Source organism: Lactuca serriola, chromosome 6, assembly GCF_051521515.1.
Source record: "Lactuca serriola cultivar US96UC23 chromosome 6, Lser_US96UC23_V15, whole genome shotgun sequence".
Classification (NCBI taxonomy): Eukaryota; Viridiplantae; Streptophyta; class Magnoliopsida; order Asterales; family Asteraceae; genus Lactuca; species Lactuca serriola.
In genome coordinates, this window is record NC_136413.1 from 14,436,926 (window position 1) to 14,509,014 (window position 72,089).

Consider the following 72,089-nt stretch of genomic DNA (forward strand, 5'->3'; position numbering starts at 1 on the left):
AATAGTGGCTGGCCAATAAGATTGCTTCGAAGGAACAGATGACGGCTAGGGTTGAACCGGAAGAAAATGCATGTCCTTCCATAATTTCACTCTAGTCATTGGTCATATAGGGGATGGGTCTGAGATATGAGGCAAGGCGGGCTGTAATTCACATTTGCCGGTATCTCAGCATCATCAATACGACTCGATCAAAATGCTACATTTAAGGATTATTTGGATAAAAAAGGTTTGAAATTTTGAATGAATCCCGAATTGAAGGAAGGAGAGATAAGATTTGCTGAGAAATATAAGAATTCAAAACGTGTTTAAAATTTAATATTATTTTATTGGTGATTATTTGTATTTTTAGCTTAACGGTTTGGACGTCTTAAAAAATAATATTATTATATTCAATCTATTTTTAGAAATAATGAGATTTCTTTTATAAGATATATATATATATATATATATATATATATATATATATATATATATATATATATATATATATATATATATATATATATATATATATATATCATACAAGACTTGAACTCCCAAGGTTTGGTTGAATGACACCTTTTTGTCACGTGTCAACTTTAGATACCGTTTGTGAACGACAGACCTTTTGGTTTGAGTTATTTGGCTTTATCTTTTATCCTTTACACATTTGAAAATGTTATAGCTGATTTTATTAAACACTTCCACACTAATAAAAGCTACAACTTTTAGTTATCATATCGTTTCACCAAGAATACCTCTTATTGAGGAATAGAAATTCAAGTGGATCGCAGGCGGACTATCGTTTTGTATGAAGGTCCGAAAGCGAGTGGTGCGTTTATTATAGTATTATAGTTACATAGGTCATGTACTAATCTCATACTTCATAATATTTTGGGGGGTTTGCTTCATTGTGTTTATTTTATATTTAGGTTTCATACTATAACTTTCAACTAGAAACCTAAACATCTTCAAGAAACAGATGATAACATGCTAAAAGAAGACCAGTTTATAACATAAAGTTTTTAAATATATATAACATTTTACCAATCACAATACGATTCATCTTTTACTACGGCCCAATGGTTTATGGCCCAAAGTATTCTTTCCATATTTCTTACCCCGTTAAAGTTACAAAATACAAAATATGTAATTTATGAATTAACGTATAGTACAACAAACATAGTCGGGAATCCGACTAGGGATAAGAGGTGTGCACACATCAGATAAATATGAAACCGGATTTTAAAATTATCCGATTCGGATGAGATTGGATCGACATATAGGTTTCTGATATCCAATAAACTAGATTATAATCTGCGTTAAATGTGGACGAACGCATAAAAAACATACAAATGTTTACAGATATTACATAATAATTATTAAAAAAAAGTTATGGTTATTGTTATTTGAAATGCGTAGAAGATACATTGAAATCGATAAATATCTATAATCGTTAAAGGACCTCTTTGTACATAACATTTTTTGTTTTATTAGTTGAACGACATTCTTCGTCACATACGAGTACCTTCAAAATCATAGATAATTACATTAGTGTAATTTGAAGAAATATTGATGGATAAAACATTAGAGACAAAACTTTTAGTTTTTTGTTCTTGAATAATATGAAATAAAGTAGGTTGGTATGTTATAAAAATAAAACAATTTAATCGCTTTGTTGTAGTGTTAATGTTGCTTATAAAATTGAATATGTGTGTATGTATGTATGTGTGTGTGTGTGTGTGTATATATATATATATATATATTGGTAGGTTTTATTATTTTATATGAAGAAAAGTAATAATTATAATGGGCAACCTTATCTAAAAATAAATACATTAAATAATTTTGGAGGAAAAAAATCGAGATCATTAAAAAATTTATATATGAAAAATACAAATTTAAATTAGGTGAAATTATAGATGAAATAATGACGATTAAATTGGTAGGTTACGATCGAATCCGATTTTGGAAAGTTTAAATTTGATAAAGGAAACATGTAAGTTATCAAAACAAAACTTTTTATGGATATAAAGAAAATTTTAATTTAAATTTGATAAACGAACGCGTAAGAAATAAATGGTTGAAATATTTTTGAAGAGAAAAAATCGAGATCATTAAACAAATTTATATAAGGGAAATACAAATTTAAATTTGGTGAAATTATATATGAAATTAATGACGATTAAATTGGTAGGTTACGATCAGAATTCGATTTTGGACAGTTTGAATTTGATAAAGGAAATGCGTAAGTCATCAAAATATAAAATTTTAAATGTGGAGAAACATATAAAAAAATACAAATAAAATTATAAAAAGTCGACACAATAAAAAAATATATCCTAATAAATAAGAATTATTTTGCCGCATGTCATTTTCTCGTTCATTTTTTCACCTGACAATTTTTGGTATTTTGAATTAATTATTTTTCACTTATCATTTTTCTATGTTTTTCAATTATTTAAAAATGTTACTTAATTATATTGTTATATAAACATAAAAACATTTTAATTAGACAATTTATTCCATAATAAAATTACTTAATTTAAACATATACTGACAACCAATATAACAGTTTTTCACTGCATTAAATATTGACAACTATTTCATTTATTCAAATAAAGTCATAGAGTATAATTTGTGGAATGTTAAATGTTATATGAATTTAATTTTAGTGTATCATCAATGAAAATTCTTTTCTAAATCATGATTGGTTTATTTTAAATTGATTATGAATATAAATGCTAGTTTTTATGTTTGTTCTTATTTATTTGGTGTTCTCAAAAACTTTGCATTAGACTTGAGGCAACTTTAAATAATTTTGGTATATTATCAATATAATTTGTTATATATCTTTCAATTATATGAAATATCAAATAATGACATTTCATTATTATTGTAATAATTTAGTTTATATATTACATTTTTACCAATGTTAGCGGTCTTATTTTTTCTAATAACCGTAACGTTTTTACTAATTGTACATTTTACAAATCTCCTAATATCTTATAATATTTTTTATCTTACTTTATAATTTTTTATAACTATGTTATTTTCAAGATTTACTGTCTTAAATACGAAACTTCGTTTACTGATTTGGACCAAAAAGGTTTCCCATGACCGAGATATGACCTTTTAAGGATAGGGACAGATTAGGGAAAAATGTTGAAATAAAAGTTTTGGCTTTTTAAATAAAAAACACATACGCACATTGTTATTAACTAAATATGTTAAAAACAAAATTGAAAGTACAATGCACTTTGTATTCACTCACCACAGTATAGAAATTACAAGTCAAAACATTATAGATTAAAGTCAAAGTACATTGCTATTGACTAAATCCGTTAAAAACTAAAAATTATAGGCAAATATATCAAATTAATAGTAGTATAATATTGATAATTAAAAATATTGGCGGTAAATGGTAGTTTCAATCATCAACTACCATGCAATCCAAACAATCTCAAAAAAAATTAATTACGTAAGACACACATACATACATACAGCTAATCAAAAGTCATTATGTTTTTCTCGTGGGCATTTTATCAAACATGTAGACTGCCACATCAAATGCAAGGTTAAAAAGGCAAAAGTAAAAGATTGAAAAACTAATACTAACATTTATGATCAAGATTATTAATTCATGCATTCAAAGATCGCAGTCAAATACAATACTAATGAGGATAAAAAATCAAATACAATTAATAAAAATTAATAACATCATATTAAAGAAGGAACATGGATGACAAACGTGATGCCACAAAGGGTGATGTTGTTCGAGCGTGATGCTGCAACGGGTCTGAAGAAAACAAAATGTACGAACAACAGCACATGATTTATACGTAATTTTCATCAATGATTATGGAAAGGATATCAAATTTCGAATTTTTTGATTCTTTGAAATTGAGCAACGTTATCCCGTAATCTTGTAGATACATTTCATATATGAAATGTGTCAGTTAAGAACGCGATTTTAATTAGGAACGAACGAAATTTACTTTAAAAAATTATGATGAGGTTTAAATGAGTTGAATATATTTTTTTTATAAATGATGTTAACATTAAATCAATTAGTTAATATTTCAAATTTAGTTAACACGAAATTGACACGATTTAGCATTTATATGTCGTGTGTAACACTCTAAAAATTTCAACCAATTTAAACTTTTCAAAAACAACCCAGTTTCATAAAGTTATTACAAAAAGGTTTTCATTACAATTATTATCAGAGTCTTTCCATAACCACATCATAAAACATAATCACGAGGAGCGGTACGATCACACATTTGCCTTGCCACGGTCTCCTGAAGAACCTGAAAAACATTAAACTACAACTGTAAGCCTGAAATCTTAGTGAGATACCCCCAAAATATCAACCACATATACCATACACGCACAACATGCCATATCATAACAGAACACAGAACAACCATGCACTTCGGGTCTACTGTGTGACTGGTCCGCCGTACCAGGCCTTCAGTCCACCTGGTCCACCCTCCGAGTCTAGCCATATGCATCGAGTCTACAGTGTGATTGGTCCGCCCGCACCGGGCCTTCAATCCACCCGGTCCACTCTCTGAGTCTACAGTATGACTGGTCCGCCCGCACTGGGCCTTCAGTCGGTATGGTCCACTCTTCGAGCCTCGGCACGTCTGGTCCGCCCTCTTGGGGCCTACAGCCTATCCGGACCACTCGCTGGGCCTTCGAGATATCTGGTCCGCCCTGGGTATGTTGGCCAACAGCATAAAGCAGGACACGCCTCAACCCAACCCCAGTCCAACAACCATGTGCACATAAACATTCAATCATATAACAATTCACATCCAATCAAACCGATCTAGCAAATCACATAACATAACATCATCCTAACCAGGATACCGACCTAACCGGTCACTAGCATAGCATAATCCAATATACCAGGATACCGACCTTAACCAGGTCTCTAACATATATCATCCTAACTACCAGGATGCAAACATAACAAGCAATAACATAAAAACCATACCCGGATTACAATCCGATAAAGGGCCGACCTTGGTGCCATAGACCATGTCGATATAGTGAGGATAACTCACCTGCAACTGTTGACTGAAAAGATAAGACCAAGCTGCTCCGGCCACTGACACGATCTCCACCACTAGCCAACACCAAAACACTAAACTCAAAACAAATGCCAACAATTACCAAAATATCCCTGGAAGTCAATTGGTCAACCCTTGGTCAAATTCAAAGTCAAAGTCAACCTCCTGACTGACTCTACTCGCCGAGTCAACCCGATGACTCGTCGAGTCCCCATGCTCAGAACTCCTAATCCGCGACTCAACTCGCTGAGTCACCCCAAGACTCGCTGAGTTCAACAAACTATGAGTCCTTTCTCACTCAACTCACCGAGTCATCCCTTGACTCACCGATTCACAGCTTAACCAGAAAAAAGTTAGGACCTCTGTAACGACCCAAAAATCATGACTAAAAAAATTTCTTTTAAACATTACTAAAAATGGATTTATAACAACGTATCATAAGTCAAACATAACTTTTGAGTATTAAATTCAAAACATAATATCATTATCAGAGTCAAACATTCCCAGGCTAACTGACTATGGTGTGTGCTCTGCAATCTTCCCGAGCTCCTCTTTTGAAAACCGAGTACCTGAAACCAAAACTGAAAACCGTAAGCACGAAGCTTAGTGAGCTCCCCCAATCTACCACATACCACACAAAAACATATAAAGCACATATTGGGCCTGGCCCACTGCATCAGACCGAAGTCCGGACTAACTGGGGCCTTGCCCCCTGCATCGGACCGAAGTCCGGAAACTGACTGGGACCTTGTCCCCTGCATCGGACCGAAGTCCGGACTAACTGGGACCTTGTCCCCTGCATCGGACCGAAGTCCGGGCTAACTGGGGCCTTGCCCCCTGCATCGGACCGAAGTCCGGAAACTGACTGGGACCTTGTCCCCTGCATCGGACCGAAGTCCGGACTAACTGGGGCCTTGCCTCCTGCATCGGACCGAAGTCCGGAAACTGACTGGGACCTTGTCCCCTGCATCGGACCGAAGTCCGGACTAACTGGGACCTTGTCCCCTGCATCGGACCGAAGTCCGGGCTAACTGAACAGAACATAACATAAACATATCAACTAGCATGAACACACGTATACTGCATACTACTTCGGGCCGTAGCCCGGAACACATAACACATAAATCCTGTCTGAGCCACAAAGGCATCAAACATACTAACTACTATATCAGATCAACATCCGAAAACTAGTGCTAGCTAAACGGGCCGGCATTGTGGCCTTAGACCCATTCCTACTGGAAGGAGACTCACCTGAACTGCTGAGCCCTGCTGATAAACCTCTGGCTGTTACTCGACAATCCCCTGAACCGCTGCTCCTCTAGCTCTCCGAGCTATCAATATACATATAACACTTAATCTGACAGACAACTAAGTCAACTCTGGTTAAAGTCAACCTTCCAGGTCAACCTTACTCGCCGAGTCTTCCTAAAGACTCGCCGAGTTCATAAGCTCAGGGTCTTTCTTATTCGCGACCCGACTCGCCGAGTCAGTCCATGACTCGCCGAGTCCAACTAGTTCCAAGTCCTGACCTGTCCAACTCGCTGAGTCACCACCCGACTCACTGATTCGAGTCTCAACTCAAAGGGTTTAGGGTTTCGCGATCTGACTCGCCGAGTCCAAGAACAGACTCGCCGAGTCCTAGACAATCTTCAACCAACTCGTCGAGTTGTTCATCCAACTCGCCGAGTCCATGCCTAAATTCATCCGACTCGACGAGCTGTTCATCCTACTCGTCGAGTTCCTCCTCATCTTCAAGCTACTCGCCGAGTCCACTCGAAGGACTCGCCGAGTCTATCCAGTCCTCAATCCATGCAATGGCTTTTCGAGCCAAACAGAGCTTCCAACTCATAGATCTATACTTCTAGGGCCTATTCCCCACGTAAAGTGGCAAACTTTATGTGTAGATTGAGAGATCTATGCTCAAAACACACTAAACTAGGGTTTATGGCAAACATGCCTCATCAACATACCAAGGGCTGATACTTTAGGGGATTCAAGACCAAAACCAACATGGATCTGAGGTAGCAACCTCAGATCTGAGCCTCCAACTCGAATTGGTTACATATCATACCAATAATGACCAAAACTCACACATAAGAATAGATCTAGATGCAAAGGGAGTCCAAGCAATAGCTTATTACCTCCAATTGGTCTGAAATGACTCCTCAATCCCAGATCTACAGTTCCTTCTTGCACCTCCAAGGTCTTTCTTCCTCCTCCAAGCTTTAGTGCACTCTTCAAGGCAAGATCTAGCTCAAAAACGGATATGGCGGCTAGGGTTTGGTGTTCTGAGGTAGAAAGGCAGTAAAGGAACCCTAGGAAAGAGAATGAGACGCTTAAATAGGCTCCAAGTCCCGGATTTAGGGTTTTCCTCGATCAGACCCAACTCGTCGAGTCTCCTTGGCCGACTCGCCGAGTCGGTCGCTTTCACCACAACCCGGATCCCGCTCGGACTCGTCGAGTCCCTCCATGGACTCGCCGAGTCTCCCCTAAACTTGAGGTTTTCTTTCTTTTCTTGGCTTTCCAAACTTTGGGGTGTTACAACCTCACGACCAGACTCGCCGAGTCCAAGAACAGACTCGCCGAGTCCAAGGCTATCTTCAACCAACTCGCCGAGTTGTTCTTCCAACTCGTCAAGTTCCTGCCCATCTTCATGCAACTCGCCGAGTACACCCTTGTGACTCGCCGAGTACCCTTAGATCTTAATCCATACAAAGGCTTTCCAGGCCATGTAGATGATCCAAACCATAGATCTACCCTTCTACAACCCATCCATCACATAAAGTGGCAAACTTTACGTGAATCCAAAGAGATCTAAGCATATAACACTCTAGGGTTAGGGTTTGGGACAAGATGGCTTCACCAATCACTCAAGAACAGGGACTTTAATGCACTCTAGACCTTCTCCATTCCAGATCTGAGGTAGCAACCTCAGATCTAACCTCCAAACTCAAAATATCACAAGATATGCTTTCCAAAAACTCCAAAATGATGAATTTAGATGAATAACAGCCCAAGCAACGAAATAATACCTCAAAAGAAAGCTCCAACAGAAGAGAAATCCAAATCCTCGCAAAGCCCCTTGCTCCAAGCCTCTTAACTCTCCAAGATCTCTTCCAAAATCACTTCTCCAAGGTTCAATGCTCTCAAAATCACTCACAAACGCGCATTAGGGTTTTATGGACTTCAAGGGAGAGTAAGGAGGCTAGGGAGAGGGTATAATGTCCTTTATATAGAGATCAATCCCCAAAATTAGGGTTTTCTCCACACAGAACCAACTCGCCGAGTTGGCCACTTAACACGCGACCAAAATCGCGACCCTACTCGTCGAGTCCACCCATGGACTCGCCGAGTTGCCCATTCACATTTTCACTTTGAACCCTGAACTTTCACTTCTGAACTCGGGATGTTACAATTCTCCCCCACTTAAATTAGGCTTCGTCCTTGAAGCCTGCGGCACACAACTCCAGAACTACTCTCGCAATGCACCACCTGGCATTAACTAGACCAGGTTCCTCAAAACACAACGACCGAAACCCAAAACCCAACTTTCCCCCTGCGGTGTTCTGATACCACACCTATCAACCGAGTACCACTCCATGATACTGCACTTGCTCCAGATCACAACAATCACTTGCCTCATACGAGCTAGAAATAACCTTGAACCACCGAGATCCCGACCCGGTACCACAATGCTATCATTTCTCTTTGACAGACATATCTTTCACTGAACTCACTGCTGAGGCTTAACCTGCTCCCTTCCTGAGTTCAACTCTACCCCTTCCATGCTGACGGGATGACACATCCTTCAGCTTCAGAGCAACTCCCAAGAGTTCTCCTCCGCAATTACATACACATGCTGAACTGGCTCTAGCATCCTCAGGTTGGGAAAACCCGACACACTGACGACACCTCTAAACATCCCCCAGGATGAATTACCGCTACATTCATAATTTCTTGATCAAAATCAACTGGGAATCCAAGACTCCATCCCTACATTCCTTCCGAGCCTCTTGGCTCTACACCCTCGGAATTCCTTCCGCGACCTCAGCAAACATCCAACCCGGATGTGATTCCATACCACTGCCGCAAACACGTTGCTTAGTGACCATAATTGGAACACCCCAATCATAACTCCGCACTATCGCTTTCACTTTCGTGAACTTACACTCCCTCTCGGAGCTACATTCCTTTCCCTTTCCTTACCAAGAAAATCCACTTGGCTGCCTTGACACTACCACAAGTGCCACGGTGCTCACCCAATACTAAACCATTCCCTTATAGCATAACTGCTATCTCATGCACCATACATGCTCTAAATCTGCTCGCAAGGACTCTCGAGTCCATGCGCTATCTTCCACTAATCACGACCAATACCTGGGGCCAGACCTTCTGATGCTATCACATCGCGACATATGCATTCCCTTTCCTCATACAGATCTATCAACACATGCAGAGTCTTCAGCATGACTGGACCGCCTTACCAGGCCTTCAGCTAATCTAGACCACTCTCAGAACCTTCAGCAGGTCTGGACCGCCCTCCAGGGCCTTCAGCCTGTCTGGACCGTCCTCCGAGCCTTCGGCCTGACTGGTACGCCCACCGGCCTTCAGTCTATCCAGACCGCTCTTCAAGCATTCATTATTCCGAATTATCCCTCCTGGAAAACTCTCCCATGCATACTGTTCTAGCCCTCTAGGGGCTCCGAATTCTATCTCCATCCTTCATTCTCAATCCCGGACCGATCCCGGGCCTTCGACAATCAAAACCCTTGGTCTGTATCACGCCCCGTATGTCTGTCACTTACTCATACCAGCCTACGCTCTTGGCTGACAGCACCACTGCTGAATCCCAACAGCCAATCAACCTCTCATGCTTATCGATCTTCCGGAGAATTTTCCAATTCTCCCCACTTAGAGCACTGACTATCAACCACCGGTTGCCAAAACCGACCTCCCTTAACAGCCCTACACACAACATCTCCTTACATGCGAGCTGATTCCCACTAGAACAATCGACCTTCACAAAATCACATATCAACACTTGATCATCTCGGACTCGAAAGAAACTCGTCCTTAAGCTAAACACTCCTCAGACTGCAGATGCTCCCCGACATTCAGACCAAAAGACGGATTTCGCACTAATAATCCTCATGAATGATAACCAACGAAATTCCCAACACCAAACCCTTAGCCATACCATAACCCTCAAAGAACAACGAATACAATACCAAAAATCACACAACGAGACTAGAAGAAATACAATACTCCAAAATAATCACAAGATAACAAGACATCAAGAAAGAAACATACCCGCAGCTGCATCCGGCACTGCCCTGACCTCCTCCGCTGAAAGCTGAAAAGCACGACCCTGAGCCCTTGGGGGCTCCGCTCCACCCTAACCTCCACCCAAAATCCTCAAAGTGGCCGGTGCTGGAGCCTGCACCGGTCCTATAGCAAGCTGTGGACAGTTGACCCTCAAGTGTCCAAACTGATGGCAGTGATAACAAATCCTTAAATCCTGAACCGGGGCTGTCTGCCGACAATCCCTCGTATAATGCCCATCCTTTCCGCACTTGCGGCATGCACCACCGGACCTACAAACTCCGGTGTGACCCCTCCCACACTTCCCACAAGTGCGGCTGCTCTGATCTCCCAATCTAGAATCAACGGTCTTGGACCATTTCGGCGCCGGCTGCGACTGTGTCAGGGCCTGCCTCTGCTCTCTCAACTGCAACTCAATTTCCAACTCACGTCGCCTGGCGGCCTCCTGCAACTCTAACAAGGTCTCGCACCTCTGCGTAGACACAAACTGACTGATATCCCTCTTGAGCATGCTCATATATCGGGACATCTGAGCCTGCTCCGAAGCAAACTCAGGGCAAAACATCGCCCTCTCAGTGAACATCCTGGTGATCTCCGTCACCGACTCCGAATCCTGCTTCAGCTCCAGGAACTACTGAGCCAACCTTTCTCTCTCAACCCGCAGAACATAACGAGTGCTAAACATCTCCTGGAACTGATCCCAAGAAACCGCAGCCCTCTGTGCATCCGAATATGACCCCGTGGTCAATCTCCACCAATCCTTCACCCCCGAGCCTTAACAGGTTCAGAGCACACCTCACCCTCTGATCAGCAGGGCATGAACACGTTAAGAAACACCCCTCCACGTCCGACAACCATCTTATAGCAACAATCAGGTCCTGAACCCCATCGAAGGTAGGGGGCTTCGTATTATCGAAGTCCCGATACCGAAAACCTCTACCGGCTCCTCCCCCTGCCGCTGCTACAGCCGCTATAACCGCCGCGACATCCGTTTCTGTGAGAGCTGCATAGCGCTCATCAAAATACTCAACCCTGGCGGTCTTGATCGACCCAAACAGTTCCGGCAACTCGACCTGGAACAACGCAACAACCTCATCATGCAGGATCTCACGAATCCTAGCATCCAACTCGCCTGTGCTCATCTGACCAATAACCTCGGGCGGTACTGACCCGCCCTGACCGCCCTCTCCTGCTCCCGATCCTGACCCGGATCCACTCCCAGCATGCCTCGTAACCACCATATTGAAAAACACCGCAAGATCTCAGATACTTACCACAAACCCGGGAACCAACCCCCAACCCAACCCTAGAGGTTGTGGCTTCTTTGATACGCGTATGGGTCCTGTGCTTTCAGTAGTACGGGCCCATACTACCTTCCACACCTACCCATATTTATATCAATTATCACCACAACACCCTAGTGAAGAACATACATAATAAGCACTCAACCCTCACTCCTAGAGGAACACTGGAAATCTCCCACGGAAGAAACCCTAGGCTAGCAGGCATCATAAATCGGGCAACATTATCATGAAATCCTGAAGATCCCTAGCCTAGTACTAGCATGTTGTTCTATCATAGCTCAAAAACAAATAACATGTATGGTATTTTGGGGTTACTTACTGGCTCAGGCTGATCGTACCCCCCGCGTCCTCTTTTACTCATTTTGAAAACCATTTTAAATTCTCTTTTGAAAACTCTCCTTGATTTGAGACTGGATTCACACGAATGTTCCTCCAATTCACTCAAACCAAGGCTCTGATACCAACTTGTATGTAACGTCCGCGTTTCCAGGCTAGGCATTTTCGTTGATGTAATAGTCTAGGTTAACCCTTGTAACTCTTTTTGAAGTATTAATGGTGAAATATTTGAGTATTATGTGAATTATGTGTATTTGTGTGCTTATTACTTAATTATAAAGATATAATTAATAAAGAATAAAAATAAGCGTCAAAATTAAAGTGTGAGATAAGCCCGATATCTTTACATAAAGTTTTAGTGGTCGAAACAAGGATTCCGGAGATATAAGGAATGCCGAAATCCGAGTTATAATGAAGAAGTTATGACATGTCGAAGTTTCGCGACAGAACCGGCACGACGCCGAATGACGTAAAATATGAATTTAAGATAGAGTGATATCTAGCCTTAGTGATCTAAACGAAAGTCGTAGGGTTAGTTAAACCGAGAGCATGCATGAAAAGAACGCCCAAATCTGACTTTGTATGAGGAAGTTATGATTTTTTGAAGTTTCGACTTAGCGGTATGCAGCCCGAATACTCGAAATAGAGATCGAGTGATATTTAGCCAAAAAAAATTCTAAATGAGAATTGAAGATATCATTGATGGTATTCCAACGATAAAAAGACAGACGAAAACGGAGTTCAGATGAAGGAGTTATGAATTTCGAACAGAGTTTTCCTGTCCCGGCCTACTAAAAATACTATATAAGTAATATACATATAATATATTAAAAATCAATTCAAAATTAGCCAATGAAGTCTAAACGAGAGTTGTAGAGCATAATCTCACCTTCACGTCGATATAAAGAACGTCGAAAACAGAGTTCGTATGCGAAAGTTATGAATTTCTGAAGTTCGGAGCGCGAACCCCAAAGCTGTGTCAGAGACCATGACGTGGCAAGCAGTGCCACGATGTGGCAAGTCTTCTGACACCTCCGGGAGTCCCCCAGACGCAACTTGGGATGATGTATGCAGTGACGACCAATCCCACGACGTGGCAAGGGCCAAATTTGCCCTATAAATAGATTTGAAGGGCCAGTCGTTTAGGGTTGCTATTTTCTCTCCTCTCTCTCCCGTTTTACCTCGATTTACGTGCAAGAAATATCCCGAAGCAAGTCCCGAAGCCCCGAAGATCCCGAGAAGTGCAATTCCCGAGCCGAAGCTCTGCCCGCGAGGAGTTCGGTTTTTGTGAAGATCTTCCAGATCTACCGAATAATACTACTTCTACAAGTCGTAGTGTTGTCTGATCATCTTCTGATCAAGTGAGTGTGTAGTTACTTTCTTCTAGCACATAATTATGAAGTATTTTATACGAAATACGTGTTATGTGTATATTTTGTTGTTATATGTGTGAATGTATATTCACATTCTTCTATCTCATGGATATGATTTATTCTCTATGAAATACGTGTTATGTGTATGTGTCTCATCTTTTATCTGGAATGTGTTTTGAATGAACATACTATACAGGTTTTAAAACTATGTATAAAAATGTATATTTTATCTACTAAAATGTTGGGTAGAACATGGGTAGATAGTTGTCTTGTGATAAAAAGATGAGAGGCCTCGATGTTTTTGATTTAGTCATCTAGCGGAGTTTAGATGACGACCACAGACTTTTCTAGACAGTCTTGTGGAACACTAGCAGGCTCGCCACCTGTAGGTGTTAATGAACTTGGGTGTTCATTCGCTGTACTCCATCCCCCTCATGGTTGCCTTATTTGACTTATATTGCTGAGGAACCCCTGAAGCATGTGTTGTCGCCCCGAAGAAATATTCTTAGACTAGGTCCCTTATGTTAGTTGTGTTAGGGACGTAAAGTGAGAATAACGGGAATGGGTAATTGGGTTATTGTTGGTTGGTGGAATTAAATATAATTATTTATTATGGGTTGAAAACCCTATATGCTCACCAGACTCCTAAGCCTGACCCACTCAGTTTCTTTGTATTACAGGTAGTGGCGCCAGAGCATAAGTTGGATGACTTGTCAAGTTATTTTTGGATTATAGACCTGTTGTTGTAAATAACTGTTGTAAGTTCTGTATTGAAATGTTTATGTTTTTAGTCTGTTTATCGGAACATGACATCCTGAGTATTTTAATATAATGAAAAATACATTTTTTAAGAAATGCTTTGGTAAATCTTATTTTATCATATTTTGTTTTGGGAACAAATTCCGCAACTCTTTCAAATCAAAAGGATTTATTCTGAAATTATTTTAAAAGCATAAATGAAAATCGGTCTTTTCTGGCCGAGATTTTGGGGATGTCACATTGTAACACTCTAAAAATTTCAACCAATTTAAACTTTTCAAAAACAACCCAGTTTCATAAAGTTATTACAAAAAGGTTTTCATTACAATTATTATCAGAGTCTTCCCAGAACCACATCGTAAAACATAATCATGAGGAGCGGTACGATCACGCCTTTGCCTTGCCACGGTCTCCTGAAGAACCTGAAAAACATTAAACCACAACTGTAAGCCCGAAAGCTTAGTGAGATACCCCCAAAATACCAACCACATATACCATACACGCACAACATGTCATATCATAACAGAACACAGAACAACCATGCACTTCGGGTCTACTGTGTGACTGGTCCGTCGTACCGGGCCTTCAGTCCACCTGGTCCACCCTCCGAGTCTAGCCATATACATCGAGTCTACATTGTGATTGGTCCGCCCGCACCGGGCCTTCAATCCACCTGGTCCACTCTCTGAGTCTACAGTATGATTGGTCCGCCCGCACTGGACCTTCAGTCGGCCTGGTCCACTCTCCGAGCCTCGGCACGTCTAGTCCGCCCTCTTGGGGCCTACAGCCTATCTGGACCGATCGCTGGGCCTTCGGGATATCCAGTCTACCCTGGGTATGTTGGCCTACATCACAAAGCAGGACCCGCCTCAACCCAACCCCAGTCCAACAACCATGTGCACATAAACATTCAATCATATAACAATTCACATCCAATCAAACCGATCTAGCAGATCACATAACATAGCATCATCCTAACCAGGATACCGACCTAACCGGTCACTAGCATAGCATCATCCCATATACCAGGATACCGACCTTAACCAGGTCTCTAACATATATCATCCTAACTACCAGGATGCAAACATAGCAAGCAATAACATAACAACGATACCCGGATTACAATCCGATAAAGGGCCGGCCTTGGTGCCGTAGACCCTGTCGATATAGTGAGGATAACTCACCTGCAACTGATGACTGAAAAGATAAGACCAAGTTGCTCCGACCACTGACACGATCTCCACCACTAGCCAACACCAAAACACTAAACTCAAAACAAATGCCAACAATTACCAAAATGTCCCTGGAAGTCAACTAGTCAACCCTTGGTCAAATTCAAAGTCAAAGTCAACCTCCTGACTAACTCTACTCGCTGAGTCAACCCGATGACTCGTCGAGTCCCCATGCTCAGAACTCCCAATCCGCAACTCAACTCACCGGGTCGCCCCAAGACTCGCTGAGTCCAACAAACTATGAGTCCTTTCTCACTCAACTCACCGGGTCATCCCTTGACTCACCGATTCACAGCTTAACCAGAAAAAAGTTAGGACCTCACGACCAGACTCGCTGAGTCCAAGAACACACTCGCCGAGTCCAAGGCTATCTTCAACTAAATCGCTGAGTTGTTCTTCCAACTCGTCGAGTTCCTGCCCATCTTCATGCAACTCGCTGAGTACACCTTTATGACTCGCCGAGTACCCTTATACAGAGGCTTTCCAGGCCATGCAGATGATCCAAACCATAGATCTACCCTTCTACAACCCATCCATCACGTAAAGTGCCAAACTTTACGTGAATCCAAAGAGATCTAAGCATATAACACTCTAGGGTTAGGGTTTGGGACAAGATGGTTTCACCAATCACTCAAGAACAGGGACTTTAATGCACTCTAGACCTTCTCCATTCCAGATCTGAGGTAGCAACCTCAGATCTAACCTCCAAACTCAAAATATCACAAGATATGCTTTCCAAAAACTCCAAAATGATGAATTTAGATGAATAACAACCCAAGCAACGAAATAATACCTCAAAAGAAAGCTCCAACAGAAGAGAAATCCAAATCCTCGCAAAGCCCCTTGCTCCAAGCCTCTTAACTCTCCAAGATCTCTTCCAAAATCACTTCTCCAAGGTTCAATGCTCTCAAAATCACTCACAAACGCGCATTAGGGTTTTATGGACTTCAAGGGAGAGTAAGGAGGCTAGGAAGAGGGTATAATGTCCTTTATATAAGGCTCAATCCCTGAAATTAGGGTTTTCTCCACACAGCACCAACTCGCTGAGTCCGCCGACTCGCCGAGTTGGCCACTTAACACGCGACCAGAATCGCGACCCTACTCGCCGAGTTGCCCATTCACATTTTCACTTTGAACCCTGAACTTTCACTCCTGAACTCGGGATGTTACATCGTGTTTTCCATGTCTGTCGTGTTATATATGATTACTATTAATCAAATAAACTAATTGTTATTTTATATTATCTTTTTCGTGTCGTGTCATGTTTGTCGTTTTTAAAACGTTTCGTTTTCATGTTAGTTAAAAAAACACGACATCATGTTGTGTCATGTTCGTGTTACATAAAACATTGTCATGTCATGTCGTGTCAAACAAAAACACGATACGATGCCCCGATTTGCCAGATCGGTGACTGCGAATCAATGAACCAAAAGATCGGCGTCGTTCCACTCCGATCGAGATCTCTCTTCTTCCTCGTGCCTTCATCACCATATATTTTCTCCCACGCATCACTTCTATTTGGTAAACACCTGCATCTATATATTGATCCATTTAATGACAACCTGCATCTCCTCGGCTAGATCATTGCACGGCGTCGCTCAATGTCATTTACAATATTTTTTTCATATTTTTTCAATTATCTAAGATTTTTTTATGTGTGATGATAGTAGGAGGAGTCAATGATGATTTCAAACCACATGAATGGAAAAATTGTGTTCAAAAGAACTTGGAATCAAGACTTCAAGGATTACAAAGCCTACAAAATTTGTATTGAATGTGCTTAGAAAAAAGGTATATTATGTTTTCTTATTTTTATTTGCTTCATTTGTTTTCTAATTTTTCCGCTAGCTATCAAAGTGTATGTTCCTTGTATGTAATTTATAGTTATTAGATGACAATCTGAGTTGGTATCAGTTCACACATTATATGCAATGAATTGGTGTCCCTTAATTGCCTTAAACTTAGTCAAATCCAACCACAATATACTAATTAATTCGTCTTTAATTTCTAGTTCCCTTTCTGGCATATAGAGTTTCCTGTTATCTATGGTGTATCTTGATCAGTTAGGTGAATTTTGAAATGTGTACCTTTGAGCACAACTTTTTTTGGTGATGAATGTGCAACAATATGATGTTATTCACCACCAAGCTAGTGAGATTCATGTGTATGCACCGTATGACCGTGTATTGACTATATACTACTCAGGTATAGACTATTTCTAATTGGTAAATTATTGTTATACCCTGATGCTAGAGATGATTTGAGACTAGTTTCTAGCTTTATTCAGGTCCAAGTGATGCCCTTCTTGCTCCATAAAAGTTTCTAAAACTACCAGGGTACCTATGCCCTCACACAAATATATTTTACATTAAAAATAGGGCCTTATTTTAATGATATTGTTATCTATTCCAAAATTTGTTTATAGTGAGTTTTTGAGTAGGCATTGCAGGAACATTGTTTCATGTTTTGAATGCAGTAGATTGCAATCGCCATTGTGTCATAATGTCCCTTGTTCAAGGATATCCACTATAAGCAATCTCCTATTAAATCTTAACTTTTTTGACATATTGAAAAATAAAGTAACGTTACATATATTTATTTACCAGATTCTTCTCATTTTTTGTCAACAAACTACTTTTTTATGTTTAAACTGTTTAGAGAGTTAAACAATGAACTTTTTCATCATTATTATTAAGTTGTTTGGTAGAAAAAAAATCAGTTTTCGTTAGACACCATTTCTTCATCTCGCCTCTTAGACCATTTAAAATGATTATAAGTCATAGGGGCTATCTATGTTGAGTAAAAAAATACTTCATCATTATTAAGTTGTTTGCTATTTGCTAATGATTCAGACTTGGAAACTAATGATAGGCTTTTGAGACAGATGGATGAACCTTTAAAGGTTCAATCAAATTAATGGAGTAATTTGTAATGTGAAGAAAGATTTACAGTTTAAACATTGGCTATAATGACCAAAGATATATACATACCACATGTGCCAAATGACTTATTTGTCCTACTATTCTAGTTAAATCACAAGTGAATCATATATGGATTACATGTGATTCACATGTAAATCACATGTAATTTACATATGAATCACATGTAATTCACATGTAAATCATATTAATAATTTCTTTTTCTAAGTATATAGTTTATTTTAATTTGTTTACTATTTTGCAATAAATCACAAGTGAAATATATATAAATTACATGTGACTCATATGTAATTCACATATGAATCACATGTAAATCACAAGTGAAACACATATGAATTACATGTGATTCATATGTAAATCACAAATAAATCACATATGAATTAAGTTTATATGCACATATGGATTTTGTGTGAGTGTTCTTCGTTAATTACTCCCTCCGTCCCAAAATTATTGTTCACGGACAAAAAACACACAGATTAAGGAAACATTAATTACTAGTAACTTTATACAATAAAATGACCGTTTTATCCTTACTTTGCATTTAATGTTCCATTACATGTCTAGTTAGTTAAGTAATAATGAGGGGATATTTTGGTAAAAATATTATTTATTTTTAGAAGTGGACTATTATTTTGGGACAAACCAAAAAAGAAAGATGGACTATAATTTTGGGACGGATAGGGTATTTTTTAAAAAAATTCTTGATAATTTTATATTTGAATCTTAAAAGAAACAATCACATATAAATATCATATTATATGATCACATGTGAATGTTACATGATATAATCAAATGTGAATCTTATATGATATATACATATGAGTTTTTGTGAGTGTTCTTGTATTAATCAATTTTTTGATATTCTTGTAGATTTGAAAGAATTTGTGGAAAATATTGAAGAGGTGAAAAATAATAAATTGAAGAAATCATGAAACATTGAATCTTTGTAGCATTTTTTGTTTTTTATATTTTATTTTGTGTCGATTAAAATACTTGTATTATTGTGTTTATAGATTAATAAATTAAAATGAGTTTTTTATTATTCACTTATAAACATTGTAGTATAAAAAATATGCATATATTCACTTGAAAAGATATGCTTATGTGCATCTAAAATGTTGATTTTTTTGTCAAAAAATATACTTTTGTTTTTAAATATTATATTTTTTTAAATTTATTGATGTTAAAAAATTTGTTGATTTTAAAAAAAAATTACAGTTTTTTACAAAAAAAAATATCTTTTTCATTTTTTTTGGAATTTGTGTTCTTTAAAAAAATTATAAATCTGCAATTTAAAAAAAATCAAAAATTATTTTTTTGTAAAAAAATCTGAAGTTTGATTCATTATGTTAATTTTTAGACATTTTTGTTAATATTTTTTCTAATAATACAAGAAGTTAAACATTAAATGAGATTGGTAAGATGACGATCATACGCTTAATGACTTAATTTGGTCTAACGCTCCATCTTTAGTTGTCAGGTTCACGGAAAACAATGAGTTCCCAACGGATCTCTCCAGCAGTAACAACATATGTCTAATCATAAATGATTATATTGCAGAGAGGTATAATCATATAGAATTATATATATTTATACATATATGTCTAATCATAAATGATTATACATATAAGTCTGTTCACAGATTGATTAATCATAAATGATTATGATAGTTAGTGGCAAAAAGGTGGTGGTGACAGAGGTGGGGTCGACTGGTGTCAGAGGTGGTGGTAGTGGTGGTGGCGGTGGCGGTTATAGTAGTGGGGATGGTGGCGGAGGAGAAAGGAACGGGCGACACTGCATAATCATTTATGATTATACTAGGTTTGCCGTGCCGGTACGCAGGAGGGTTAGAACGGCAAATGTGAAATACGTGGCTGAGGTTGAATCTCAAGATCTCTAGTTTATTTTTAATCTCAGCGGAACTTCTCTCTCTCTCTCTCTCTCTCTATATATATATATATATATATATATATATATATATATATATATATATATATATATATATATAACTCCATCAAATATAGTACTTTATACTTGTATGGTCTTAAAATACAAAAAATTACAAATTAAAAATTAATTAAGAAAAAAGACATCAGCATAAGACTTGAAAATATTAGTAATTGAGTTTTGAAATCCTTCACTTTCGTGAAATCAGATTGTATCATAATCTGAAAACTCTAAAATGTTGTCCTCATTAATGTTACTCTCGCCTATTTTGAGGATGGGAACTCCATCCAATATAATACTTGTGTGGTCATCTTAAAATACAAAAAATTAAAATTAAAAAAATTAAGAAAAAATAAGGTTATTAAAATACATCAACATAATGTTGGAATAGTGTTTAATGCTACAACTATATTTGGCAAGTTTTTGACCCGGTTATGCATGGTCCTTTTGGGTTGCCTTCACCATAGCAACTTGACAGGATGATTTATAATGAGAGAACAAATATTGTTAATATATTGTTATTTGATTAATATAAGTCATAAATTAATTAGGAATAATTTGGCGACTTAAAGAGATTAATTGAATAAAGAGGCATAAACTGTCAATTGTATGATAGTTGTATTTTGGGCTATGATTCCTTATGAATAAGGGAGTGGACAATTTTAGGGTTAGGAAAGGCCTAGAAATCGTCCAAGGCTTATCCATAAGGATATTGGATTGCTTAGGGCCTAAGTTATCCAATTAAGGTTTAAGGGTGAAACCCTAGGAGACTCACTAGTATAAATAGACCCATGGGGTCAAGGAAATCGGCACTCTTGTTTTGAAGAAACCCTGGGCGACTTCCTCCCCTCTCATCTCTCTCTCAAATCATCCTCTTGCAAGTTGGTGTTTGTAAGCCATTAGAGGAGTGACAATTATGACTCTAAGCTCCAAGGACAAGAAGATTCAAGCTAGCAACTCAAGGTAATCTTCTAGATATGTTTTCTTATGTTATTATACTAGATCTATTGATCAAAGTCTTGGATACAATGCATGTTCAATTAGAGAAGCCTAGATCCAAGCATTAGGGTTTGCATGTGCACATAGGAATGTTCTTATGGCTCAAACCCATCACATAAGACTTGAAAATATTAGTAATTTAGTTTTGAAATTCGTTACTTTCATGAAATCAGATTGTATCATAATCCGAAAACTCTAAAATGTTGTCCTCCTTAATGTCACTCTTGTCTTTTTCTTTGGATGGAAGTGACATCCCTTGTACAAACTCTTCTTCATGGATGTATTTCTTTAAAATAAATATCATCTTATCTTTTCTTTCTATTTATCTCTCTACTCATATCAAATGAAATGTCAAATTTTAATAAAATTAATAATATTTTAAAACATTTGTCCTTATTTCACATAGCAGGAGGATATTTAATTTCTAATTTCCAGTTTATCCGGTCCTAACTTGGATTTTTATATGGATGAAGAAATCTGATTCCAATTTTTCACATATTCGGATCATGTTTGTCAAATCGATTATGTTCGGATCAAATATTATATGACCGGATATATTTCTGGTTTCAAAAGAATCTGAATCCTTCTTAATAAATAAAGGTTTTTTTTGTCACATGTCAATCTTTCATGAGTTTTGACACTTGTTATTTTATGGTATTTTTGAAATAAATATTATCCACTTGTCAATTTTTGGTTTATTTGAAAATTAAAGTCATATACCTATATATGTAAAGTATTAAATATCATATGTATGATATTAAATTGCAATAAATACGTTTCTTTTTTTTCTTATTTTAAAGTTGTACATTAAAAACTATTTTTTGTTTACACTTTAATGTTTTAATCTTTTTTAAAATCAACCCGTGTAATACACGGGTTTCACACCTAGTTTATAATGTGCACCTCTACCTAGGCATGTACAAACCAGTTTTTTTTTTTTTCTGAACCGGACCGGTTTAGAAAATCGGTTCGGTTCTGGTCAACTTAGTCAAAACCGGTTCATCCCGAAACCGGTTCGGTTCCAAACCGGTCCAGCTTCAAAATAATCTGAACATATGTAAACCGGTTCGGTTCTATAAAACCGGTCCAAAAACGGTTTCAAAAACCGGTTCAAAACCGATTCGACGGAAAAAAGGTTTTTTTCAATTTTTTTTTTTTTGTTTTTGGGCTAATAACTGAAAAATAGGAATGAGTTTTTTTAGATTCTATTGCTTTTATTGTGTTTAACAAAAAAAAATGGGATTCACAATAGGTTTTTTTGGAATTGGGGGTGGAATGAATTGGGAAGGCATAAGTCTTTTGGTAATACACACATATACACGTCCATATATATGCCAAAAGTTTTTTTTTTCTTCTTTTGTTTCTTGTTTAATAATATAAATATCCTTTGATGTATTAACTTTTTTTTTTGTTTTAAATTTGATGTTTGTGTATATATACAAAAACATAATGTATGTACAAAATTGTTCAAGTTGAATCAACACATTTTTTGGAGCAATTTTCAATCTTTTTTTCATTTTTTTTTTGTTTTTTTATATTGGAAATACATAATACAACTTCAAACATAAAAACACAAAACATCCAAATTGTCAAACTAATACATCTTCAAATATAAAACATTGTTGTCGTCGTAGTCTTCATTCCAAGTGCGTAGTTATTGTATTTATTCGTCATCCGCCATGTCGTTGCGTAATCCTATCTCATACTCGATCTCTTCTAGGGTTAGTGGCACCGACATTCTCATCACTACTTCTTCCTCATGTACTCTGCCTTCTAGTACTTCAACGTCTTGTATCCGTTCCACGCCATCAAGGTAACATTTCAAGCAAATGCACACTTCCACCGACAAAGGGGTTAATTTTGTTCTTCTTGGTGATATTACCCTGCCACTAACAGAAAAAGGCGATTCCGAAGCTACCTTAGAAGCTTGGGAGCTTAGTAGATCACGTGCCATAGCGGCTAGAATTGGAAATTGGGTTTCCTTTCCTTTCCACCAAGCCAAAATATCAAAATTTTCAAACTCTTGAATACTCATTTGAGATAAGAAATCGGAACCAATGTACCTTCCGAGCTCACTACTAAAGGTGTTAGACCGAGCTCGTTTGGAATTTTCATTCCTCAAAGTATTATAAAGTCTAATTGTTTCGTTATTTTGGTGAGAAGTGGATTCGGATGCCCCGTATTTTGCATCATGTCATGAATGTTTGTTGAACCATATTTTGTTAAATAAACTTCAAACAAATTTTGAAAAACTTTGTTAAATTTTGAAACTTCCGTTGATGCATAATCCATGTTATCATCCAATAAACACAAATCGTAACAAATATTTTCAATTAAAGTTTCAACCCCCCAATATTTAGAACCGGATTCAAAGCGACGGAACAAGTAATAATGAGAGACATTTCTTGAAAATATTTTTTAACTTTGCTTTCATCGGTTTCATCATGTTAGCAAACATTGTGCTCCTCATTTCAAACTCATTTATTTTCTCACACATTAAAAAAATTTGGTTTAAAACTAAACAACTTGTAGGATAATAAACCCCCGATAAAAAAGTAGTTGTTTTTTTAAAAACATCAAGCATGTCCGTGACAAGTTTGATAGTATCCCAACTTGATTCCGAATAAGCCGTAACCTTATTACGGTCCGCAAGGTTGTCATGGAACATTTTTAAAGTATTTTTTTTTGACGTAAGGCACATTCAAACATTTTGCAAGTGAAGTTCCATCGGGTATTATTTTCCCAATTCGGACCTAAAAAGAGGGCATTCACATCGACACAAAATTGCATATAATTATGATATCGAGCGTTGCTAGAACTAAAAATATCTTTTAGCATGTCTTTGAAACCATCTTTTATAGTTTCAATGCTAGTTAGTTCATCATGCACAACCAAATTAATGATACGTGCAACACATCGACTATGAAAAAAAACACCATCGCAAATTGGTTTATATTTTAGTTTTAGTTGTCCAACCGCGACGGTGTTGTTTGAAGCATTATCAAATAATATACAAAAAAATATTTCCTTCAAGTTTATAAGTTTTGATCACACAATCTAAAATTTTAAATAAATTCCTACTGGTTTGCGAGTAATCAAACAATTCAAACATAATTGTACGTTTCATAATTAACCAATTAGTTGGATTAATCAAATGAGCGGTAACACAAAGGTACGCATCTGGTGAAGCGTGAGGAGCCGTCCAAACATCACAAGTTAAATTCACACCGGTTTCTGAAGATTGAAATCATAAAATCAATTCATTTTTGCAAGTTTCCACATTTCAATACCATCACGTCTAATAGAAGTACGACTCACATGACAATATCGTGGTTGGAGAGTATCTTGGATGAGTGAAGTCAATCGTTTGTTGTTGAAGTGGTCAAAAGGCAAGCATTCTTGAATCACAAACTTCACCATCTTATCCCAAACTTTAGCCAAATCGTAACTCCACAATGTTGCATCATTCGCCATTGTTGTTTGATTATGTCCCGGCCCAAATTTCACCGCGGGGCATCTTTTGGTCATATGAGTTTTCAATATCGAATTCTCATCTTCATTAAAAAAAAGCACCACATTTCTTGCACCGCGGTCGTTTTGTACCGTTCGACATTACACACAAATCATAGTTGCACCAAATAGTCGGATTTCTATTTGTTTCTTTGATGTTAAGAACGGTAAGATTGTTTGATGAATCTCCAACACCAACGGAAACCGAATCCATTGTTTGAATTAAGAGCGTTTTTTGAACTAAGAGAGGTTTTTTGAGGTTTGGTTAAGGTAAAGTTGAGACCTAAACATCTAATACATATATATATATATATATATATATATATATATATATATATATATATATATATATATAAGGAATGGTTAATATGGTAAAAAAAAGAGCCAAAATCAGGTCTTCAACAACCTCAAACGGCTATATAGCCGTTAGGAAAAGACAAAAAAACGGTAATACTCGAAAGCCGGTTCAAAATCGGTTCCCAACGGCTCTTTTCGCAAACCGGTTCAACAAAAACCGGTTCCAAACCGGTCTCAAGGATTGAAAGTGCGAATTGGTCCAATCCGGTGGTTCGGTTCATCATCAACTCGGTTTTTACGTGAACCGGTTTAGGGCCAAACCGGTTTTCGGTTCAGCAACCGGTTCGGTTCCTGAACCGGTTTTTTTGCACACGCCTACCTCTACCATAGTTGGAACTTAGACATACCAAGAAAATCTAAGAGGATGGGCCGGCCCAATGTAGGGAGTACGATCTTCAAAGGCCTAAAAAGTTGAGGCGTTGATAATTATTTCCGTAATCGTAAATTCGTAATATATAAATTTATCAAGTGTAATTTGTGAGGGATGATGAAAAAAAGGCCAACTATTTATACTTTTAGAAAAGTTACCGGAAGATTTCAATTTTTGGTTGGCCAAGAAAGAAAAACAATCCTCAATTTTAAAGAATATATAATCCAAAAAAGAACTAGATTATGATTAACGAGATGTCAAATTTGCAACAATTGTGATTAGGTTGCTATCATTTGAGCAAACGATCATCACTTTTGGAATTACGGAAGCAACCATGGATCATCTCTGTGTTAAATCTTAATCATATAAATCTAGTCAGTTTCATCGAGTATGGTTGTCAATCACGTATTCATTTGTCAATTTTTACTTTATGTTATATTATTTCATGTCATTTGGTATTTCAATTACTTGAATCAATTGATATGTGTGATGCAAAATCAAAAAGCGCTGAAAAAACTTGGTTAGTGCTAGTAACAACTTTGGATTTTTATTTTATATGATATATTTTGTATGTTATTCTACTTGTTATTTCGGTGAAGTTATTATGTGTTTAAGTTGTTTTGGCATATATATTGTTGTTGCTAGTTTATATTCCTATATTCTCCTTTTTTAGTTTTTTATATATAGCATCGTTTATCCTTTTATGTAGGTTAATTATATGACAGGCTTTTGAAACAAGATATTTTTGAACAAGATAGGGGACAAATGTCAAAAAATCGGACAAATGTCAAAAAATCAAGCATTAAAGAGAAGGAAACACAAACCCAATGGTTATTCCATGAGTTTGTTGAGGTATGAAGACTTGATCAGAATAGCCATAGAAAGAATTGTCGGAAAGAGAATGTTCTCACTAATCAAGAGAATGCTTCTTTGGTGGGAGAATAATCCATTGGCCAAATAATTCTAAGTCCTTAATTGGACCGAACATTTGGCAACAAGACATACATTTAGAGAATGTGTTGGAGCGTTTGACAAATACACTTCGGGCATCAGCCAAATGGGCTTCAACTATGCTAAATGCGCTCATGGCCTTGTAGAGGGGGTAATGTTGGATGCACTCTATGGATGCGTTGGTGCTTCTAAATGCTCTCCAAGTCCTAGAGAATACGCTCCAAGCTTATTGAATGCACTCTACCATGAAGGTTGTGACCATGTTGCTCATAAATGTGTTGTGTTTATCATGGAGGCTCAAGGATGCATTACCTGATTTTGAATGCGCTCCATGCATAGTGAATACACCATATTCATGGAGAATGTGTCATCTAGGTGCATGGCAGGTAGTCATGCACATCCCTCAAGGTTGAAGATTCTAGAAGCAACTACACTACATAACGTTTGTGATTAGTTGTTTCCTTTTAGGGCCTAATTATGGCATCGGAATTAGGGTATCTACATGTTTGCCTATAAATATGGACTCTAGTCTCTATCAACATTTGTGAATGCAAGATACGTGTTGTATGAGGGCACATATTTCAAGAAAGCAAGCATTATGAGGTTAAGGGTATATCCTTTCGAAGAGTTTGTCAGCAAGAGAGATTCTTTTTGTTTGAGAGCTCAAGTAAGTTGCAACCTTTTGTGAGTGATTGTAATTTTAATTCTTCTTGGAAGATTAATATAAATCATATATATATATATATATATATATATATATATATATATTATGTTCAATGTTACACTTTTTTATTATTGTTTTTTTAGAAATTTATTTTGTATGCTTTTACCGAAATTGTTTATAGTCTGTCTGAAGTTGCTTGTCTTGTTTTTTTTAATCCCAATAAGTTTTTATAAGAGCTATGACCGAAGATATGAAAGTTAAAATCGATAAATTCATAGGTCTTGGTTTTGGATTCTAGAGATTAAAATTGAAGACTATCTCTGCCAAAAAAAATTGAACTACTGACTAGAAAGAAATTGTTGCAAGTATGTCTATCATCACAAGTTGAAGAGAATTCATAAATAGCAGAGTCCTTTTGGGTTACACAAAGACATAATTTTAGCATAAAATGGCAAAAAGAAAATTAGAGGGACTAGTTTGTTAGCTTGTCACCTTATGGTGAGTTAATTAGAAACTAATAAACTAGAGGGTATAAGTGTAATTATCTTGGATTTGAATTGGTAAGTATTTATCCCTTAGATTAAGGGTAAATACATACTTTAATCAAGATAATTGTGTGGAAAAAACACCCTAAGAAATCTAGGTTTTCGTTTTGCTACAAGAGAAGGTCAAGGGCTTATTAGGTGTATGTTGCTTGTTCGTGGTCTTAGTTACGATGACATTAGAGGATCTAGAGATCTAAGAATTTTAGTTCAAAGCTGTTTTTTGCGACAGTTTCATTGTTGTTTCTTAAATGCTGAAAATGCATATTTTGGTGGATAAAAGTGTTTGTTTTAATTGCATGGATCCAATAACATTATACTTCAACAAAGAGGTGATGTTTTTAGTGTGCTTTTGGGTTTTTAATGATGTAATTATGTGACCTGTGTGTCGTTTCATTTTTTGTAATATAACTTCCTATTAATTTTAATAAAGATTAGTTCAGAAATTGTATAGCTTATTTAATGTCATAAATGAAGAACATGACCACCAAGTGAAGAACATAGAGATTGGAGTCACCTGGATGTCATTCAAGCATCGAGATTTCATGGCGAAGCAAGTAGGAGTCGATGCATCCATGTATGTTGTTTTGTTCTTAGAAATGATCATGTTTTCTGCATATTATTATGGACAACTTTCTTTGCCTTGCTTACATCACTCTAGATGGTGAACCACTAAAGTAGCTTTGGGAAGTCATGATACTCTGGGAGAAGAAATAAGAGAAAGTGAATATAGATCTGCGTAAGGATTCAATTATCTTAAGTGTTTGCCAACTATAATTATATGTGGAAGCTACATCAGCTTTTTGGCTAATCGGAAAGTGAAAAACATGAAACACTTGAAGCAAACCGGTCGATTGATTAAATTTGCAACAAAATTGTAAACTTAATGATTTACTTGAGGAAAAAAAAACAAATGGCTTATAGCCTAGCAGTATCGGGATTTAACGGAAAGATGTCCATCAACCAAAGGGTAATAGTTCAAGTCTCACAAGAGACAAAAGATGTAGATTTAGGAGTGAGATAGTGGGTACGTATGTTAGATGTTCTAAAAATTTGAGAAAAAAAAAAAAACAAACAGTTTCAAAATCAAAATTTTATGTAAATTTAGTGTATTTTATCCAATTTTCCCTTCCAACAATCATAAGATTCTTATTCCATATTTTTTAAAAGATACTTATTCGGCCACTTGGATTGTGGTGACTTGGCAAAATATATGAAAGATGTGGTGATTAATTTATTGACTCATGTTCAAATTTTGCACTAATCACCCCATGTGGCTATGAATCAGAGCTGGTATTGAGGAGTTAAATATTCTTAAATGCCCAGGACGGAATAATTGATACGTGAAAGCCGACTTAGAAACCCTCGATAAAGAAGTTCCCCTTACAACAAAAATATTCTCATTCCTTTTTCTTAAAATTCCATTGTATGATGCAGAAAAGATTGAAAACAAACATACCTTTGGTATTATACAATACATAAAAGATTCTAAATTCATATATTCCACCATGTAGATTTGGCCTAAAGATTGGGATAAAAAGAAGGGTTAATGTCATAAAAACAATCAAGTTTCAAGGGTGTTGTCGGTTTTGCCTAAAGTTGAAATTTATGTTCATTTTTACCCAAACATTTTCGAAAAAATGTTCGGTTTTACCCTTTTACCGGTGATAACAAGTTTTCCGGGTTACCATTATATTAAATTGGCAAAAAAACCCTTAAGTTTACCATTTTTTTTTTTTTGCATTTTTACCCTTAAGTTTATATATTTTTTTTACACTTTTACCCTAACTATATTTTTTTCATAATATACATATTCATGCAGAAAAATCATATTTATATACGAAAAAATATTTTATTAAATATTGTATTTATATTTTTTTAATGTTATATATATATATATATGTGTGTGTGTGTGTGTGTGTGTGTGTGTTTGCATGGTTATACCAGTTAAAAAGATAAATAATATTTTTAGAATTATGAATATTTGTTTTATAGATATAGTTTTTAGAAGTGTAAATACATATTTTTACATTTTTATATATTAATATGTATCTATACTTCTAAAAATATATTTATACTTAAAAAAAACATATATCAAAATATATATTTACACTAATGTATATATTTATATAAACATGTTTATGAATGAACAAGTTTTTTTTATTGATATGTATATTTTTAAATACATAAAAATACGTATTTGTAGTTCTAAAAACATTTTTTTTACATCTTAAATGGTTTATCCAACAAAAAAAACTCTCTCTCTCTCTCTCTCTCTCTCTCTCACACACACACACACACATATATATATATATATATATATATATATATATATATATATATATATATATATATAAAGAAATAACATTAAAAAAATGTAAATACAATATTTAATTAAATTTTTTTCGTATATAAATATGATTTTTCTGCTTGAATACGTATAACATGAAGAAAAAAAATACATATGGTAAAAGTGTAAAAAAAAATTATAAACTTAAGGGTAAAAACGTAAAAAAAAATATAAAAGCTAAGGGTTTTTTTGTGAAGTTAATATAATGGTAACATGATATCAACGGTAAAAGGGTAAAACCAAACATTTTTTTGGAAAATGTTACGGTAAAAACGGACATAAAATTCAACTTTGGGCAAAACCGAAAAAACCTTGAAAACTTAAGAATTTTTATGACATTAAACATAACAAAAGTTAATCATTTTCTACCTATTTATCCCTAAATTGTTATACAGACAATATGGAACGAATGTCAAATATGCAAAATAATAAGATTCTGTGTCACTCAAAAGGAGCACCGAGGAAAATTAAAGAAAGAATGTCAAATATGCCACAATATTTTGATTTGCATAAAAGATGTTGCAGATCAAAAAAAAAAAATCTACAAAGTAAACTAATTTATGATTTTGTAAAATTCTTTTGTGAAATGATAATTATCTTATTTATGATTTTGTAAGAAAAGTTGTAAACTGCTTTTATTAACTATAATATTAAAAAAATGATCCTATATGTTAGCCTTTTGTCCTCCATTACTTTGATTAGGTATGGTTTCTTAAATGCTAAGCATGCCAAATATTGTTTGATTCTTAGTGTTATAGATCAAAAGTATATTGACTTAATGACTTGTCATCTATCTCAAGGGTCGCGAACGTTCTTTGTAGTGGATCGTTTTCAAGTTTCCCTTCTTTTCGCTTTTTCTTTCTGCTATTTAAAAGTTAATGATTTGTGGTCCATGGAAAGATTATGGAAAAATGACATGACAAAGAACAAATTAGTCGTTTTGTACAATTTACTAAAAGATATAAAACATTTAAATATGCATCAAGTAATCAACACAAAACACATGCATTCAACAATATATGGGTGGTCGGATTCATTATTCTAAAAAGTTCGTCATGATTCTAATGGTGGTTTTGTGGTTGTGGTGGATATCTTGTATTAATTCGAATGAAGGGCAACCTTGTAAATTTTTATATCTTGTCTTAGTTTGTTCTAATATACAAATATTTAGTCTAGTTTTGTTATGTTTAGATGTCCTATTTCTCAAACGCTATCTATGTATAATTTTTTTTTTATATAAAACCATTTTATTTTGTTGGTTGTGTAAAAGACAAAGTGTTACCGGATAGATACACACCTAATCCTTTTATTCATCTCTACTACGTACCAAATGATGATACGACTCTTCGTACAAACTTTAATATTGATAATGAAAAACATATCGATCTCTAATAATAGAATAGAATATGTTACTCGTACTTATTTGTGGGCTGGTGATTTGTAGGTAGATATGCTTTTAGCACAAATCTTATCTTTTTGGACTATTAAGATTTATAAATTGGCACTAAATGCCAGATGCCAAAGATATGTAAGACCCCACCATATTGGACTATTTTGTTTCTTCCATTTTTTTTTGGCAATAAATCCATATTTTGTTGGCTTATAAAAGGGGTTCTTGTCCAATAAGGTTTATCAACATCCCTAACACCAATAGGATTAGAAAGAAGAAATCTAAATGAATTTTTTTTCCAAGGCATTGATTGCTTGCTCTCCCTCAAGGGCTTCTAGCATTGACCCTACATGTATGTAATGCCTCTTATTCTTATATAAGACTAAGAGCATGTGTTTGGAGGTCTTGCTAGAGGCTTGCGAGTGAGATCAGATACTCAATGTCTTGTTACAAGTCAAAAAAGATATGGTGACATGAAGAAACCAATGGCACACAATGTCAGCTTTTTCATTAGCAACAACTTATGAATTGACTTTTGTGTAAGTGTAAGTTGAAGGTAAAATGCTTAAGGTATGTTTTTTTAAATGATCAATAGAATTATGGATTTTAAGAAACGATATATAGGATATTATAATTCATTAAACCTAAGAGTCTACCTAACTACAATTGAAACCATTTTCAAATATTATTGATCAACTCTGAAAACGTAAAGGTTGTTTCTGTTTTTCTTTTTCTTTTTCTTTTTTCTGTCCAAAAACTCTTTATATAGATGAAGTAATGTTTGTTCGGATAAAATGTTGCAGATATAATTTTGTTTTTTATTATTATGATTGTCTTATAGAAACTGAATAATCTTGTGACTCCGTCACTTCAATGACCATTTTTTATAATATTTATCAATTTTTACGTAAAAGAAATTTGTAGAAAAAAGAAATGACAAATAGATAATGGTTAGTCGGGTTTCCAGGCTTAAAACAACCATAATAGCGTTAATATTTATACATCATAATGATGATTTATTTTTGTATAGATAAGTTTAAAATTATTTGTTTTATATAAAATTTAAAAAAATGGAGAAAAAGAAACGAGAATAATCCCAAACACGTGGATGATGATCCGTACTTCCCGCTACCTGTTTTGACCATCAAGGTCAAACTTCTTGTGATGAACAACAACTTCCTTTTTTAACAAACTCAATGTAGAAATCTAACAACAAATGCAAAATCATGGACGACAAAATCGCCGCCTTCACCATCTTCACGCTCTTCTTGTTTACCGTCTCCGCCGCACGTTTCCCGGTAGCTCCACAGGCAACCAATCCTTCAGCCGTTGAACATGCATCCAAGTTGACAAATACTTCATGCGAATCTCTAGCTTCCGCCGGTTCAAACATTCGTCTCCCCGGAGAAAAGACTAAATCGGATTCCGACGAATCCACCGCCAACAACCCCCTGCCTGAACGGGAAAAAACCACGAATGATTTAACGCAGGGTACGAATTTCTCCAGATTCCATCCTATCAACCGACACTTCCGTGGTAAACCTCCTATGGGGCCAAAACAGATCGGTAAACACCGTCGACCTTACAGGAAGTCCGTGACGCAAAACAGGATCCCTCGGAACGACGAGATCACTTCACGTAAATCCGATAATTCGATTCCGGAAAGTTTCCCCGGCGAGGTTCCGTTGAACATGTTGAAGATGAAGCACCATTACGGCTCCCGTCGCCACCATAACCAACCTCGCAATAACAACGACAACGTAATCAAGACGAAGATAGTGTTTGATCGGGAGAAGCTGAAGAGTTTGATGCGCCAACACAGGCAGAAGAAGGTAGATGATGAAACTGGATTTATGAAGAACATTCGCAAATTTCTGAAACACACTTTTGATTGATAAAATATTCCTCGATTGATCTACCATCCACCCGTCAATGTATATTATCTATTATGTATATAAGCTCGTTTTGAATTATTTACCTTATTATACTTTTATTTTTTTGTAATTTGTACATAACTAATTGCATCCATAGGAGATGCACAAAGCTTATATTAGCTTAATTAATCAACCTCTTCCAAACCTTCAAAGAGCTAACTTTGGTCAGACGAGTTTCTGCTTTTTGCATAGTAAGCTGTTGGATAGTGTGCTTGAGTTATACATCCAATTCACATATGCCTTCATTTGAGTTATACTCCTGGCGAACTGCTAATGATTTCTCTTCTAAGAAAACATTAAACCTTCAAATCTTCATGATTGTATCTTTTTTCTAGTATCTTGTTGAATGTTGAGTGGTTATCTTCAAGATTAGTGATTGTAAGTTTTTGAGAGAGTGAGTTTGTTCAAATTTTGGACCATGCATGTCAATTGTCTTTGCATCATTGTTATGTTTTAGGAAGAAAAAGAGTCCACTAGTAATCTAGTATACACTATACACACAAACAGGAAATAAAAACTTCACCCTTATAACTTGTCAATTGTTATAAAATTAAAGGAATCATATATAAATATATTACAACACTACATGGACCCAGTTGAAATCGTCACATTCAGAAAGGTACAGAGCACTCACCTGTCTGACGACTGCTAATGAGCTCCGAACACGGTGATGGGCTAACTTGCACCGCACCACCACTAACATCGGCACACTTCCAAGGAACATTTTTGGCCCCACTTGACCCAAACAGATTAATATTAGACAGACAAATATCTGTAAAAGGTGAGTTCTTTAAACCCTGGATTAACCCCGGCTGCTGGACATTTTCACCCCAAACATTCTTAATCCTGATATGTTTCATTACCGGTAACGCATTCGGGTTATAGTTTTCGTCAGGATGATCGCCGACATCACCGGCAATCTTGATTCCTTTCCGGACTTTATCCATGAAAACATTGGAAACGGTTATGTTTCTTATGATTCCGCCACGACCGATGTTTGTCTTTAGATGGATTCCGATTCCGGTGTTGTAAAGGGTTATGTGTTCTGCCAACACGTTAGTTACTCCACCGGAAGTTTCGCTTCCGACTGCGATTCCGGCGAACGGAGATGAACCGGTGAGTCGCCGGATTGTGATGTCATTACTTGGGCGGCCGTATGCAATTCCGTATTCATCCCATCCGCTTTTTACTGCCACCAGGTCATCTCCTGTTGAAATGTAGGAGTCTTCGATGCATACATGGGAGCTTGAATCTACACCAATTTGAGAAAAAATAATAAGTAATTTACATTTATGGTCCCTGAATGTAGCTGATTTTTACAAATTTGGTCTCAAAAAATTTTCCCTTGCAATTTAGGTTCTTATTTGAGGTTCGTGCATCATTTTTGGTCCCTGTTCGAATTGAATTTTTTTTGTCCCGGAGTATAGCTGATTTTAGCAATTTTATTACCAAAAAATAAAATCATTTTACCTAGAGCAAGGACCAAAAACGTTACAAAAACCTCAATTAGGATTAATTGAAAATCTCAGTATACTCGGAGACCAAAAATGTAATTTACTCAATATGAAAAGAAAAATATACTTTTGGTTCTTTAGTATTAGCTGATTTTTTGCAATTTTGATCCCAAAAAGATTTTCTCTTGCAATTTTGGTCCTTATTCAAAATTATTGTTACGTTTTTGTCCCTGTTTAAAGTATAGGTGATTTTTGCAATTTTGATCCAAGCAATATAGTCATTTTACTTGGAGAAGGGGACAAAAAAATTACAAAAAACCTCAAAGAAGAAGAAAAACTGCAAGAGAACTTTTTGGGGGTAAAATTGAAAAAATCAGCTAGACTCAAGGACCAAAAATGTAATTTACTAAAGAAAAGAATAATGCATTTTAGTTTTTATTGTTTTATATTACATACCTGGATCAATTCCATCGGTGTTGGGAGAGTCAGGTGGAGCCAATATTGTAACATATCGGATAACAACATTACTGTGTATAAAAAAAAAAAAAAAAAAAAAAAAAAAAAGGTATAGGTTAGAAATTTAACATGGGAATTTGTAACTATTTTCGTAAAAAATGGGTTTAGATATTAATAATACCTGCAGTATACAGGATGAATGTTCCAGAAAGGTGAATTCTTGAAGATGACATTAGAAATAATGATGCTTCTCGAATCCTTGAACTCAACAAGATTTGGTCTAGTGAACTGCAAGGTTCTCTGTCTCCACATGTTCCACCACACATCACCTTGCCCATCTATTGTCCCATTCTCACCTGAAAATGATGATCAATTCATCAAAACAATATGCAAATATATAAAGCAATTTCAAGAGCAAGAATTTATAAATTATACATTATATACATACCAGTAATAATGACATCATGGAGACCATCTCCATGGATGAAGCTCATGTATCTTCCACCTGGACGTTCTCTTCCTCTTCCATAAGAAGGCAATGGAGCAATAAGAGGCCAGTTAGTTGTGTCCTGAACATAAACACATAAGGATAATAAAGTTAATTACAATCATATTATGTTTTACTATTTGCTAAATAAATAACTTTACAGTTGAATTGTTTATAAATATAATAAAGTATGTCTTCAATATAGCTGTCAATATTGATTTTGCACATGCGATTGGTCCCACATTGCAAATATAGGAACCCACTAAACTTACCATCAGCCCTTCTGTTTTCCGAAATAAGTTTTGCTTATGTTGATGCTTTGTGGTCCCTAATAAATTAAACTTTTCGCTCCTTTAACAAATCATTAACTCATCATAATGGGCAAAGTATTATACTATTATTCTCAAAACACAACATTACTTCAATTAGCAACAATGCAAAATAAGTACAAACTGTTTTTGGGAACTATATTTAATAGTCTCGTCTCCAAATAGCAACAATGCAAAATAAATACAATTTGTTTCTGGATTTGTGGATGCACTGTGAAACTGCAATTGGAAGAACATGAAGTAATTGTTTTTCAGATATGCAGAGATTGTTGTTTTCCTTTTGTTTTGTAGCAAATTAAGTCCGTTAGCTCAAAAGTCAATAAACTACACCATAACTTGACAAATTCAACAACTCATTTCAAAAAAAGTACATTAAAATCAATGAAAAGACAGAGTATAGACAAATTATTGCAATGACTTCCAATTTGAAGTATTCCAGCTACTGAAACTTGTTTTAAGGTACAAAAACTGTGTTTGAGTTGCAAATCTGTGTGTAGATTTCTGAGATTTTTGCAAAAAAATTAAAATGGATCTGAGTACCTGTGTAGCTTGGATAACAGCGCCTTTAGCTAGATACAGAGTCATTCGACTAGTAAGATTGAAGCTCTCTGTTAGATAAACACCAGGAGGAATGTAAAGAAGCGTCCCTCCTCTCCTCTTCAAATGCTCAATCCGGTAAATCGCCTCCCTGAACGCTTTCGTATTCAGCGTTCTACCATCTCCGACAGCACCAAAATCAGTTATTGAGATCTTATCGCTCCGGTATGCCATCGGCACAATTCCAGAACAAGTAACCAATCCAGCCGCCGAGCAGGAGCACTGCAGGAACACTAATACGGCGGCGAAACACGTAATTGCATCCCAAACTCCCCCGTGCTTCATTTCTGGTCACTAGGTTGAAAATTGCAGCTGTTTCAATGATATCTCCTCCCTGAAATTTGGTAAAGTAAATAGGTAAATCGGAAAATGACGAAATAACTACAACGAAAAATGAAAGAAATACAATTGTGGTGTGAGATTGAATCCAAACGAGAAAGAACAAAGTAAATTCGAAGACATTCATTGTGTACGTGAGCAGATCTAGCGAAAGAGGCTACTTACGGAGCTGTGACGGCGAAGACACGGCGGTGATGCGGTGGAGCTACCACACAGGAAAATGGTTTGTCTGGGAGTACTCGTCTTTACTCCCTCCTGCTCTTGCTTTCGTGAGGAGTGAGGAGGAGTGAGAAATAGCTAAGCAACCGACAGGAGCACGATGTTTTGTAATTGTTTTGGCATTTTTTTTAACGCGTGTAAGAGCGTTACCTTGCGATATTCATTGAAAGTGAATATATCATTTTAAGTAAGTTTCTATTCATCTAAATTTATTACTAAAATTATCTTAAAGTGAAAAATAAGTCATCAACTTTATTCAATCACGCACGTATGGAATTGGGTCGTTAGGATGGAAGAAATGGCCCACGGGCTCGCTTCCACCTCGCCAAACTTGTCTCCTCACTTTCGCCAAAGTCAGTAGTGGTCTCGTTAAGAAAGGGTGGTTAGCAGAGGCGGCTTAACGGGTTTGGATTCTTTAAATGAACCAAAATTTGTATTCTTTAAATGAACCAAAATTTTAAGTTCCTTTGGTTTGTACTATACTCAAATTCTATAATAATACCAAACATAAAAGTGAAGGTTGTATTTTTTTTTTCTATTTAAACTTGCATACTTACCCTGTTTTAATTAAAATGATACCTCAAACTTATTGGATTATTTTAACTCAAATATGTATAGTTCAACATAGAAATCAATGAACAAGCAACATACATAGAAACGAACAATAACCAACATTGTTTAGCTTCATGTTACATAAACAAAGAAAAAAAGAAATCGAAAATCACTAACTCAAGTGATTTAATTAAAATGACAACATTCCTTAGCTTCAAGCAGCAAGCCAGCAACGTAAAATATGAGTGGAAACACTTACTCAAAAATAAAAAATCAATGAGAAACAAATAACAAGTGAAAACAATGAACAAAGAACAATGGAAAATCAAATAATAGAAAAAATTAATCCTAATTGGCTATTAACCCTAACAGATATTCAAATGATGGAAAAATCAAGTGAAAACATTGCACGTACCTTGAATCAATGAATCATTATAGATTTATGAGCAATGGAGAATCAGAGAAATTCATCAAAGAAGCTAATAATGTAGAAGGAAAAAATTTCATCGGTTTAGGTAGCCTTTCAGTGTTCAACAATCGAGATTGTAGAAGCCAGGATTCGATAATCAGTATTCAGAGTGCGAGAATGGAGAAGGATGAAAGAAGAATATAAGTGTGATCGTCACTTTTGATTTGAGGGCATCAGGCATGCGTATCAGCGAATGGAGAAAAAAATATCGACAATGGACATTAAAGGATTCGGGTAAGTGGAGCCCTTTTACAAAATGGGGCCCTAAGCCATAACTTAATTACATAATACGTAAGGTCGACCATGATCATTAGTCATGCACCGAGAAGAAAAAGAAAAGAAGGGGTTATCAGTTGGTTTCTTTTTCTTTTTCAAAATAAAAAATAAAACGACATTTAGATGTTGTCACTCCTTATGTTTTACAACATAGATGCTACAATTCTTTCTATCATACGTTGCTTAAAAAAAATCATATGTGATTGGAAAAAATTATATGTGGCAAGATGCTAAGGATGTTACCATTCCCTACAACCCTTTTGCTGTGAAACACAACGGGTTAGATAGCCCTGCTGATGTTTTGATTAAAAGAGCTTGATATGTGATTGTGTATTTTTCAAAACCTTTTTAAACAAAATGAATATATAGTATTTAAAAGTAAAAACCATTAATCTATTAAAAGTCGGATCTACCATAATTTATAGTTAAAAAATAAGTTTTTATAGTCGAGTAAAAGACTAAACTATGAATGATTATGTTGAAAGCGATACCCTCAAAATGGTTTAAATTGAATGATTTGAAATGGTGTTTCCTTGCATTTTCAATTTTAAATCCAACTAAGTATCTGCATGGATAATTATAAGATTTATGTTTTGTAATATCTCAAAGATCCAATCTTAAGTTTTTTGAAAATGATATTATATGTTTACCAAAAAGTTTTATTCATAATCCTTGGTAAAATATAAAGTTGTCTTTTCAAGTCATATTAGTACCAATATAGTGAAATTGTGGAAGCTATGTCATGTTTTGAAAACCATAACATAATAATGAACGTGTAGCTAGATATCATGCCCCTCCGAAAATGTTCAGATATCCTAATCATATAAACCCCTTCCCCTCCGAGCCTAAAGGACTTTCAACTACAAACATAAAGTATCAATTGTGAGTCTAAGATTTAGCGAGTAATACAACACACACCCATTATACAGATCATATACAATACACATAATAGCACATAAAGTAATAAGTCATATATTACTTACATCCTATCACATATAAATAAACATATATGAATGATACGTTCTAAAATTGGTCAAAACTAGATTTCATAACTTAAATATTTTTTTCTCTAGTTGTCCTGCATAGACCACCTTCCTCATAGATGCTCCGCATGATCGACCATCCGTACATAGCCACCTAGACTGAACAACTAGATTCCCTTTCTGCAAGGTTTTCCTCCAATTGCCCAATCAATAAGCACTCCCCTCACTTATTAGGCTTTTTTTGTGGTTTCACATAACATAATCACATAGTTTATATAATAAGTTCATGAGAACTCACCTGAAGTAGCAAAACATAGGATAAAAAAAAGGGTTAAATCGTTATTTTTACCGGTAATTCATGTTTTTTCGTAAATAAATTTTAGTTTGACAATTTTTTTGTAAATTAAGGTAAAATTTTAAGACTTTTCTGGAGATTTTCCGTTAAGATAATATCTTCGACCAGGAACATCCATTTTTACCAACTATTTTTTAAATTGTTTTGCGGAAGATTGAGAAGCCCCAAAACCATATATGGGCTATTAATCAAGTTAACTCAGGTTCAGCCCACACAAGACCATTAACTTTTCATCTTCCCGCCAAATATCCTTTCTTAACATATGTCCTTCACTCTTTCCCGCCATTTCATCTTCCCCAAATCCATCCTCACGGTTTCCACCACACCGGTGCCTCTGATTCCGTACACACATTTTCAGGTCGCTACTCACTCTGTTAATTTCATGTTATTGTGTTGCTCGATTCTTACGTCAAGTATTAATTTGAGTAATTTTAGGGTTTTACATCGACCCGCATTTTAATTTTCGTTGGTTATATTTCCGTAAGTGCTTAAGATCTGAGCTGATTTCTCAAAGTTCCGAAATCCGTGAATTTTACTGAGCTGATATATGTAATTGGGGACGGTTTTGTTAGGCTTTTTGTGAAAGCTGTAGCTCCGTTCAAGTATGACTAAAGAAGCTCAGAATGAAAGAGACGACATGTTAGTCGACGACCCCGAGCCCCAAGACGAGCAAATTGATGATATTCCTGATGAATTCAATCCTAATTACCTCAAAGTTTATTACGGTAACTCGCGATAACAATTTATTTTCATAGATCCCTCAATTTCTGAACCGATTTGTCGTGCTAATGGGCACACTTTGTAATATTTAATATTTTCTATTCTGCTTCTTCAATCTCCAAAACTAAGATCTCTCTGAACCAATCTATTCAGATGTAAAAGTTTGAGATAAATTTTAGCTACATATTGTTACAAAACACCGAAATGAATCAGAATTTGCATAAAACGCGAAGCTGATGTCTGACTTTGACTTCTCTGATTGAATTTCAAAATTAAGGCTTTTAGCCTTGATCAATAGGGTCATATCATAAGTTCAGTTTCTGATCTTAATGCAAATACTTAATTTTGGCAGGAAGACTTTTCCCTCATGCAGACATGTTCAAATGGTTGTCATACGGAAATGGTAATCTATGAAAAGAACTTTTAGTAGATACCAATTTGGATTCTATTGTTATATGTTTTTCATCTCTGTTCATTCTTTTTCAATTGAGAATATTTATGAGACCAATTTCATGATTTATATGTGCAGATGGGAAACATCCTGCATGTGATCAATCCTATATTGGAAGGAGAGAATTTTCTTTTACACTGGATAATGATATATATCTTCGGTTCCAGTCTTTCAACAGTGCATCTGAGCTGGAAAATGGCATCAAAGATAAATGTCCATTCAAAATAGATATTGGTCCAGTTTATAGTGTTGATGTAAGATTCATTTCTGTAACATTCTTTATTACTGTTTGCTTATTGATTCATCATGTTTCTTGATCTTTCAACAGCCTTCAAAGAGGCTTGCATACGCACAATCTGGGGACAACATTTTCACCCCTGTGGAAAGAGAGCTAGTGTTTGATATAGTAAGTTTGTTTTGCGTATAATTATACAATTGAATTATAAAATCTAAACATCTACTACTCTAAAATTCAATCATTTAAGTATTTAACATGATCAATTACCAATGTGCGTGTGTGTGTGTTTCCAGGATATTTCAGATTATGATGATGCAAGATATTGCTGCTCTGGTGCAGATGTTTGCTTGGACTGCTGGCCTCTCATGACCATTGCTATCAAAGTCATTGATACTTCTCTTAGAGGTAATAATCAATATCTATGTAATTTTACATTAATATCATTTTACACATTTTGACATTACCTTACACTAATTCTATATTCATTATGTTCACAGATGATTTTGGTTTCAATAATATTCTGTGGGTATACAGTGGTCGACGTGGGGTCCATTGTTGGGTTTGTGATGGAAAAGCAAGGAGGTAATAAAACTGTAAAACTTTTACAATATAAGTTTAATAATGTTTTCCATAACTTTATAACCAGTCTTTAATATCATATCAGGTTGAATAATGAACAAAGGGGAGCTATTGCTGACTATTTTCGTGTCTACAAGGTTGGATTTAGAGATTGAGTTAATTTTTATAGTGTGAGATTCTTGACATTTTTTTTGTTGGTGTTCAGGGTAACACCAATAGTAAATCAAAGGTTTCTCTTGTGGGATCTGCACTTCATCCTTTTTTAGTGTAAGCATGAATAAAAGCAATTCATTTTTAACACCATAAAGTTAAATTTCTCTAACCCTTGTATAATTTCTGCAGGAGATCATATTCTGATGTTTTGAGAGACTTTTTTGAGAAGAAATTACTTTGTAGCCAGCAGTTACTTTCAGATGAAAGATATGAGAAAATACTGGAAATGATTCCTGATGAATGTATGCAATCTTGACTACATATTGAAATTATGAAATATTACTTTTAAGAAATGTCTAATTTTTTTTTTTTTAAATTTATTTTTATCTTGCAGCAATAACCTCTGAGCTTAGAGGAAAATGGCAAGACAACAGGCGCTCTTCTAGTGGAAAAGATGTTAATGTTGTGAGATGGGAACAATTAAAACAGCTTCTTCAGTCTGGTAAACAAAAGGTATACACATTTTTTTTTATTTTAATATAAAATAAATAATAATATGTAGTATACTAAAATGTTGTTTTTCTTTTACATGTTAGGCAACTGGTATTCGTAGGTGTGTTGAGGAGATTGTCTTTTCTTTCACTTATCCTAGGCTTGATATGGAGGTCAGTTGTTATTTCTTCTTCTTATTATTATTTACAATATTACTACTTTATGATATTTTTATTATTATACTCATTGAAAGCTATTATCTCAGGTTTCAAAACATATGAATCATTTACTGAAGGCACCCTTTTGCATTCACCCCAAAACAGGTCAGTTTCTCTTTCTCTGAATATTTGTTTTTTTTAGTTAACAGTTTTCATTTTTACAAAAGGAAATGTTGCATTTTTTTAAAGACAATTCATGATGTATAAATTACTTAAGTTCTTGAATATTTACAACTTTCATGCTTAAAAGCAACCCAGATTTTAACAATATCAGTAAATTACAAGTTTAACTTATGTGGTATGTCAAAAGTTATGGATCTGTTAAGTCAATGAAAAATGACTATTTTACCCTTGTCTTGTTATTTCCTTCATTCCTTCATCTCCCCTCTTCAACAACAGAGTTTTACCAAATTATAGAAAACAAATATAAAATTAATACCAGCGAAATACATATTTGTTTAGAAAAGAGTATTTTTATGGAAGTTTTCATGTCAAATTATGAATCTAAAAAAAACTTACAAAGCATTCAAAAGTCAAATGTGGGGTGAAGATGGGGGCAAGATAGTCATTTTATCTAGACTTGACAGATGTTTTCTGACACCGTTAGTATCAGGGATAAGTTTTGCAGCAAAACTAAACTCTAGAGCCCACATTTGCGACACATGAAACATGTGGACAAACACTATAAATTTTGACATACCATAGGGACTAAAGGTGTAATTTACTCTTTAATAATATGCTATTTATTTTTTGTTTATCCAGGTCGTGTTTGCGTTCCTATTGATCCAGACGTTTGTGATGAGTTTGATCCCACCAATGTCCCAACACTTTCTAAGGTTTTTTTTTTGTTTTTTTGTTTTTTTTTTAAATAATAATAATAATTCGTTGAAGCTTCAAATTTTTATTATTTCACTTGTTTAAATTTGTTATTTATTTATGTCACAGCTTCTGAGAGAAATCAATACTGTAGGCTTGCAAGTAGAAGGTGATAAAGGTATGCCACTTGATGTATCATTATAAGCATATTCTTTACATCATTTTCTTATTATTATGGGTATTTATTATTTTATATATATATATATATATATATATATATATATATATATATATATACTATTTTAAATAATTTTTTGGATTGAATAATGGCAGTATGGGAAAGAACCTCTATGGGAAAGTCCATCAGATACTTTAGGGGATCATTCTTGCAGCCTTTGATGAAATCTTGCAAGGTATTGAATAACATCAAAAGCAACAACTTATTTCCTTTTTTTTTTTTAATTAAACTAAAATGCAACAATTCACTGATTTTTCAGGAAGAGATAGAAGAATCATATAGTGCCAAAGTTCAGCAATCAAAAAACTCCTTGACTTGGTAACATTGTCTTCTTTAATTTATTGTGTTTCAAGTTTAGTTAAAATTATGTATTATATTTTTTTTATTGTAATAGTGTTAATGAACCAAAAAATGAAAAGCATTTGTATGAGAAATGTTAGTTTTTGGTATTATATAACCTGGTGATGACAAGGTTCAATTTGCTTTTACTGTTTAATATTTTTGTTATATATATATATATATATATATATATATATATATATATATATATATATATATATATTCCAAATTCTAATAAGATCGTTTAGTTTTGATCTTGTGTGTTTTGTTGACTTTGTGAAGAGGTATTTTTGTTGACATATGGGTCTCTTTTTTCTTCTAGGCAGTTTGCAAGTAAAGCTGACTTATTAGCTTTTAATGCTAATTAGAAGGTTTTATTTCAAGTGTAAACCAGCTTCAATGATTGAACAAGTCAGAAACATAAGCGTATTAAGAGGTTAATTTATGGGCGGGTTAGGTTGACTCAAAGTCCAAAAAATAAATTTAGTACACATAAGAAATGGGTCATTACTATTTACTATGGTTATATTATATACACCAACACTGATACATAGTTATAATTATTTATGTTAAGGGTATGTTTGGGTTAGTTTTTTTACGCGAAAAACGATTTTTAAGAAAAATGCTTATTAGCTTATGGCTTTTAGGAAAAGCTGGTTTTAAAAAGTGTTTGGATGCAAAAAACCATTTTTTTAGAAGTAAAATGGTTAAAAAGCTAAAAAGTTAGGAATTTTTAGCTTTTTGAAAGCTTTACTTTTTCCTATCCAAAAAACTGTTTTAAAAAACGCTTTTTAAATAGACAAACATTTTTTTAGCTTGTTAGCTTTTTAAAAACCTAATAAGCTTTTTTTAAAACTATCCTAAACACCCACTAAATAGACAAAAAAAAAAAAAAAAAAAAAAGCTTTTAAGTTGTGTGACTGTCAAGGACAAAAGTCAGTGAAGTGGCAAATATTAGTTGAGATGTGAAACCAGTTTTTTTTCGTAGGGTTTAATTACTTGATGTTTGAGCGAGCCGCGTGTCCTATATTCATTTAAAGCAAAGTGCATGAACATGATACAGATTTTCGAAAGATATATGCTTTATTTCATAAGAATAAAAGATTTGTGATAATGATTATCAAATAATATCCTAAAAGATATATTATAAACATATCTTATTAGATTAAGATGACTTAAATAAAACTTCATTTATCTTTTCCTTGAGAGGTAAAGTCTGGTTGGGCTGTTGATCTGCTCGCTTTTTTTTTTTTTTTTTTGGCTTCCCCTGTTTGGGAATCCATGCAACTCAACCATAAAATTGAGCGAAATCCATATTCAAAAGGCTATACTGAATTGAGGTTGATGTTAGGTTTTTTATTCGAATGGAAAGAATTCTGTAGTTTGCTTGATTTAATTTTAAAAGTACAAATTTGGGTTTGTAAACCAATAATTAAGGGTGCGTTTGGTTTGTTGGATGTTGGGGTGTAATGAAATTCGGAGGAAAAGGAATCAAATTCCACCACATTCGGTATTTTACCTTGTTACATTTGTTTTATTTCACAACATAACCTCTACTACTATTACACACCACCACCGCCACCACCACCCACCCATCACCACTGCCACCACCATCCACCCCTACCACTAACCACCAACGTCACCACCACCCACCACTGCCACAACCATTTTCTTAAGTACTTTTAAACATTTGGGCCATAATTTTATCCAAATAACAACTAAAAATAAAATAAAATTCAAGTTTTATGTTTACTAGGTGTGATATTCGTATACTACACGAGTTTATTAAAAATAAAAGTTTAATATAAAAATGTGAGAATTATACATATTTAAAAATAACATTTTTACATGAATACAAAGGATATAATGAATAAAGTAAGTATAATGTTTGTGGTTAAAAAAAGAAAAACATAATAACAATTCGTTTTTTATAAAGTAAAAGTAACTTCAAAATAAAAGATGTGATTCAAAAAAAATTTCTTACATATAATAAAAGATGTTATTCTACGTTTTTTTTCTTATATATAATCACGTCCAAAATAACACAAAATTCTTAAAGTTGATGAATAGTTGAAGTTAAAAAGAGTGGTTGTAAATATTCTACAAAGAAAAGCCCAGCAAAACCAACTATTTGGGGTCTCTCTAAGGACAAAATGGTCTTATTTTTTAAAAGCGGCGTATTTACCTAAACCAAAAAAAATGACATATCATAGGAACAATCTAGGGACCAAAATCAATATAACGGGACCAACATTAAAAAAAAACTTTTTCTTTTACCTAAACCAAAAAAATGACATATCATGGGAACCAAATTTGTAATATTTGTTTATTACATCATTCTACCTTCATGTATGTTTATTACAACGTTTTAGTTTCTTATTTTTTTCCTCAAATTAAGACATTAAGCTTAAAAAAGTTAGCCAATAATGTACTCTTATGCCCCTTGAAGATTGTAGCCATTGCATCATCAACATATAGGGTCTATAATAATGAAATACTATTTGTTTTAAAGTACAATGCTTCGATACGGTGGGTATCAAAGTACAGTGGTATAATAGGGCGTTAATAGTAAAAAAAAAAAATCCAAAAGATGAACGTTATTAAAAAAAACAACCATACATAACATTTATAGTACATTGAGATTTCCAAACACGACACACTGTTGACCCCAAATGTACACTGTTAAAATTAATAAAACTGAAATAAATTGATTCTACAAAAAGTAATTAAACAAATCAGGTCTTCATTACGGAAACATGGAGTATTGCTTAACAAAAAATGAAAGATACGACAAACACCAAACCATACAACTATAAACTATTTTTTGAACTATGACCATTACGACCCTGTGTGAATTGGCAGGAAACCATTTATGTTATCTTATTAAACCACAGGGACGAAAATGGACAGTTTCCATATTTTGGACATCCCTTTAAAAATCATAAAGATTGGGTTCTTAACATTTCATTAATCTTTTAAGGACTTTTACCTTACCTATATATAAAAAACGTATATAATATCCTAAGCAGGGAGAGGTAAATAAAAGTACCAATTCCAATTTCGTACATGTTATTCATCCTACAAACGATAAATCACTAGTATCTATTTCCTTTTAAGACTTTCAGTAAATTTCAAAAAGAAAAAATTAACTTTATGCATCAAGATTTCTTAGTTTTAAGAGAGTACTTATTGTTTGCATTTTCATAATCTTTCTTTTAATTTGCCATTTGCTAACCAAGCAACCAATCAGATTGATTAGATCAACACCTCTACCCCTACTTGCAATAATTAAAAGGTGTTCTAAGTATCTTATTTTATGAAACTTGCTCATGTATAATCAAATCAACAATATGAAAATGATTTTTTTTTCAAAAAACATCTTTTATGAAAGTACAATTTTATACGCTTCTTTACATATTCTCAAACACGACATCATTTTGTTAAGTACTTTTAAACATTTGACCATAATTTTATCCAAATAACAACTGAAAAAAAAAAAGACAAAGTCCAAGTTTTATGTATATATGAAAATTACTAGTTTATAACCCGTGGAAACCACGGTTACAAAATAAATTAAATTTTCATAGTAAAAATTCAAAAATATTTATCAATTACTTTAAAAAAAATCATTAATTATAAGATATACCAAATTTTTAAAGTTAGTATAACTTCAAATTTAATATATAATTAGAAAAAGTAAATTTGAATTTTGAAATGTTGCCTAATATGTCTCTTTGACATGTGGCATAATATTAATGAAGAGTTGTATTAAAGTGACACATGTTAAATAGAGATTAAAACTATTTATTTATTAAAATAGGAAGATATTTATATAATTAAACAAAATTTTCTAACCAAAAGTATAAGTATTACCGTTGACACCCTCAAAAGTTAAAAGTAAAAATAAGTTGTGATATTTCATATTTTATCACTCCTTAAGTCCTAATTAGCAAGTATTTCCCATATGGAATCAAGATCATAAGAGGGCATCCGCGCGAGTGACCAACCACCAATCTCCACCTCCTCCGCCATAGTCAACTCACCGGAAAAAGTACTTCCCGATGGAGAATTTTCACCTTTCAAAAACCCATCTTCCGAAACACTGGATGACCCCATATCACTCCCGCTGAAACTCTCATCGCCACCACCTGAATTCCCCACCACCGTAACCTTCTTCCTCTCCTCCCTCTTCTGAGCTTTCTCTCTCCTAACCTTTCGGCAAATCGCCTCTAGTTTGTTATCCACAGCGCTCCTCAGAGCATTCAACTTACGTTCGTCTCCGATCAACCCCAAAGACGTCGACTCCTTCACGTTAGGAAAATTCAAGCGCGCGTATTCCCCACGTAACTTATATGCAGCTCGATCGTAAGCGTAGGCGGCCATCTCTGCCGTCTCGTATGTTCCTAACCATACTCTCATCCTGTTCCGCGGCAGTCTGATCTCCGCCACCCATTTACCCCATTGTCTCTGCCTCACCCCTCTATACAACTTCTTCTTGTATAAATTGCTCGCTTGATGAGAAAATCCAATTGGGGATTTTGTTTCGAATTCGTCTGTGAATTTGAGGATGAGATCTCTCTGTTTGAGATACATTGAAGACCCTATCGTAGCTCCTTCTACCCATGATGATGATGATGAACAGTGAGAGAAGACTGAATCGAAGGTGCTTGTATTCCCACCTGTTAAGATCAAATTCGACAATGAAGATCGAACTGAATCACTGATTAAATCAACAGCGAATGGATTACGGGTGTTTTCTTGCATGATTGTGAATTTCAGTGAAAAGGGATGAACAGAGGTTTGTAAAAGCTTCAATTATCAATGGATGATGTTGGTAGGGGCTAAAATTTCTTCGATGTCTTAATTAGTTCTTGGGAGGGGGGTATTTATAGGCAAAAATAAGGTCCAAGTCTTTTCAATTTAGAATTTCACGAGATTGACTTTTGTACCCCTAAACAATATAAATGAACAAATAATCATTTTATAATGGAACATGTTATCTATAAAAAATAATAATCATTTTATAATAGATATGCTATGTGTAAAAGCTTATAATATATACAAATTTACACCTATTAATTCCTAAAAATTGTATAATATATACAAATTTACACCTATTTATTCCGTAAATTTTATATTTTGAATTTTGTTTAAATATTGTCAAAAAGTTTATAAGATATATTGTTGTTTTGTTTTTGGAAAATAGTATATACCGGACAATTTAATTGATTAATCTAAAAAGTCAACCCACTGTTATTCACACTCAAACCAGAGAGTCCGTGTGGATCCCTTTCATCATCCTTCCTTGGGCCAACTCACCTTTTGCCATTTATTTGGAGGTTGCAATGTTACTTTTTTTGTTCTCTAAGAAATGGTCAAACCTAAAAAAAATCAATGTTTTTAATGCATTAAAAAGTTAAAAGTTAAAGTGGTTATTTAGTGTTTTTTTTAAACGGCAAGCAAATATAGTATTAGCATAAAAGAAGAAAAATATTTAAACGAGAAGCTCGAGTCAAACTACAATAGAGTTTAAAGGAGACATGCTCCAAACAAACCAGTTAAAGGTATAAAATTATGATCTATTTGTTATCCAATTACATATGTTAATACTAATATCATACATCGACATTATGAATTCATGATAGCTCGGCTTTCATTCCTGAAGACAATGTAATTTCGTGCCTTCCAAATAAACCAGAACACCGAATAGGCAAGGGACCATAACAACTTTTCCTGATTTTTACCCATATTACCCTCGTTGAGCATCTCCAACAAACAAGAGCAAGAAGAGGGCATAATCTTGAAGATTCTTGACCAATTAGACACCCACCTCCAAAGCAGTACAACAAAATCACAAGAGAACAAATGGTCGTTACTTCCTCCGTGCACCTACAAAAGGACAAATACTCGATGTCACTCCCTGCACCTAACCAGGTTAAGGCAGAGTAGGTAACTGATTTTGAAACAAATGCCAAACTAAGGTGTTAATTTTTAGAGGCAGCCATTTAACCTAATGAAATGTGAAAACAACAACACCACTAGGACAATCAATTATCCTCCTCACACCTTTAAGATATAAAGTATTACTTGAATCACCGTCCATCTCAACATGTCGTACCCATTCGAGAATCGAAAGTTCTTCAATCTATCAATTAAAAAGGAAAATTAAGTGATTTCTCTACCCTCCTTAACTGACGAGACCAATCCCTTGTCCACTGATTACATGTACAACAACAATATGAACCCTCTCTTTAATTAAACAATTCTTATCAATATCCAAAGCGTAAAGGTTTGGATATATATCTTTTAAGGTAAACATAGATTGGAATTTATGGCTTCAAAAATCATTTTTAAATACTTTGGAACCCGGGGTGCTCGTTGAAATATTGCGAGTAGGCTCCACTTAATTCGTTTGCCGTTTCCAAAAAAAAAATACTTTGGTGTAATTGTTTCTGGTTTTTGCTAGCTTATTGCTAGTGTGTTTTATAATATTCATTCGCTCAAAAAAAAAAAGATAAATCTCCACACCAAATGTCTTTCTAAAGTTTTTCCATCCACAAACATAAGATTGTGAATTTATTTGATACATGAGAACCAAAAGGAATCTGAACCATTTTTTTAATGCCATCACCATTTGACAAGAAGAACCAAATTGGCAGACTCAAGGCACCCAACACCCAGGCCACCTTTATCTTTCGGTTTGATGACCACCTCCCACGCCACACAATTGATCTTCTTCTTATTATCATCATCTCCTCAAAAAAACTTCTTCCTAATGCCATCAAGGAGATATATAACCTTCTTCAGAGCACGAAATAAAAAGAAATAATAGAAGGGAAGGCTATTAAGCACTGAGTTCACAAGTGTAAGACAACCACCAAAAGATAAAGTTTTTGCTTTCCATTTAGAGAGACGAGCTCTAAACTTATTCAAAACCGGAGCTCAATGCTTTGTAAGAATCATGTTAGCCCCCACCGGAAGCTCCAAATTTATCACACTCGTTGTACGATGATAACTATATTTGATATGTTGAGATTACTTAGATTTATACAATTGATGTAAATCTTTTCACAAATATTTAACTATATATGTCTCTAGCCCAATATCATTTTGGCATACATTTGATCTATAATAATATTAATATAATACCAAATTTAGCGTAAAATTATTCTTTTACATTGTATAAGTTAAAATTTTATGTTTATAATTTAGTTATTGATGTTTGAGTTTTTATAATTCTAATAATATAATTGTATAGTTATATTATAAATGTAAGAATAGTTATTATTTATAATATTAAGTTATATATAAAGTTGATGTTAATTAATCATATATCAAATTCAATATTTGTGTTTTGATTCATTTCAAAATCTAAGTATTTTTTTAATAATTTAGATAACAAAATTATTAACTAATTATATTTATATGGTCTATTTTGTTTAATAATATATTTTAATAAAAAACATGTAAGACAAACTTATTAGAGACTCAAATATTTTTAGTATCAAACATGGTATATTAGGTTAAGAGATGAATACCAAATATTATACATTTTAATGCAAAAACTATGTTATGGTTTGAAAATAGTTTAATCTCTCTATTCTAATAAATGAATAAGTTTATTATTAAATTGACAAGTGTCATACTATTAGAACTTTTCATTAATATTATATGTTACATATCATTCCATTTGTCAACCTATTAATTATCAATTTTAAAATTTAAAATTTCCACTCTAATTACATTAAATTAATAATTGATTCTTCATTTTAAATTTTAAATTTTATAATTTGTCTTTATAGTTATATTAAAATAATAACATTAGATTAAAAAATAAAATAAAATTAATACAAATTATAAGATGATATAACTTTACATATTTATTTAAATCAACGATTATAATTTTACATAACTAAAAAATATCTCTTAAGTAATAATTTATTTAAAATAATTGATTAATAGTTTTAATTTTTTAATATGAAAGTTTAATTAATTTTATAACCGTGGTTCTCACGGGTTATAAACTACTAATAACATAAAAGAAGTCATACAAAAAAATAATAATTACAGAGACCCCATGTAGCAAAGAAACCTTATATATTTATACAAACTAATAAGTAAATAATTATATTTTAATATGATAAACATTGTAGTTTCCTGTTACAAGTATCCATATACATATACTTGATGGTATGCACATTTAAGATATTGTATCCATATACATATACTTGATGGTATGCACTTTTGAGATATTTTCTTGTGTGCTATTCAAATAGAAAAATACATGAATTTATAACATTTTTGATGAAGGTATATATGGGGGTGTAAGTGAGCGGAGCTACTTGATCGACTCGTTAAAAACTTGACTTGAGCTCAAGTTAAACGAGCCATAGCTTATGTTACCGAGTTTGATTAGGCTCGCGAGCCTATATATATATATATATATATATATATATATATATATATATATATATATATATATATATATAATAATAATAATAATAATATATTTTTTATTTTATGTATTATATTTTACTAATAAAGTAATAATCTTTCTTAATCTTTTAATCGGAAAATTCACTTTTTTTTCCAATTCAATTTTCAGAGCATACCTTCATACGCACAACATCTAGCCATCTAGGGTTTTGTATCGAGTAGTGAAGTTGCATCGAGAAAGATTTATTTATTTCTAGTTGTTTTTTAATTTGGAGTAGAACTACTATTTTAGTAATGTGAGCTTTTACTCTCTATGTTCTTATGTTTGGTTATATTTTATAGATATTAAACCAGTAGAAATATGGAATGTATGAATGTATGTTTTGATGTTGGATTATTCACTTGAATGTTTGATAAACAATCAAACGAGCTCAAATACTATAAACGAGCCCGAGTCGAGCATAGGCTCGTTTAGGCTCGCATAGTAAACAAAACGAGCCCCAGCCGAGCCAAGCTCGTATATTTTATTTTTCCCATGATCCGAACACGAGCTTTGAAACTAGGCTCGAAATGAGCCGACCACGAGTTCGAGCCCATATGAATATCAACGAGTTTGAGCCGAGCTTGGGTATGTTTTGGCTTTGACTCGGCTCATTACACCCCTAAAGATATATAACCACAATAATTTAAGAGCTAATTACTTATTCATTCAACAAGGCTTAGTTTTTCTTTCTTAATTTTTGCAACAATGTTCTTTTTATAAATAGACTATGTATTATGTAATAATGTTTTTAAATATGACCAAATCATACAACGAAGTCTTATGCACTATGTTATGTTATGTAACTAGGTATGAGACCCATGTATTACATGGGTTTAATTAAAAAAAATAAATATAAAATTTAACAATTTGAAAAGTTTGAATTTATAAGAAAAATGAGAAAAATTTGAATTATTAAAATTAATGAGACTTTAATGTATTGAATACATTACATATATAAACTTTTTCTAATAAATATTTTACATATATATTACCTTACACATTAAATATGAAATTTTAATTTAATAAAATAAAAAATACAATAAAATGACAAGTGGAAAATAGAAAATTTAAAAATTCTAGAAAATGACATGTGTCAAAATGAATAAGAAGATGACATGTAGCAAAAAACCTTCATTTATTATATTAGATTACATAATAATATTTTAATTTGTATAAATATTGGTGAGAAGCATTAAAAACTAAAAGATGAATTCATGAAAGGTCATTCAAAAGACATATCTCCATGTGATGGAACTTCAACCACACTAGACGCTACTTGTCCACTACCCTAAAGCCATAAACGTCTTTCTCCGGCCCAATTTTTCTTTCCAGAAATATACCACCCACAATACACGTTCTACATCTATTAACTAGTAGTCAATTAATTTTAATTTGCTATGCAAATTAAATTATTTAAGTAGTTGTACATGTCGGGGAGTTAGATGAAAAGGGGTGTATTGTAGATCAAATTAACGTGATTATATGGAAAGTTACCAGATTGTGATTTTATTTATCTTGAAAATCTTATATATATATATATATATATATATATATATATATATATATATATATATATATATATATATATGAGTCACAAAATTTTTTCTTCAGAATAATCTATTAACAGAGCATTTTAGTGTTTCGTGCCTTACATGGGTCATACACAAATTTACTTGTTTAAAAACGTATAAAACACAAATATTTTTCATGTGATATATAACATGTATACGACACAGAATTAAACATTTGTGTTTTCATGTATAAATTTGTATAAATTCTGGTTTCTGTTTAATACGGTTAAAAAAAAACATTTTATAGAATTATATGATCATAATCCTCATTCAAACACAATCCCTATCAAAGAAAAAGACTGTTGACACTTGACACTAGGGAGGTAGATAAATGTAGACCAAGTCAAGGTCAAGTACTGTAATATGAAAGTGAACAGAGGGTAAAAATGGGATTTCAATTTCAAGGCATCAAAAAGTGATAATTTGGCAGTATTAGAAAGTGACATGTAGCCGACAAGCATGTGTGGGCCCACCAGTAAGGCAGATACCGACACGTCACGACGGCCGTGAAGTTTTGCCCATATCTCGTGACATTCAAGTTTTCAACTCGGTGTGGTCCAATTATCCATCACAAGCCCACAGCCCGCAAGTATGGGAGCACATTACAACAACAAGCACACGGTTCCAATACGTCTTTTATTTTATTTTTTTTATCCTAATCCTAATAATAATAAATTCGCTTATTATCATTAGTTTTGAAATGGTTGTATATGAATGATAAATCTATTCTTTTAGCAATTAGTTTAAATTTATAATTTATAATTTCAAAAGAAACTAATATAATTCATTTTAAAAACGATTACTATCGATATAACTAATATATATATATATATATATATATATATATATATATATATATATATATATATATATCTTTACTAACTTATAAAAGAAATCATACTATTTCTATAAATAGATCCAATAAAATAATAATATTTTTTTAAGACGTTCAAGTCTCTAAACGTAAAGTACAACTAATCATGAATAAAATAATATTAAATTTAAATCATCCAAACATATAAGCTTAAAGTATAACCAAGTAAACGTAAAGTACAACTAATCATGAATAAAATAATATTAAATTTAAATCATCCAAACATATAAGCTTAAAATATAACCAAGTAATACAGCATAAGTATAAGTTTTTAATCCACCCGTCCAATCTTTTCCCAATATATCGGTAGCTTCATAATTTTTTGATAAATTTTGAATCGATCAAACCCAGATCTTAAGATAAAATTCTGAATTCAAAATTCAAATACTCATTAATCCGGTCCATCTTCCTTATATCTGGCGTTTGCTAAACTTCTCTTTTTTTTTCTCTCTCTCTCTCTCTCACCTTTTAAGAAAAACCCTAAACATGGCTCCAAGCACTCATCTTTCTACATTTATCCATAGTGTATCAGATCATGGCTCTCCTCATCCGCCTTTAACCTCATCCTCTATCTCTAGCCATGAATATAAACTTCTCCATCAATTTCTCATTATGTTCGATAAGCCAAAGTTCTTTCTCGCTACATCCTCCCTAATCCTCTATTCCTACTTTAACTTCGGCTTCTCACTCGAGTTTCATGTTTGTTGTGATTTTTAGCATATCCAATGTTCGGCTGTGAGAGTAAGTAATCTTCGATATAACTGATTTCACATACATATAGGAAGTTCCCATCACCCCCTTTCCCTCATTTATGTTATTGCTTCTATTGAATCAACAACTTACAACTGTTAGGCGTTTGTATTAATTTCGATGACGCATGCGCTTTTCTAGAATTTGAATTCGTGTTCAAAACTTCAAATTCCTAGATCATATGATAATACTACTGCAATAAGTGATACTTTACATCGGGAGACCTAAGTTTTTACCTCTTCGTACTGTTTAGAGTCATTGAATCAACGCCTCTACATCAAATATCATATTTCAAGCAGATTACGTGCATAAACCTAATTAGATTTGAGCTTGATTATAAACATTGATGTAACTCTCGCTGTAGGTTGTTCTTGATTTGGATGAAACTCTGGTATGTGCTTATGAGACTTCCAGTTTACCTGCCATTGTTCGTAATCAAGCCATAGATGTTGGATTGAATTGGTTTGAGCTAGAATGTCTATCTTTAGACAAGGTAAGAATGTCTATCTTCATCATCTACTCATCTTCTTTATCATCTATCATAAAGATAAATAACCAAACATAACATTCAAACTTCTGATTTGAAGGAAAGTGAAGGCAAACCCAAAATCAACTATGTAATAGTATTCGAACGTCCTGGATTGCACGGATTTCTTACCCAACTCAGTTTATTTGTTGATCTTATTCTATTCACTGCAGGCCTTGAAGGTTTGCTCACTGCTTTTCATTTTGTTGATTTTTTCAGCTTTAGTTATTAATTTATTACATGATTGCAGGTTATGCTAAACCACTTGTTGACAGAATAGATGCTGAAAACAGATTTAGTCGGAGACTTTATCGCCCTTCAACAAGTTCCACGTAAGTTTTTAAAGTACAATGTTCTAAATTCTAATAAAGTATAATTTGAAAGTACAATGATGTAATTAAGATAAATAGAAACTGCTATATGTTGCATTTAGCCATTTATTATCCTATCTCTTTCTAGATAATAATATAGTTGAAGGAAGAGGTTAAACGTTTTTAATTTTTGCAGGGAATACAGAGAACATGTGAAGGATCTTTCTTGCATATCAAGAAACTTCTGCAGAATTGTGATTGTTGACAACAATCCATTCAGTTTCTTATTGCAACCAGTGAATGGAATCCCATGCATGCCTTTTTCTGTTGGACAACCACATGATAATCAGCTTCTTGATGTCATTCTCCCACTTCTGAAGCAACTGTCTGAACAGGGTGATGTAAGGCCTCTACTCTATGAAAAGTTTCACATGCCTGAATGGTTTCATAAACATGGTATCCCTAATGGATGGGTGGGAACACATGGGTAAACTTGTCATTTGTACAGAGTAGAAAAAGCTTTTTGAGGCACCTAAACATGGTGGTAATTTGTCGGAAGCACCACATTTTGTATAGTTTGTTTGTGTAACACTTGTTTTTCAAGGTATTTATTGTTGTAATTTGGTAAATAGTTTGCTACAATGGGTGTTAATTTTATATGATACTAATTTCGAAGTTCTTTAGTATTTACGTCTGTTTTAGATGAGTACATATTTGACTTCACGTCATTTTATATTTTTTATCTTGAAATAACAAAAGATGATTGCGTAATAGTTACTTTTGGTGGGTCCAAAGTAAAAAATTGGCCATCTAGCCCCTCTCTCTTTCTCTCTTGACCATTGACCATCAGTTGCATTTTCTCCAATTACAGTCTATGTATATCACATTCAACCACTTAAAGAATGACAATTTTTCTCCAATTCTCTAATTTCATTCCAAAAGTTTATATTATATTTCAAATGGATTCTAATTGTGGCAAATCCAAAGAATGGGTTCAAGCCAAACATCATATTTTTTATTTCAAAATTCAAATCCCAAATTATAACTAATTCCCTCAATATCACCATTGTAGTCATCTTCCGATGCAACATTTGTATAGCTAAATTATAGGGGAGACAACTCTCGACCCAATCGGTAACTCGATATTGACCCAACCTGAAAATAAACGCGCATCCACTTGCATGGTGTCAATTTCGAATATCTTAATATTCCGAAAAATTCATAGACATGTAGAGTGTTTCCTCTACTTTATCCAAATATGCGCGCATCCACTTGCATGGTGTCAATTTCGAATATCTTAATATCATGTTGACTACATCATTTTTATAAGTGGTTAAATTTGATGTTTGTTAAAAAGTCATCTCATTTTATTGATTGAAATTGAATGTTTTCAGAAAAAAAAATTAGTTATGAGTAGTAAATCATAAATTGACTTTTGATAAATGATGTCCTTGTGTGTCTATTTAGCAATATCCTTAAATTTATATGGGTTTCTTTAAGGTTAATCACAACAATAATTAGTTTTTCTGGGGGAAAATACATATAAGCTAATATATTTTAGCTATGAGAAATGAAATATCTTTTTAATTTTTCTTTATAATTATCTTCCTACCAATATTAAATAGTACAAGTATCATATTGAATAAATCTAGGAGTAAATTACACGAAAGGTCCCTATGCTTTGAGGTAATTTGCACGCTTGGTCCCTAACATATTTTTTTAGCTCGGAAGGTCTCTACTGTTTGTTTTTGTTACGCGCTTGGTCCCTACTGTTTGTTTTTGTTACACGTTTGGTCCCTGTCTTACCTAAAAATACTATTATTTAAATAGAAAAAATTGTAGGGTATGTAAGGTAAGGTGAAGGGGTGAGGTTGGGGTGTGTTTATTTAAATAAATTAAAAAATTAAGGGGAAAATAGTCTTTTTAGGTAAGACAGGGACCAAACGCGTAACAAAAACAAACATTAGGGACCTTCCGAGTTAAAAAAATAAGTTAGGGACCAAATGCGCAAATTAACATAAACCATAAGGACCATTCATGTAATTTACTCTAAATCTAGTAATATTGCAACACACTTGTCACCATTTAAAATGAATGATGTGTATGAGAAAAAAAATTAGAAGGATATTTAATTTTTCTTTAGCTTTTTTACGATTTGACAATTACATTTTATTTTAGATCATGAAACTATCTTTTTTTTTTTGAATGAGATCTACTAATGGTAACACTGACTTTTCTTATACACATATGATATTAAAAATTTAATTTTATAATATATATAAGGTGAATTTTAAAACATTTTAAAATAGCAATGGTTTAATCCTTTAATAAATTAAACTTTTTAACTTAATTAAATTTAAACCAATTATGGATTTATTAATTATCTTTTAATTAATCAATTAATTAAATTAATAATAAGATCAATAAGGATGTAATTTAGGGTTTACATTTTAAGTTTCAAAAATTAAACTTTTAATTTAATACTCAAAAAACCTTAAAATTAACATTAATTATTAAGTCCAATTAATAATCAAATTAATTGTTCAGTAATTTAGGGTTTACATTTTAAGTTTAAAAAATTATCTCCTAACATTTAGGTATTATTTAATTATCTAATATTACCAAAAATCAGATTATGGAAGATTTAATAAAAGATAATTACCAAACATTAACCAAGTAAATCAAGTTAGGCAAGAAAATCTGAAATCAGGATCTGACATGCAAACACACTGAGTTGGAGGACCAACACGCCGTGTTGCAGTCCAACACGACAAGTCCGAAAAACAACACGACGTTTTGGAATAACAGAATGACGATTTTTGTTTTCTCCTACTTTTTCAAGTTCATATTAGTATCAATTCAATAGAAAGCTAAAATTACACTCTGATACCACTAATGAGTTTTGAGAAAAACATACAATTCTATATGTGCATGCAACCCTAATTGAGGATCTACGTTTTCTCTAATTGAACATACAATAATGAACAACAAAGTATAAACCCTAGATCTATGGATAATAATCGAAAATCACATAAGAAGGGTTATGATTCATACCTTTAAGATTGTTATTGTAAAAAATCTTGAATCCTTACTTGAAAGACCTTTGGTAGCAAGCGCCACAAGTGTCGCACCTCTAATGGTTCACAAACAAACTCAAGCAACCAAAGAAAACTATATATATATATATATATATATATATATATATATATATAAGAGAAAGAGAGAGAGAGAGAAAGAGAAAGAGAGAGAGAGAGAGAGAGAGAGTAATAGAAGAGAAATGTCGGCCCTTAGGCTCTTAGAAGAGTCATCACCGAAATTTAACCCTAAAGAGGGTTTATATAGGTGTTAGGAAGGTATTGGATAAGGCATTTGTATCAACGATAACCCTAATCCGTTAACTTCCTCCCTAACGTATTCAAGGCACCCTTAGAGGCCAAGGAAACCTTAGAGAACCTCTAGATTTCGTCCCCCCCCCCCCCCCTCTTTAGGGAGGTTCTAGAATTTCCCAATCCTCAACTATTGAACATTGTCACCTTTAGTCCCTGCAGTTTTAATTAATTCATTTAATCCTAAAATTAATTCCAAATTAATTTCTTATTAAATATTAATTAAATAACATGATTTTTAATTAATATATTATTACCATAATACATTAATAAATCATTTATTTTGATTTCTAATTAATTTACTAACCAAGTAATAAATTAATAGATCATTCTTCTCTCTTTCACAATCATCCTATTCAATTGCCAGGTTTGAAGATAACCCAAAATGACTGTGCTACTATCAATTCAAGTATATACCAATTATAGTTATGAGCTTAGACACCTAATTCAACATAAGGGTTTTGGAACTTGTTATCCAGGTCGGAATACACACTGTCAAAAATCAATTTAATGTTATAATTTGTCGATTGTGGTAGAATGTATGTAGGAATTTTAACCAATTCATTTTCATTCTCATAAAAGAAGGACCCATAACTATGTAGATTTTTTTAATTTATATTGATACTTATAAGAATTAGTTAAATAAGATTGAAATATGTTTAGCCAGTTAATTAAAAGAATAATATGATCATCTAACGTGTATATAAAATATTATACCAAAAACATCCTAATCTTTTATTTAAAAAATAATTATGTGTGTCCAATATATATATATATATATATATATATATATATATATATATATATAATGAACTCCTTGTTTGAAACACTTTGTTAGTCAAATAAGCTAGCCCCAACTTGTGTTCTAAATTATTATATAAATGGTGATTATGTAAGTGAGTATTGGTAAGAGTAATTGAAATATATATCTTTGTAACATCCCTGGAACACTGATAAAAAATTTCATTTAAAACCATTAAGTTGTACAACCATTTATTCCAAAACTAAACATGATAAAATGTATTTCTCATGGGATGTTGTGCAGCCAAGCCGGACCCTTCCCTTTGGAGCTAGAAGTACCTAAAAATGTTTATACTATAAAACTATAATAACAAAGCTTATTGAGTTACCTAAAATACCACATATCATACATAAGATAGAGAATGCAATGTGCCAACCATAGTCTTACAATAACTATCATGTAATGAGCCTCATCATGGTATTTCCTTGCCATGCCAGGGGCCAAAACCCAAGTCTTAAAAACAAGTACCAAGAGCCATCTCCTGGTCTTTCATGCAAGAATCATAAAGACATCTAACATCCTACATATAATTGCCAGGGTTTATACCTTGGTCTTGCATACAAATTACCGGGAGCCATATCCTGGTCTTTCATATAATTTCCAGGGCCACCACCTAGTCTTCCTACATGTTATGGTGAAAAGACTTATATGTCTCACAAAGTCAGCTAACCTACCGCTCAAAGCTACACAACCGATGCTACCATACACCTATCAAAACATACAAGGTCCAACCTTAGCCTACACACTAAATCCAACAATCATGGCCAAAAGTCAACCTAAGTCAACAAGTCATCAGTAAAAGGTCAATCCTCAAAGTCAACAACCCAAAATTTATCACAACTAATCACCACATCACGACCTTCCATTGGTCGTGTTGTGGCAACATAATGACAAAACAACTCAGTTCTTCCCCAGTCGCCACGTCGTGGCTGTTAGATGTGACGTCGTGGGAAGTAGGTTTCAACAACTTAATGCATTAAGCTGTTTTCCAACTATTCCAAGAGATCCAAAGCTCAGATCTGGTACACCCCAAGGTATTAATGGATAAAGTTTCCAACTTTATCCCTTAAGTCATTCCAATAAGCTAAAACTTTTAACCCTAAGTATTTAATGACATTATAAGACATGAACTCATCCTTTAAGCTCTAAATCACTAAAGCTACCCACTTAAGCTTTCCAGAAGACTTTTATACTCCAAAAGCAGCATACAGATCAATGCTTTATGGACATGCATGTCTCTCCCAAATTAGCATGGAAGAAATGAACTCAAATTTATGTATGATGCTTGTTAACGTTACCGTACGCGGCACGTTAAACTTAACGGAAAGCACTAACGGGGCGTTATCTAGCTAGGACCATGACCGGGACCTGGTCTCGGCCCAAGTAGGCCAATGTTGAGTTGTTGGCCCACTTCCTCTCATAGGGATTGAATATTCCTCATAATCTTTTCACCCTCTCGCAACCAATCAGGTTATGAAAAAAGGCCTGGTGACACCTAGAACTGACGTCACCAGACAGTTAGTTATCGTGGGTATACTCCTCCCAATAAGAGAGTGCCATGTCTCACACCCACTGGACAGGGTCCCCACGATCCGTTAGTAACAGGTATAAAAGGATCTCTTCCGGCTCAAGGAAGGGATCCATCTTCTTCCTCACATAATTAACCCTAAACTCTCTCTCTAAGAAAACTAACTTTATCATCGGAGTGACGTCCCAGGAGAACACCCAATCGTCCTTTAACGGTTCTTCTGTGTTGTGTTCTCAGAAAATCTTCCAGGACTGATCCATCAACCGACATCCAATACCTTGAGACACATATTAATTTAAATATTATATTAAATCCAAAATATAAATCAAAATATCAAATAAATTATTTTAAAATATTAAAAATTTATTTTCTAAAATACTTTAAGACATTGAAATGTTTTAAATTTAAAACTAAATCGAAATGTCGAATTAACTAAAAATATCCAATACTAAATGATTTTTTTTTTCTAATAAATGGGTTTTAAACCAATTAACAATTATAATAGTTAAAAATAACATAACTTTATAAATTACATTACATTATCTTACAAAAAAAATAACAAATAAATAACTTCTAAATTAGTTAATCATAATATTAAAGATAACATTAAATCGAGAATTATATTTAGTTTTATTCACACGTCAATTGCAAATAACAGCCGTTAAATGCTATTATTTTAATAGATGTTATAATATGGTTTAATATCATTATAATTTTATATAAAAAATTAGTGTAAGAAACTATTATTTCATAGTTAGTATCAATAACATAATTATTTACAAATGTATCATCAAATTTTAACTATATAATCTTCAAGTGCATGTTGTGCAGATATTCACCTATGATTTTTTTTCTTTGGAACGGTAGTGGTGTAACAAAGTATCTTTGTGCCATCATGATACCTAGTCACGAAGACCCGAGATCGAAACCTCTCCAAAGAGAATAATCACCCAGAGTCCTTGCACCCAGTTTCCCTTTGTGGGGCTTCATGTATTAACTTGGATCCAAACTCTGCTACCTTTCCTGGAAAAAATCCCTGGCCCACGTCAAGATCATTAACTAAGATATTAGCCTAGCTTAATAATAAGCTTTTATCCACGTCAATATTCTAAAATGTTTGACATTACTATGCTCAGGTCGTAATGGCTTCAAAGTTTGGATTTGAATTCATGCTATAAAAAAAATCATCGCCTTGAACATATCTATTTACCTATACGTAATTATAAATTATATAAAAAATCGTATAATGATAGAAAACATATATATGTAATTATAAATTATATAAAAAAAATCGTATAATGATAGAAAACATATATATGATTTTTTTGGAAATACATTAGTCGATGGTGAGACTTAAACACTCCTCAATTTGACACGATGACAAAAATGGGATCCATTGGACAAATATGTCCCTCATAGTGTGATGCAGCAAAAGTGTTGGTGTGCGATCGCCGATCGTTTTAAGTACACGGGGGATGATCTAATCCGCATTAATTGTATTGTCATTCAATAAGTTAACTGACGGTAACTTATAAGATTGTCGTTATTTATATTTCATTGCCAAATATATATCTACAAACAAAACATAAAATTACAAAGATTTAAATTACACATTGGTTATATTTCAAACCAATCAAACATATGGCTTGATAATTTTCAAACTAGTTATAGTCGTTTAAAAATATTTATAAACCACACACATTAAATGAAAGATAAGTTGCTAAATATAGCCATTTTTACTATAAATTATAAATCATGTGAAAAGGACAGTTGATAATAGGAAGAGGTTTGTGGGGACGAAATGAGACCGTCCATGCTTGAGTCAAACCTTTCAAAGTCAAATTATGTCATGGAACTTGGAAGAAGTCTTAAGAACGGAGATGGGTCGGTTTGACAATTTGGGATTTTTTAAGATTTGGAATCATTGGAGCTTTTATTATATTTCACATAATCTTTGGGAGCTTACCATACTATGTTTTGGATTTTCTAATACTTCGGTATTCGCATTCTCATTTTTTAGTTTACGGGCTCTTCTACTTAGTTTTCGAGGGAATAGAAAATTTTATGTAAGTTTTAACTATTTTTAGTGTTAACAAATTAGTGGAACAAAATAAATCTTACATTTTTATAATACTACTCTTTCCCTTTAGTTTTAGAGTTGGTGGGAAAGAGAAATTATAGTTTTGTCAGGAATCGCGTGTTGGGGTTGAGAGGACGATAATGTTTTTGAAATCGATATTAATTTTGGATCTGTTTAAATGATCTTATGATTACTTTTCGAATACCATATTTTGACTCCATGTATGATTTACACAAAATCCAGATTATGAGGATAATCGTTCAAGGAACAATTTTGTATCAAAACTCCTATGAGACCACACACTAGAGTTTTATAGAATTCGAATTCTTTTGATTACCAAAGATAAGATCAATTGTCATTAAATGTTGATTTGTTCCCTATAAATAAATGACCTTTCGAGAGGCGCAACCACCATCCTTAACACTCTCTCTTTCATTTTGGTTGAACCAAAGATCAAACTTGACCATTCGTTTTATATAAATGTATATTTCGCACCTCTTAACTTGTCTAAAATCAATATTTAAACTTCATTGGTAATATGTAAATTTCATTATACTAAAATAATATAATGATACTAAAATCACCAACATGACATTTGGTGTGAAAGTGTTCCTTTTAATAATTTCTAGGTTATTCAACCTAGAAAAAAACAAATATTGTTTAATTATTGATCAAACCAATAATGTGTGTTAGAGGAGCTGGAGATGACAAGTTAGAGGAGGTAAATTCACACTTAGAGTAGTCGAGGATTTTGATCTTGGATTTCCAGCTTAGTGACTATGTTAAAAAAATAAGTCTACATGGAACTTTGATAATTCAAAGACTAATCAATGTCACAAAAAGATGCATTGATGACTTCTCTTATTACAGGATGGAAATGTGATAACTATATATTTTTAAATTCACCGACATATATTTTTGAAATGGAAAAATTACATGTTATAGAAAATTAAAGTGGCATACGATAATGATTAAATATAGTCAACCAAATTAAGCTTGATAGTATTGATGTATTTACGGATAGGTGTTAATTGAAGTCCTATTTAATGCCCTTCCTAATGGGGCAGGTTGACCATGCTTGTCAAATCATTTGACGAATTATGGCTTAACCAAGAAGTGATGGGCAGGTGGACTTCCATGTGGCACTCCATCACTGGCCATGTGTTTCCATACCATGTACAGAACAAGTCAAATTTGTTTTTTATTAGTTTAGGTCATTTAACTTTGTAAAAGAGGACAAAGTAATATGTTAAAACATTTTTGTTGATCACAATTGTGTGGCAATGTGTTGTATTGATGGGCATGCCAACTCAGCATTTGACGACGTGGAAATGCTCTTTGGCCATCTTATTGACAATGGTCTTTGTCTATATTTTGGAAATTTTGTCTAATTGTGGTCCGCAAGTATCGTTTCATGTTTTATGGAGTTTTGTTCACAGGTATGGTCCTATAAAAATATATTTATCATAGTATAGTAGTTTTGAAAATGTTTACCAAAACAAAGCTAAAATTGTCCCCAATCTCTTTTACACCTAAAAATATAGAAATAAAAAGTATTTATGGTTCGTTTGTCGAAAACATAAATCATTCAACATTTCTTCCAGGTTTCGATTTGCTTTGCTCTCCGGAAACTACAGTGACAATGCAAATAAATACAAGAACATTGACAAAGAAATCATCTTTTGTTTACTTCCGGAAAATACTTTTTTACAATTACCTATCACTTGGTTAAAAGCTCAAAATTGTTTTTTAAGGTAACTAATTGTGAGACCCGTATACTACACGAGTTTATTAAAAATAAATATAAATATAAAGATGTGTTTTAAAACAAGTATTTACAAATATATTATGGTTTCAAAACTATTTACAAAAACATGGTTAAAGATGTTTTTATGTAATTAGAAAAAAGAAAAATCAATTTTACAAGAGATGTATGTGCATATATTATGGTTGGCGAACACCACCCTCAACCATTTTTTCTACATATGGTAATCTTCATCGGCAAACCTTTACCGATGACAAAGTGGGAGAGTAAAATCTGGATGTGTATTTCTCTCTCTACCCTCTCTATTTTTTACCTTATTTTTGCAGATAACACCACCCTCTAACCTCTTGTAAAAATGATAAAATAATGCAAAATTGTCAACAACAATGTGTTGGAAGTGTGGTTCCATCCGCACCATACCTTTCAGCCTAATGAGTCATGTTAACCCATTTGGTCATCGGAAAGTTCACATTTGTTGTCGGAAATCAAATAGTTGCTCCCAGCGCCCATTATTAATTTAAAACCATATGTAAAGATCAATTCTATAAGAAATTTATTATTTTACCTCTTTTAGCTGAAAATTTCAATAGACAAAACCATGCTAAGGTGCTGTTGCAAAAGGTGACATGTTAGGGTTCAACGACGATGCTTGCCGTGTAGCGCCCCGATTCCTAGGTATTAAATTAATTAAGAATTTCTTTAGTTTTAAGCCCTACTCGACGAGTAAAGGATGCCCTACTCGTCGAGTAGCGTCGACGCGGGATCGTGAAATTAGTGATCTACTCGTCGAGTCCATAAAGGGACTCGACGAGTAGGAGCTGACAGAATAAACCCTAAGTCCCGGGTTCTGCACTCTATTTAAGGAGGCATAAGCCTCATTTGGCCTCCTTGCAGTCAGTAAGAGCTCATAGAAAACCCTAACCATGTATTGTGTTATTCTTGTGCATTGTAAGCTTGGAAGGAGAGCTTTGTGGGAGGAAGAACTTGGAGAACAAGGGGATAGGAGCAAGGAAGGAGTGGAAATCCGAAATCTACCTCAGTTAGCACCCATTAAAGGTATCAAGTCGACATCTTTATCTATTTTCCCTTCTAGATCTCATATGGTGGAAATCTAGGGTTTTTATGGTTTGAATAAGGTGATATTGCAAGACACGAGCTAGATCTGAAGTTGTAACTTTAGATCTGGACCTTTCCCGAGTTCTAGATTCATAAAGTTTCTGTCTTGGTCGTGAATGAGGCCCCCCTTGTGCATGAAACCCATTAAGAGCTTAGTTTTGGCATTAAGAACCTTCTTAGCCATGCATGCACGTAAAGTTTGCAACTTTACATGAAATGCATGCCCTGGGAGCTTGGATCTGTAATTTGGAGCCATTGCATGGCTTAAAATGGCTATGTATGGCTTAAGGACTGAAGGAACTCGGCGAGTCGCAAGGGCGACTCGGCGAGTCATATGAAGATAGTCGTGAACTCGACAAGTTGGATGAACAACTCGACGAATCCAATGAAGATTGCCATAGACTCGACGAGTTGCATGAACAACTCAGCGAGTCGGATGAGTTTTCCCCAAGTTAGGAATGCGTGTGTATCAATGTGTTACTAAAAGGAAACTCGACGGGTGGCCATAGGGCCTCAATCGAGAATCATGGGAACTCGATGAGTCACCCCGGTGACTCGGCGAGTGGGTAAGGATTTCAAGGAACTCGGCGAGTAGCCGGGGGTACTCGACGAGTTAAGGTCAACATGGATTGTTGACCTTGACTAAGGACTTTGACATTGACCAGGGTTAACTAGTTGGGTTATGAAGTACTCTGTGAGGATGAAGACTTATAAGCATGTCCGTATTATGGTAATAGGTGGTGGAGTATTTGACGAGTAATCGGAGAGCTGTGATTTATTTACCGAGCTGACATCTACGAGGTGAGTTATCCTCACTATAATAAGGGGTAAGGCACCAATGCCGGCCCATTGGATATGTTATCCTAGCAGTGTTAAATGTTGAGTATGAGTTAGTGTTGCATGCTAGTGGTTATGCCAGTTAGGTAGACCTGTAGGACTACCTGTGATGTTATATGTAACGCCCCATCTCTGGTATGTTGTTCCCGTGGCATTTATTCAGAAGTTTTATTGAGGGACTCAGCGAGTCTATGGCCTGACTCGTCGAGTAGGGTCAAGTTTTCGAGCACGTGTTAGTCGGCGACTCGGCGAGTCCATATTCGGGACTCGGCGAGTCTGCCTGCCAGGAAGAAACCCTAAATCCCCGGGTTGTTCACTATTTAAGCAATGTTATGTGCCCCAAACTCGCCTCCTTCACCCTCAGAGAGCTGTGAGAAACCCTAATCCATCCCTTGTTTGTTTTAAGTGTTTTTGTGTGGATTTTGAAGGCTTGAAGAAGAAGAAGAAGAAAGGAGCAAAGAGAAGAGGTGTAGAGCAAAGATCCAAGGGCAAAATCAGAGTTCATTGAGGTATTTCTTGGATTCCTTCTGTTTATGCTTTAGACCTCCATTAGAACACTTCTAGGGCTAGTTTGGTGCATTTTCCAAACCTTATAGTTGTATGGATGCCTTAATAGGTCGAGAGATCCCTAGATCTTTTCATTTAGGAGTTATAGAGCCCGGATCTATTGCCTTTTTGAAGATGCTTTGCATAAGAACCCTAGATCTAGCCTTTATTATGCTTTTTGAGCCTTATTATCTTCTTGGGCGCTTATGGGCATGTAAAGATAGAATCTTTACGTGCTAATCGAACTAAGGAAGCCCAGATCTATAAGTTTTAGACGCTGGATTCAAGCAGAATCGAGTTTAGAGTAGCTGCATGGATGTGACTCGGCGAGTCCCGTTTTTCCCCTTTTTAGTGATGTCGAGTGGGAGCCTGTGAGTAGTAGAGTGGACTCAGTGAGTTGGAGGGCAGACTCAGTAATGGAGGGACTCGACGAGTTGTTCATACAACTCGGCGAGTCCAAGGCAAACTTCTTAGCTCAAGAACAACTCGTCGAGTTGTTCATATGACTCAGTGAGTCGGATGCAGATTGTCTGAGTTCTTGAATCGAGAGGGTACTCGTTGAGTAGGTGCCATACTCGACGAGTAGCCATAAGTAGGGTCGAGAAGTGAGACTAGAGACTCGGTGAGTTGGCGGCCCAACTCGGCGAGTCAAGTCAACTGTAGGTTGACTTTGACCGGGAGAGTTGACTTTGACCAAGGGTAAAAGAGTCATTTTACCCCAGTGCAGTGATTAGCATTTGATTGAGTGTGTTTATGGATTTGTAGTCGGGGAGATACCGGAGCAGCAACAGTTAGCTTCCAGAGCCATTCACTCAGCAGCCAGTTCACGAGGTGAGTTTCCTTCCAGTAGGAACGGGTCTAAGGCCACAATGCCGGCCCATTTAGCTAGTAGTAGTTTCCAGATTTGATCCGATGCAGTAGTTAGCATGTTTGATGCCTTCGTGGCTCAGACAGGATTTATGTGTTATGTGATCCGGGCTACGACCTGATGTAGTATATGTGTGTTCATGCTAGTGGATATGTTTATGCTATGTTCAGTCAGCTTCGGACTTCAGTCCGATGTAGGGGACGGAGATCCCAGTCAGCTTCGGACTTCGGTCCGATGTAGGGGACGGAGGTCCCGGTCAGCTTCGGACTTCGGTCCGATGTAGGGGACGGAGGTCCCAGTCAGCTTCGGACTTCGGTCCGATGTAGGGGGCAAGGCCCCAATTAGCCCGGACTTCGGTCTGATGCAGTGGGCAAGGCCCAGTATGTGCTTTTATGTATTATATAGTATGTGGTAGTTTGGGGGGAGCTCACTAAGCTTCGTGCTTACAGTTTCAGTTTTGGTTTCAGGTACTTCCGCAATCAAAGGGAAGAGCTCGGGATGATGGCATCGCACACACCACAACTTCAGTTTTGTCCTGGGAGTTGATTCAGTTTTCTTGATATGTTTGGATACAGTTGTGACACAGTTTTTCTCACAGTATTTTATTATGGTTTTTGAAACACGCAGTATATGGTTTTATTATGCGATACTCAGTTTCGTGGGTTTTGTTATAATAAAAATCGAAATTTTTGGGTGGTATTTTTGGGTCGTTACATTATATGATTATTGCATGCTCGGTGGTTATATTATGTGTTTGTTATATGGGATGGGTTGAGGTTGTACTGCTTCGTGCGGTAGCCAACAAACCCTAGGAGCATTCCAGTTACGGGCTAAGGGAGACTTATACTGTGGGCTCGGGAGCATTCTAGTTACGGGCTGAGGGAGACTCATACTGTGGGCTCGTGTGTATTACAGTTTGTAGGGCTGTGGACCTGTTATGTGCTGTTCTGTTCAGTGGTGATGATATGTTATTGTTGACATGATTATGTGGACTGTATGTGTATCGGTATTTTAGGGGTAACTCACTAAGCTTTCGGGCTTACAGTTTCGGTTTATTGTTTCAAGTACACCAGGGGATCGCGGCAAGGCAAAGGCGTGATCGTACAGCTCCTCCTATTATGTTATGTTTCTGGGAAATACTCTGATAATTAATATTTTGAAAACAAAGTTGTAATGTTTTGATGAACTTGACATGTTTTAAAAAGTTTTAAATTGGTTTGAAATTTTGGATGTTACAAGTCGTGTAAGGGGTTGGCCTACGGTGCGCAACGAAGAGGAATGGGGTATTCGATCGAAAGCAAAATGTTCGCTTTTCCACACCTTTGCTTGTTTCTAGCGACGACACTCCTCCAACGTCCACCATCAACTTCCTTTTTCAACTCAGGCGATCAATTGTTGAGGGGTCATAACCTTTGTTCCCCCTGATTCCCACATATACTTCTACACTTCTATATGCGAAGGATTCATTGTTGTTGTGGCGACCTTCAACCAGGGGCGGACCTAGGGGTGGTCCACGGTGGCACTGGCAACCCCTAAAATTTCCGGCCGCAGTGGAAAATTTTTCGAAAATTTTCAAAAATTTTATTTTTTCTGCTACCGTGCAACCCCTACAATAAAATCTTGCGTCCGCCCATGCCTTCAACCACAGTAGCGACATGAAATTCATGTTGAGTAGGTAAACCCGCATACGTTCGGACCAGTTGGGAGGGATGGGGATGGATGTTGTTGCAGACTTTTACCTTCTTTTTATGTCGTCTTCTTCATGTTTGTCATCACCGGAATAGCTAATGGAAGGTCTATCCACCATCGACGGTAATTGAGGAAGATCATCGAAAAAGCTAATGGAAAGACGACTCATATAGAGACAGAAACGACGGAGATGACTTTACTGTCTTATAGACCGGACCCTTACATTTCGGAGGCTTTGTGCGAAAATCAAAATGAGACCCTATAAAAACTTGTTGGAAAATATTATTAAGTAAATTTGCAACTGCTAGATTCAAAACTCAAAATTGCTAACAAACATTTCATAAATTCACTACCATGGTATCATGTCTTCATTCATTAGTGATAAATTGAAATTTTTAATAAGAGGTTTTCAAAAAAAAAAAAGATAATAAGTCAATGAATTAGTATTTTCTAAACACCGACCTTCTAGTATTTTTAGAAGCAGATTCATCTATTACACTTTCATAATCAACATTCTCAAGACACTCGTTCTCAATTGAAATAAAAAGTCAAAGCGTTTAATCTTTCTTGAGATATGGTCAATTGCAAAAGCTTTAGTTTTGATAAGTTTCTTTTTATTGATGCAACTGTAACGTGAACAGTGAGTAGTATTTTGTATGCGAGACATGATATTGGATAAGTGTTAATCATTTTTAAGAAATACATTATTTTGTTAGTTATATTACATTTAAGGTAAATGTTTTTGTAACAATTCAAATTCGTAACATTGATGTCTGAGATATGATCATTTTTGCGACATCTTTTTAAGATTTTTCCAACTTGCCTTTAACTCACTAGTACGTAGTGACTTCAACTTTTTTGC

At 34.4% G+C, this 72,089-nt stretch overlaps 3 protein-coding genes and 1 pseudogene across 5 annotated transcripts; 2 read left to right on the plus strand and 2 right to left on the minus strand.

The window, feature by feature from the left end:
- Positions 1–33,845: 33,845 nt before the first annotated feature.
- Positions 33,846–37,305, minus strand: LOC145058400 (putative polygalacturonase). The gene is made up of 6 exons (XM_079006313.1): positions 37,167–37,305; positions 36,606–36,996; positions 35,698–35,818; positions 35,431–35,605; positions 35,250–35,320; positions 33,846–34,591 (listed from the first exon to the last, which is right to left on the minus strand). Exons 2-6 carry the CDS (start codon positions 36,945–36,947, stop codon positions 33,951–33,953), a joined length of 1,350 nt encoding a protein of 449 aa, XP_078862439.1. The 5' UTR covers positions 36,948–36,996; positions 37,167–37,305; the 3' UTR covers positions 33,846–33,950.
- Positions 37,306–40,078: 2,773 nt separating this feature from the next.
- Positions 40,079–44,256, plus strand: POLA3 (DNA primase POLA3). 3 transcript variants are annotated; one of them, XM_079007019.1, is made up of 18 exons: positions 40,118–40,213; positions 40,291–40,335; positions 40,428–40,580; positions 40,928–40,978; positions 41,105–41,280; positions 41,355–41,432; positions 41,558–41,669; positions 41,762–41,846; positions 41,929–41,980; positions 42,049–42,110; positions 42,186–42,298; positions 42,391–42,509; positions 42,593–42,661; positions 42,754–42,811; positions 43,469–43,542; positions 43,652–43,700; positions 43,856–43,935; positions 44,020–44,256. In XM_079007019.1, exons 3-18 carry the CDS (start codon positions 40,460–40,462, stop codon positions 44,080–44,082), a joined length of 1,362 nt encoding a protein of 453 aa, XP_078863145.1. In that variant the 5' UTR covers positions 40,118–40,213; positions 40,291–40,335; positions 40,428–40,459; the 3' UTR covers positions 44,083–44,256. The 3 variants fall into 3 exon arrangements, with proteins under 3 accessions (XP_078863144.1, XP_078863143.1, XP_078863145.1); XM_079007018.1 differs by lacking the exon at positions 40,291–40,335 and having other exon boundaries at positions 40,079–40,213; XM_079007017.1 differs by lacking the exon at positions 40,291–40,335 and having other exon boundaries at positions 40,103–40,213; positions 40,448–40,580.
- A 3,631-nt stretch (positions 44,257–47,887) lies between these two features.
- LOC145058369 (ethylene-responsive transcription factor ERF061 pseudogene) lies at positions 47,888–48,971 on the minus strand (annotated as a pseudogene).
- A 6,538-nt stretch (positions 48,972–55,509) lies between these two features.
- On the plus strand, positions 55,510–57,270 carry LOC145059527 (uncharacterized). Its single transcript, XM_079007372.1, has 5 exons — positions 55,510–55,722; positions 56,138–56,266; positions 56,361–56,481; positions 56,550–56,631; positions 56,807–57,270. Exons 1-5 carry the CDS (start codon positions 55,510–55,512, stop codon positions 57,099–57,101), a joined length of 840 nt encoding a protein of 279 aa, XP_078863498.1. The 3' UTR covers positions 57,102–57,270.
- The last annotated feature ends 14,819 nt before the right edge of the window (positions 57,271–72,089 follow it).

What these genes read in the sequence shown, in the direction of transcription:
- LOC145058400 (XM_079006313.1), bottom strand. Translation starts at nt 36,947, where the DNA reads ATGAAGCACGGGGGAGTTTGGGATGCAATTACGTGTTTCGCCGCCGTA. An exon ending in CTGTTATCCAAGCTACACAG is followed by an intron (nt 35,819 to 36,605) that starts GTACTCAGATCC and finishes GTTTATGTTCAG; the next exon opens with GACACAACTAACTGGCCTCT. An exon ending in CCATGATGTCATTATTACTG is followed by an intron (nt 35,606 to 35,697) that starts GTATGTATATAA and finishes CATCATTTTCAG; the next exon opens with GTGAGAATGGGACAATAGAT.
- POLA3 (XM_079007017.1), top strand. Translation starts at nt 40,118, where the DNA reads ATGTCCTTCACTCTTTCCCGCCATTTCATCTTCCCCAAATCCATCCTC. An exon ending in GAGAGCTAGTGTTTGATATA is followed by an intron (nt 41,433 to 41,557) that starts GTAAGTTTGTTT and finishes GTGTGTTTCCAG; the next exon opens with GATATTTCAGATTATGATGA. An exon ending in GCAAGTAGAAGGTGATAAAG is followed by an intron (nt 43,701 to 43,855) that starts GTATGCCACTTG and finishes GAATAATGGCAG; the next exon opens with TATGGGAAAGAACCTCTATG.
- LOC145059527 (XM_079007372.1), top strand. Translation starts at nt 55,510, where the DNA reads ATGGCTCCAAGCACTCATCTTTCTACATTTATCCATAGTGTATCAGAT. An exon ending in ATTCACTGCAGGCCTTGAAG is followed by an intron (nt 56,482 to 56,549) that starts GTTTGCTCACTG and finishes ACATGATTGCAG; the next exon opens with GTTATGCTAAACCACTTGTT. An exon ending in CGCCCTTCAACAAGTTCCAC is followed by an intron (nt 56,632 to 56,806) that starts GTAAGTTTTTAA and finishes TAATTTTTGCAG; the next exon opens with GGAATACAGAGAACATGTGA.